The following is a 72089-nucleotide window of genomic DNA, read 5'->3' as shown; positions in this document are numbered from 1 at the left end:
CTGAGTGGGAAAACTACGTCTGTTACAGAAAAAGTGTCCCAAACCAGACAAACGGAGCTCCGTGCTCTGCAAAGTTATCATCTAGGCAGAGAGTCAATGAAAATGCGAACCTCCTCCGGGGTGGATAACCTCTTTTTGGAGCCTCTGTGTGTCACCTGTAGAGTAGCCAGGAACAGCATAGCATATGGCATCCCTCGCTCTCGCAGCCGCTGTTTCACCACATTGTATGCCTTGCATTTCTTCACCACCGTCGAGGAAAAATCACTGTAGAAAGTGACCCTGGATCCGTTGTAGATTAAGCCACCATCCTGGCTCGCCCAGCGCACCACTTCCATGACCCTCTGTCTCTGAATGCATGGAATCGTAGCAGCAGCGACCTGGGCCTCCTGTTCGGGTCCGGTTTCAGTGCGAGGGTGCGGTGGGCTCTCTCCAGCTTTATGTGGCCGGCCTTCATGGTCATCTTTAGGATGCGGGGTAGCCATGACTCGAAAAACTCCACCGGCTGCCCAGTCTCCATATCCTCCGCCAAGCCGATGACTCGAATGTTTAGGCACCTACTATAGTTTTCGGCCATGTCCAAACTTTCCGTGAGGGCGCCAACCTGCTTTTCCAGCTCCACAATCCTTGGCTCTTGTGCTGCGGCGGAGTTTTCAACTGCTAGTAACCTAGCCTCTGCTTCATCTAGCCACTTGCTAGCAGCCTGGAGCTCCGTAGCATGCTTGTGGATAGTCTCGGCCAGAGGGCTAAGTTTCACCCTGTTTTATTTAAAGAACAGGGATCTATCAAAGTCTGATCTTCACAACACATGTTTGTGGAAATGTATCATGGCACGAACAAAGGAGATTTCTGAGGACCTCAGAAAAAGCATTGTTGATGCTCATCAGGCTGGAAAAGGTTACAAAACCATTTCTAAAGAGTTTGGACTCCACCAATCCACAGTCAGACAGATTGTGTACAAATGGAGGAAATTCAAGACCATTGTTACCCTCCCCAGGAGTGGTTGATCAACAAAGATCACTCCAAGAGCAAGGCGTGTAATAGTCGGCGAGGTCACAAAGGACCCCAGGGTAACTTCTAAGGAACTGAAGGCCTCTCTCACATTGGCTAATGTTAATGTTCATGAGTCCACCATCAGGAGAACACTGAACAACAATGGTGTGTATGGCAGGGTTGCAAGGAGAAAGCCACTGCTCTCCAAAAAGAACATTGCTGCTCGTCTGCAGTTTGCTAAAGATGGACATGGACAAGCCAGAAGGCTATTGGAAAAATGTTTTGTGGACGGATGAGACCAAAATAGAACTTTTTGGTTTAAATGAGAAGCGTTATGTTTGGAGAAAGGAAAACACTGCATTCCAGCATAAGAACCTTATCCCATCTGTGAAACATGGTGGTGGTAGTATCATGATTTGGGCCTGTTTTGCTGCATCTGGGCCAGGACGGCTTGCCATCATTGATGGAACAATGAATTCTGAATTATACCAGCAAATTCTAAAGGAAAATGTCAGGACATCTGTCCATGAACTGAATCTCAAGAGAAGGTGGGTCATGCAGCAAGACAACGACCCTAAGCACATAAGCCTTTCTACCAAAGAATGGTTAAAGAAGAATAAAGTGAATGTTTTGGAATGGCCAAGTCAAAGTCCTGACCTTAATCCAATGGAAATGTTGTGGAAGGACCTGAAGCGAGCAGTTCATGTGAGGAAACCCACCAACATCCCAGAGTTGAAGCTGTTCTGTACGGAGGAACGGGCTAAAATTCCTCCAAGCCGGTGTGCAGGACTGATCAACAGTTACCACAAACGTTTAGTTGCAGTTATTGCTGCACAAGGGGGTCACACCAGATACTGAAAGCAAAGGTTCACATACTTTTGCCACTCAGATAGATAGATAGACAGACTCGATTTTGGGGAATAACTGTTAAATATGTTACGAACCGCTCAACTATGTAAAGTACCACTTTCTTGTGATATACTGGCAGGTTAGATTTTTATTTTTCTCTTTTTTTCCCCACATTGTGTTTTGATGTAAAATTAACAACCGGACAAGCCTGTAAAAATGGGATTTCTTTTGGCAAAACAATAGATTTACACTCTATAATAATAATTAAGAAGAAAATACCTACTTGAACAGTTTCTGGAATGCCACACTTTTTTTTAAATATCTCTCTACCTTGAAGATCTGTTTAAATATCTTACAAATTTTGCACTTGAGAAAAAAAATAGTGTTATAACCGGAGCATGTGGCTCCTTACCATTTCCCAACACTCTTGTTTTCTCCACATAGGAGACGAGCAGTGGTAGAGTCTTCCCCCTTTTTTCAGAAGTCACAGACAAGCAGCCATTTTCGGTGGCATTCGTGTGTCCGTGATCTCAGCCGTTTCATCAAGTAAGGTGAAACTTTTGTTCTGTGCCCCGACACGGAGAGAAACGTGAGGCCTTACAGCGATGTGCTCCTCTTCAGTAAGGGAGCACGAGTGAGCACTCACACTCATTACGAATTAATGGATTATGGGGTGATTGCAGAGCTTATGGGTTTCTTTTTCAAGGGGAAATTCAGAGAGTGTTGGCACTGATGGTGGTACAAACTACTGAAGACCATTTTAGTTTTATTGAAGACTGAATAAGTGCCTTCTGAGATGGGTTTTATGAAACATCTCATTGTATTGACAAAATAAATAAAACACTTGTTAATGCATGGTGTTCATCATTTTTGCAATGATGAAAGTGACATATGAGTGAGCGGTCACATTTACTCATACCGGTATGCTGATGTGACTTTTTTTTTTTTTTTGGAGTGTATGGATATGAGTGTTCCAGTGGCTTTAAAAGCCCCAGAGAACAGCATTTTAACTCCTGATATACAGTAAATACACCTGGGTCAAATTTAACTACACATTCTCATCTCATCATCTGTAGCCGCTTTATCCTGTTCTACAGGGTCGCAGGCGAGCTGGATCCTATCCCAGCTGACTACGGGCGAAAGGCGGGGTTCACCCTGGACAAGTCGCCAGGTCATCACAGGGCTGACACATAGACACAGACAACCATTCACACTCACATTCACACCTACGCTCAATTTAGAGTCACCAGTTAACCTAACCTGCATGTCTTTGGACTGTGGGGGAAACCGGAGCACCCGGAGGAAACCCACGCGGACACGGGGAGAACATGCAAACTCCGCACAGAAAGGCCCTCGCCAGCCACGGGGCTCGAACCCGGACCTTCTTGCTGTGAGGCGACAGCGCTAACCACTACACCACCATGCCGCCCAACTACACATTGAGTTTCTTTATATAATTTAGATGGTTATCATGCATACTAAATACATACAGTACTGTGCAAAAGTCTTAGCCCCCCATTTTTTTTAATACACACTTTGTTATAGATTTCTATTTTATGACTTCTACATTATCAAGTCAGTACAAAAACATTTTAGAGTCTAAACATTTTGGGTTTCCAGCACAAAATATGTTACAGAAAAAAAAAAAAAGTTTGTAATATGTCTGAGCAGCATATTCCATAAGAGAGCACTTTTCAGATGAAAAAAGAAAGCATAATGAAGGCTGCTGGGTTTTGGTGTAAAATGAAGTGAGTGTGACAGTCAAAGTGTCCAGAAGAACTGTGGCTGGTTCTGTAAGATGCTCAGGAAAACCTACAGATCATTTCCACATAAAACTGACCTCACTGGACCTGAGACGGATTTTTTTTTTTTTCAAAGCAAAGGGTCGTCTCACACCAAATACTGACTTCGGCTCACTGATTACTGTATATATAGTGTTTTTTAATGTTGAAACATTTCATTATTTTTAAGCCATTTTTGGTCAACAGCATTTCTTTACGACACACACAGAGTGCTCTGGAAAAAATAAGAAAGCACTTCCATTTTTTCTTAAATCAGCATCTCTATGTCTGGCAGGTAGGCTTAGAGGTACTGATTCAGTGATCACCTGAACCAAATCTTATTTAATGAGGAAAAGTATAAAAACCACTCCTGTGGTCATCACTATCCTCGTGCAATAGGACCAGTTTGGATGGCAAAAAACAGTACTCGTAGTGTCAAATTTAATTGGAATATAAAAATATTTATTCATCATGCCAAAAGAGTTCAGTTCTGGCTTTACCTGCAGAGGGATACACTGAGTGTCAGGTTGCTTCCATCCTCAAAATTTCAAAGTTGGCAGTTCATAAGAACAAGGTCAAGCAGCAGACATTGGGGACAACAAAGTTACAGACTGGCAGAGGGCGAAAATGACTCTCCACTGACCGGGATGATCATCAACTCCATCAAATGTCACTTGACAACCATAGGATGACATCAAGTAACTGACAAAAAGAATAGCAAATGGCAGTTGGGGTTAAGTGCACGGCCAGGATGGTTCAAAACAGGCTCCTCTGGGTGAGGTCAAAGTCATGCAAAGCTAGAAAAAAAAAGCCTTTCATCAATGAGAAGCAAAGAAGAGCCAGACTGAAGTTTGCTAAAGACCATAAGGACTGAACTGTAGAGGACTGGAGTACAGTCATCTTCTCTGATGAATCAATTTTCAGCTTTTCACATCACCTGGTCTAACTCTAATGGTTAGATGGAGGCCTGGAGAGGCCTACAAGCCATAGTGTCTCACACACATTGTGAAAGTTGGAGGAGGATCGGTGATGATCTGGAGGTGCTTCAGCAAGGCTGGAATGGGGCAGATTTTTGTTTGTGACTACTTGGTTTGGCTGTCGCAAGCGACAGATCCATGTTCAGCAGCAGCGTCTCATCAGTCTCCTTTGCAGTCGTGAGCCCTGCGATGGCTCACAAGTCCAATTGCCAATCCACTGATTCGTGAACATTTATCACAAGGATAACTGGTGCTGATATTCATTCCTTTAGACAGTGATGATGCTCCTTCAGTTCTTCAATTTGACTCTCCTCAAAACTAGCCACACCAGCCTTCACTGCTGTTCTCCACCAGACTCTGTTCTGGGCAAGTACTTCAAAGTCCGATATGCCACATTTGGTCAGCGAACTCTTCAGAAGGTCCTTAAAATGCTTCTTAGGAGCACCGACTGGGCGTACACCATCAGACAATTCACCATATAAAAGAGCACACGGTAGTCTTTCTTCACCTATCCGAACAACATGTCCTGCCCATCGAAGTCTTGCTTCCATAATGTAGACCTCTATTCCATGTATGTGGCAGTGTTACATGCTCTAGGGAGGCATGAACAATCAAAAAAAAGGGTGGTGACAAACCCAAAACGCAAGACGACAAAGTAAAAAGGTGAAATTTACAAGAATGCTTAACAAAAGGTAATAGAAAAAACAGAATGCAAAGTCCAACAAGGAGGGTGGCAGCCCCAGGAGCCAACCCTCCAACCAAGCAGACAGACGCGAAATGGCAAGGCGAGCGTGCAAAAACCCCAAAACCCTCTCTCCTCACTAACAGGTAGAAGCACAGGTTTATATAGGCCTTCCTCAAGTGGAAACAGGTGAAAGGAGGAGAAGCCAACACAAACTGCTACACCTGAGGAGAGAGAAAGACACACACAAGAAAGGAGAAACATGCACACATACAAACACAGGAGGCGTAATACGCAACACCCCCACCACCAAAAGTTCAACCTACTATAGGTTGAACAAAAAACTACCATATACATGGTACTAGAATAAACACTGACACTACAAATCCACACTAAATGCGGGACAAAGCATCTGCCAGGACATTATCCTTGCCCTTCTTATACTGGATATCCAGGTTGAAACCTTGTAAATACAGAGACCAATGCATCAGTCTCTGGTTTGTGTTCCGCATCCTGGATAGAAAAACAAGAGGATTATGGTCAGTAAAAACAATCAAAGGAACTGTGGTTGACCCAACATACACCTCAAAATGTTGTAAAGCAAGCAACAGAGCTAGAGCTTCTTTTTCGATTGTGCTATAATGAAGTTGATGTTTAGAGAACTTTTGAAAAATACGAAATGGGGTGATCAATTCCATTCGAATCTTCCTGTAAAAGAACAGCTCCAGCACCTGTGGCACTGGCGTCAACCTCCAGTTTGAAAGGCAGCTGGAAATTGGGAGCAGCCAATACTGGCGCACTACACAACAAAGCCTTTGCATTTTTAAATGCCAACTCACAATCCTGAAACCACTCAAAGTCACAACCATGTTTTAACAAATTTGTCAAAGGAAGAACGACATCAGAAAAATTTCGGCAGAAACCACGGCAGTAGCCTGCCATGCCCAAGAACCTGCGCAGCTCCCTCCTCGTGGTTGGTATGGGAAACTGCACAATAGCCAACACCTTGGCCTCTAAAGGGCGAACTTGACCCTGGCCAACTTGTTTCCCCAAGTAGGTGACAGTAGCCTTCCCAAACTCGCACTTGGCAAGATTCAAAGTTAGAAACACATCCCTCAACCACGCAAAAACGATACGAACATCTTCCAAATGTTCAGCCCATGACGATAACAAAAACCGGTTCCCAGACTTAGTCTTGGGCAAGGGCCCAACCCAATCTAAAATTACCCGTTCAAAAGGTTCGCCGATAACTGGAATTGGACAAAGTGGCGCTGGAGAAATGCACTGATTAGGCTTTCCAACAACCTGACACTTATAACATGAGCGACAATGTTTAACATCAGCCTTCATACCAGGCCAAAAGTAGTAACGCAAAACACGATTATACGTCCTTGTTATACCTAAATGGCCTGCAAAGTCGTGATCATGTCCGAGTGTCAACACATGTAACCGATATTTTGCAGGAACAACTAACTGGTGGACAGAATCAAAATCTCCGTCTGTAAGATGTGATGGAATCCACTTTCGTTTTAGCAGACCATCTTCCCAATAAAAACCAACAGACATGCTATCCAAATCATTCTTACTAACAGCAGCATCCCGGCACTTGGCCAAATTAGGGTCTTTCGCCTGCTCCAGCTTAATTAACTCCTTATCCACAGAGAGCGACAGGTCACCCTCCACAGGAGCGGCTCAGACACAACAGTCACTGATTGGCTGCTGGAAGAAGACTCAAGCAAACCATCCGACATGAACGTATCAGACAGATCAACAGCCTCACCATATTTCCGAGCCTGAGCTCGAGTAACGACACAAGCTGGAAACCCCTGAGCAAGGCTTTGATCAGAATCGCAATCAGACAGAATCGATGGACTAGCGGTCACCTCAGGAAGTAGCACTTTCCCACCCGCTAAATCATTCCCCAAAATAAAATCAACATCCTTCACAGGAAGTTTGGAGCGGATGCCCACTTTGACAGGACCCGACACTAAATCATGAACAATATGCACATTATGCAATGGAACGGACGTAATTCCCAGCTCAACTCCCTGAACCAAGACATCGGAACCACAATATGTGAGGTCAGAAAAAGGAAGCACGGAGTCACAAATAAAGGACTGGGCGGCACCAGTATCTCGCAAAACTCTAACTGGGATCTGATCTCCCTCCCGACCAGTGAGAGAGACCAATCCCTTTAAAATAAACGGATCGTACAGAGAAGAGGTAGCGTCATCTGCACTCTGGACACGCACAAAGCCACAGCTTTTTTTCTGCGTCTGTGGAGACCGTTCGGACCGTCTGAGCTGGACTTTATCATCAAGCTCGAGTTTAAGAGCGCGCGCCTCCAAACAAACAAACAACTTCCCCCACGCAACTGAGAACCAGGTGTACCAAACGTTCGTGATGGAGAGGGAGGAGCACTAGAACCTTTAATAAAAACTCCTTGCTCGATTAATGCCTTTTCCACAGCCGAAAATAACGCGTCTTTTAATCTTTTGTCGTCACTACTGACGTGCACAGAATAATGGTCCGCAATTTCCAACAACTGATCTTTCGTACATTTTAATAAAAACATCCCTTGAAGGATTGTCACGAAATTCTTCTAATGAAGACATGGTTTCAAATCAGAACAAAGAACCACGAAATTACGACACAAACTCTTTGCAATATTCCGAAATTAAATCTACAAAAATAATACTAACAGGGCCGTCACCACCAACTGAAAAAACAAATGCACGAAATGAAACAAATGAAACGAAATCAAAACCACTAGTGCGAATTTACCCAACCAACCTTAAACAGCCAAGGCACGACTACGGAAACTCTAGTCCTACCCATCGGCGTCGCCAGGGGTATTTTACTGGGGCACGTGCCCCAGTATAGATCTGTAGTGCCCCAGTAAAAAAAATCCAGTGACGAAACGCTCTGAATTTTAAACTTGGGAATAGCTGCAATTTAATGAATTCATAACGTGGGGTAGGCTAACCGACGCGCGAAGAAGACCATCTACAATGCTTTTACATTGGTAGTTTTGGCTGGCCTCGCGCACACTAAGCAATGTGAAAAAAGTGTGCGCGTGACATGAGTAACATCTTGGTTGCTATGGGGACCGCAGACTCCAGCAGCCCTCAGATGCAATGAAATTCAGAGCAGGGGAAACCATCTCTCCGTGTTTTTCAACTGTTTACAGGTTAGTAGACAGTAATTCCACTGTCATTTTTGTAACACACACACACACACACACACACACACAGTGGTGCTTTTAGAGGCTTTTGGATTGTGTTTAGAGATGTTCAATGCTGAAAATGCGTGTGCTTACAAAGATATGTTTGGTGATTTAAAAGGTATCAAGTGTGAATACTGTTGGCCATTAAGTACTCTTGGTTGAGTTTAAAAACTCGGCGGTGTTGTATTGTATGTTAATATGTTCTTTTACAATATTACCAACAGTATAAGTATTACATTGCTATTATCACAAATGTTGCAAATATTCATACTATTATTAAATGATTGACCTGGATTCAGTGTCCTCGTAATCATTTTGAGTTTTACAGCTCTAGTGACTAGTTTTAAGCAGGCCGTTTCTAAATATAAATATCAATATATAAATATATATTACATAAAATGTAATATATATTATATAAAAAATATAAATATAAATATAGTGCAAAATTTTTAGCTCGCGCGCTTCGCGCGCTCGCATACATTTCCTGTGCCCCTTTTGTGCCCCAGTATGGTCTTGGGTCTAGTGACGCCCCTGGTCCTACCTGCCTACCCAAGAAAATACTAACTAACCTCATCTAGTCTTCAGAGGGGTCCGTGTATCATCCGATCATTCAAGTATTCCATTTAATCTGGAAAACGAAAAACAAAACTCAATATTTCGTTTTCCTGTATGACCAAAAAATGAGGGATTGGTGTTTGTTTTCCTTTTTCCAACTCAAAACAGAACAAATAATAAACAGGGAAACCAAAACGAAATAATAACTAATTTACGATTATTGATTTTCTCTATTCCCCACGCTACATTAGCCTTCCCATGATCCTCAGCGACAGTCCATCTCTGCGTCTATGAAACAGAAAAATTGCATGTGCATATCAAGTAATTTATTCATACATCCTATTCATTTAATATATTAAGCTGATGATCTCTTAATTATTATTCTCAATATAATAGTAATCTGTACTCGAGTTGAGGGGGGATGGGGGGGGGGGGGACTATCCCCCCGGAATAAAAAAATGGTCAAAATCATCCCCCCTCTAAAACGGGCATCCCCCCCCTCCCTTCCCTTGAGCAATTTTATCAATAAATGTGGACATAACTTCTATTTAACATTGGAATTAGAAATGCATTCCACGCAGCTCTGCTGAAACTGAGCATACAGTAAGCTACCGGAGAGAGGGCGCGCGCAAGCGAAGCGTTTGAGGAGGTGACATTCAGTTGGGGTTCCGTTATTTTTTATTTCATTCGGCGTCAGTGAAGCAGCGGACTGCAGCATCATGGCCAAGCGGAGTGCACAGCAAGACCTAAGCAAGTTCGGATTTAAGATCGCAAGAAAAAACATTTCAGGAGGTACAGTAAGTCAAGAGTTACGAATATCAGTCCCACTTTCTGTGAGCCCACTATCACGCTGTAAAGTTCCCGATATGGAGCCTAATTTGTGGGCGGCGGATAACAACACAGCTATCATAATGAATGTTAGTTTGGAGTCTAGCCAGCTATCGATAGCTTACTCAGGTTCATGTTAGCTTTGATTTCTTGTATAAGGCCATTAATTTAATCAGCCTGGACGTTCGTTTGTTATTCTTCAGGCAACAAAAAATGTTATTCAAGACAGGAAGGCTAAAATAAACGACACTAGCAGTTTTGAAGGCTTCATTGCCTCATTAGAGAGCCGGTCACAACATGTAAGGCAGAGCCGGATTGGTGTAGGACTCGACAAAGTGTCTGCTAAAATGCAGCTTTCTTTTTCTTCGTCATAGGCTCTTCTTCTGTCTCCTCAATGGGCCTTTTCCCCTTTCCAAAGAAACTTTCCAAACATGCCTGCTTTTAACTCATTTTGCTAGCTTGTATCCAGTATGTATCAAAGTGCTGCTATGTATCGAAGCAAAGTATCCAAGGCAGCTCCTTGGTAACCGTCAACGTTAAGGTGTCACGTGACCTAGATAACAGCGGGAATCAACGTTACAGAAAGAATCCGGTCATTTTTCAAAGCTCAAATCCTCGTTCAGATAAATAAATCAGTAATAACATTATAATTATATTTAATTAAATTATTTTATCCACTGCTCTTTATTCCAGATGACAGTCAGCAGCAACTGCAACACAGTGCGGCAGGAGCTGGAGGACCCGGAGTGGGAGACAATACAGGAGCAAGCAGGAGAACCAACAGCTGAAGATTTACAATTTACTGTTGCTTGTTTTAGCTTATTGTACCTACCTCTGTATTTAACTCAATGTTCCCAATGTTCAGCTTTGAATAAAAATTCTATTGACTTGATATGAAAAGATTCAGTTGTTCATTTACGTTGCCTGCTGAGGTTTTAATAAATTATTTACCAAACGATTTAAAAGGAGCCTACCATGACTAGTGCAATTTGAAGTGTAACTTCATAAGGGGTGTTCACACGGCAACTTTTACTCCGGTGTAGCACCGGGGCTGCCCCGGTAGAGCGTTCACACGGTACAAAGTTATACCGGCGTAGCCCCTGAAAGCTGCTTAAACCGGTGCAAATCTAACCCTGCTCGGGAGGTGGTTTAAGAAATTTACTCCGGAGTAAATGCTAGTTTGCGGGGCAGCACCGATATAAAATGGGACGTCTGAACGCTACAGGGGTAGACTCGCTACGCGTGAGGAGAGTTGATTACATACGGGCATTGCATAATTTTGCATCCTGGTATTTTGCGCTTCCAAAATGGCGAATATCAACAACAACAGAACTGCGTGTCTTCCAGTGTTGCCAGATTGTCAGTTTTAAGTGCATTTTGGTGGATTTGAACATATTTTGGGATGGAAAAAGTCAGCAATATCTGGCAACACTGGTGTCTTCATCCACGTTGTTTTCCCGGCGCTTGATGATGCCATGACAACCGGGAAAAGGAAGTACATTTTCACGCATGCGCATATTTCATTTCCGCATTATTACTATCGGAAATGATAGTAATAATGATAGGAAATGATGATAATAATAAAAGGAAATGATATCAAAACTTTATTACTATCAAAGGAAATGATAGTAATAAAGTTTTTGCTACTATAACACGGTCGCAGAAACTGCCGTGTGACCGCAAGTGGGGCTGCACCGGCGCTAACACGCTTCTCTCTAGTAAGCAGGGTTGTGACGTGTGAACGCTCCACAAAATTTACACCGGTGTAAGATATATCGCAACAAAATACATCGGTGCAGCATAGGCTCCTTTTAAATCGTTTGGTAAATAATTTATTAAAACCTCAGCAGGCAACGTAAATGAACAACTGAATCTTTTTATATCAAGTCAATAGAATTTGTTGCCTGAAGAATAACAAACGAACGTCCAGGCTGATTAAATTAATGGCCTTATACAAGAAATCAAAGCTAACATGAACCTGAGTAAGCTATCGATAGCTGGCTAGACTCCAAACTAACATTCATTATGATAGCTGTGTTGTTATCCGCCGCCCACAAATCAGGCTCCATATCGGGAACTTTACAGCGTGATAGCGGGCTCACAGAAAGTGGGACTGATATTCGTAACTCTTGACTTACTGTACCTCCTGAAATGTTTTTTCTTGCGATCTTAAATCCGAACTTGCTTAGGTCTTGCTGTGCACTCCGCTTGGCCATGATGCTGCAATCCGCTGCTTCACTGACGCCGAATGAAATAAAAAAAATAACGGAACCCCAACTGAATGTCACCTCCTCAAACGCTTCGCTTGCGCGCGCCCTCTCTCGCGGTCGCTTACTGTATGCTCAGTTTCAGCAGAGCTGCGTGGAATGCATTTCTAATTCCAATGTTAAATAGAAGTCATGTCCACATTTATTGATAAAATTGCTCAAGGGAAGGGAGGGGGGGATGCCCGTTTTAGAGGGGGGATGATTTTGACCATTTTTTTATTCCGGGGGGATAGCGTCCCCCCCATCCCCCCTCAACTCGAGTACAGATTATTATATTGAGAATAATAATTAAGAGATCATCAGCTTAATATATTAAATGAATAGGATGTATGAATAAATTACTTGATATATACATGCAATTTTTCTGTTTCATAGACGCAGAGATGATGGACTGTCGCTGAGGATCATGGGAAGGCTAATGTAGCGTGGGGAATAGAGAAAATCAATAATCGTAAATTAGTTATTATTTCGTTTTGGTTTCCCTGTTTATTATTTGTTCTGTTTTGAGTTGGAAAAAGGAAAACAAACACCAATCCCTCATTTTTTGGTCATACAGAAAAACGAAATATTGAGTTTTTGTTTTTCGTTTTCCAGATTGAATGGAATACTTGAATGATCGGATGATACACGGACCCAGAGGCGTACCAATTGAAGGCGACTTTAAACGCTTAACGCATAGAAGCTGAATCAACTTGATCCAACTCCTTGCAGCGTACCTCCCCCCGGAATAACCTCCAAAACAGAAAACAAAAAATAAAAATAATACTCCGATGGAAGGATTTCAAAACCCAGCTGGAGCACACTACCTTACCAGAGTTCCCGAAATACGAGCAGTTGGTTCCTCCACACACACAAAAACAAAAACGGACAAACGCCCAATTGATAAATTGGGTGTATAAAACGAATCTCCAATTGATAAATTGGGTTTCGGACGAGCCCCCAATTGTTACATGCTCTAGGGAGGCATGAACAATTAAAAAAAAAAAAAGGTGGTGACATAAACCCAAAACGACAAAGTAAAAAGGTGAAATTTATTTACAAGAATGCTTAACAAAAGGTAATAGAAAAAACAGAATGCAAAGTCCAACAAGGAGGGTGGCAGCCCCAGGAGCCAACCCTCCAACCAAGCAGACAGACGCGAAATGGCAAGGCGAGCGTGTAAAACCCCCAAAAACCCTCTCTCCTCACTAACAGGTAGAAGCACAGGTTTATATAGGCCTTCCTCAAGTGGAAACAGGTGAAAGGAGGAGGAGCCAACACAAACTGCTACACCTGAGGAGAGAGACACACACACACAAGAAAGGAGAAACATGCACACATACAAACACAGGAGGCGTAATACGTAACAGGCAGCGAGACAGGACTTCAGTGTTAGGTATACGATCCTGCAAAGATATTCCGGCAATCCTTTGCAAACAGCACGAAATGCGTCAAGCTGTTTTACATCTCATCTCATTATCTGTAGCCGCTTTATCCTGTTCTACAGGGTCGCAGGCGAGCTGGATCCTATCCCAGCTGACTACGGGTGAAAGGCGGGGTTCACCCTGGACAAGTCGCCAGGTCATCACAGGGCTGACACATAGACACAGACAACCATTCACACTCACATTCACACCTATGCTCAATTTAGAGTCACCAGTTAACCTAACCTGCATGTCTTTGGACTGTGGGGGAAACCGGAGCACCCGGAGGAAACCCACGCGGACACGGGGAGAACATGCAAACTCCACACAGAAAGGCCCTCGCCGGCCACGGGGCTCGAACCCAGACCTTCTTGCTGTGAGGCGACAGCGCTAACCACTACACCACCGTGCCGCCCGCTGTTTTACATGACGTTGATATACTGTCCACGTGTCACAGCCATATAGCAACACTGTCAGAACAGCCCCCTGATGGACAGACACTTTTGTTGTTAGAGATATGTCACGAGTGTTCCAGAGTCTCGAAGCAAAACGACCAAACATTGAAGAAGCTTTTACAATACGTACAGTCATTTCAGCATCCACGGAGCAATCATTAGATAGTATGCCACCCAAGTAACAAAATTTGGTTACCACTTTCAAATTTTCCAACCCGACTTTCACTGCTGGTTCTACGTAGCAGGAAGCTGGTCTTGGTTGTAAAAGCACTTCGGTTTTCTTTATGGATATTGTGAGGCCATACCTGGTGGTTGCATTTTGAAAAGAGTCAATAAGAACTTGGGCATCTTCATTATGAGCTACGAGAGCAGTCATCTGCGTAGAGTAGTTCTTTGACCAACATGTGATGGATTTTGGTTTTGCCTTCAGTCGGCGTAGGTTAAATATGCCACTGTCGTATCGGAGGTTGACACTGATACCTTTATCGCAATCACGAAAGGCATCATAGATCACAACAGCAATTACAATACTGAACAGTAGCAGTGCAAAAACACAACCTTGCTTAACGCCATTGTCTACACTGAAGGGATCAGATTCCTGTCCCATGTCAACGACACATGCCTTCATGGAATGACCTGATGATGTTTATTAGCTTTTCCGGGAATCCTACGTGATGCAAGAGCTTCCAAAGTCCTGCACGACTCACCGAATCGAAGGCTTTCGTTAGATCAATGAACACTATGTACAGATCTTGTTGCTGTTCTCTGCACTTCTCTTGCACTTGATGTGCAGCAAAAAGCATATCAACAGTGCTGCAATTTTCCCTGTATCCACATTGACTTTCAGGATTAACCTCTTCTGCCGAGACAAAGGTTCTTCTGACTATGATGCGTTCTAAGACCTTGCCAGCAATGCACAACAGAGAGATACCTCTGTGAGTTTCTTTGAGAAACTCGCTTTGTACCATCCTCCGTAATGTATGATTTTTTCCCCCTCCCCCCCCTTTTTTTTTTTACTATCTTAAATGCGTCATAAATCTTTATATTTTTGTAATCTGTGGGGGTTGAATGTCAATTGGGGCTTACGCCCTGTTTTCTTCTCCTGTCACGTTTGTATCTATTTTTTCCCCCTATTTTTGCTATACACATGTATATATTTATTTTTTTGTTGTAATTTATACTTTATGTGTAATCCATATTTTATGTGACAAATAAATTAAACTGATTGTCACAAACGGCAAGTTCCCCTTTCCTCTTGTACAGGTGGATGATCTTAGCCATGCACAAGGTTCTCCTGGAAGAAAACTTACTACCTTCTGCTCTGACAATGTTCCCTAACTCTGAGGATTGGGTTTTCCAGCAGGACAGTGCTCCATACCATGCAGCCAGGGCAATCAAGATGTGGATAGAAGACCACAAGATCAAGACCCTGTCGTGGCCAGCCCAATCTCCAGACCTGAACCCCATAGAAAACCTCTGGAATGTGATCGAGAGGAAGATAGATGGTCACAAGCCATCAAACAAAGCTGAGCTGATTGAATGTTTCTGCCAGGAGGGGCATAAAGTCACCCAAAAGCAATGTGAAAGATTGGTGCAGAGCATGGCAAGACGCATGAAATCTGTGATTGATTAAACGTCAGGGTTATTCCACCAAATATTGATTTCTGAACTCATCCTAAGTTCAAACATTAGTATTGCATTGTTTAAAATTGAATATGATCTTGATTTCTGTGCGTTATTCAAGGTCTGAAAACACTTCATCTTTTTTTGTTAGTTTGACCAGTCATTTTCTGTAATTAAATGCTTTAAGTGACAATATTTTTATGTGGAATTTGGGGGAAATGTCAGTTTATGGACTAAAACAAAAATGTTTGTTCCTCAGACAGAAACCTATAAAGAGTAAAACCAGAGAAACTGATAATTTTGCAGTGGTTTCTTAATTTTTTTTTTCCATATACAGTTAGGCCCAGAAATATTTGGACAGTGACACAATCTTCATGATTTGGGCTCTGCATGCCACCACATTGGATTTGAAATGAAACAACTACAACAGAATTGAAGTGCAGACTTTAAGGTTTAATTCAAGGGGTTGAACAAAAATATATGATTAAACATGTAGGAACTGTAGCTATTTTTATACAAACGCTCCTCATTTCAGGGGCTCAAAAGTAATTGGACAAATAAACATAACCCTAAGTAAAATGTTACTTTTCAATATTTTGTTGAGAATCCTTTGCAGGCAATGACTCCCTGAAGTCTGGAACCCATGGACATCACCAAACGCTGGGTTTCCTCCTTTGTGATGCTTTGCCAGGCCTTTACTGCAGCTGTCTTCAGTTGTTGCTTGTTTGTGGGTCTTTCTGCCTTAAGTTTTGTCTTGAGCAAGTGAAATGCATGCTCGATTGGGTTGAGATCTGGTGATTGACTCAGCCATTGCAGAATATTCCACTTCATTGCTTTAAAAAACTCCTGGGTTGCTTTTGCAGTATGTTTTGGATCATTGTCCATCTGTACTGTGAAGCGCCGTCCAATCAACTTTGCTGCATTTGGCTGAATCTGAGCAGAAAGTATATCCCTATACACTTCAGAATTCATCCAGCTGCTTCTGTCTTTTGTCACATCATCAATAAACACAAGTGACCCAGTGCCACTGGAAGCCATGCATGCCCATGCCATCACACTGCCTCCACCATGTTTTACAGAAGATGTGGTGTGCTTTGGATCATGAGTTGTTCCAATTCTTCTCCAATTCTTCCCATCATTCTGGTACAGGTTGATCTTATGGCCCTTTTCCACTACCCTTTTTCAGCTCACTTCAGCTCGCTTCAGCTCACTTCAGCCCGACACGGCTCGCGTTTCGACTACCAAAAACCAGCACGACTCGGCTCGCTTCAGCCCTGCTTAGCCTCTAAAACTCGCACGGTTTTGGAGTGGGGCTGAAGCGAGCCAAAGCGAGCCGAGTGAGGCTGGGGGCGTGAGCAGACACTCCCCTGTGCACTGATTGGTGAGGAGGAGTGTCCTCGCATGCCCACACACGCCCCATGAGCGCGCTGGGATCTGTAAACACCGCAAACCTGGAAGGAGAAGAATTACGAATTACGAGAATTTCTGAAGCCTTATGCGCCTCGCCTCATCTATACGCTCTTGCCAGTATCTGTTGGCGTTGTCGGTGACAACAAGCCACAGCACCAAGACCAGCAACACTAACGACTCCATGTCCTCCATGTTTATTGTTTACTATTCGGGTCGTGAGACTACCGCTTAAAAGCTCACTGATGTCACTGTTTGCGCTGCTTAACGACATCACGTGACATCCACCCACTTTCGCTAACTCCACCCAATGTGTCCACCCACTTCCAGCCAGCACGGTTCAGCGCGGTTGTAGTCGAAATGCAACTCCAACAGCCCCGCTCAGCTCGACTCAGCACGGCACGGCTCAGCCCGACTCAGCCGCGTTTGTAGTGGAAAAGCGGCATTAGATACTGATACACCTACTTCCTGGAGAGTGTTCTTCACTTGAGTGGATGTTGTGAAGGGGTTTTTCTTCACCATGGAAAGGATTCTGCGATCATCCACCACTGTTGTCTTCCGTGGATGTCCAGGCCTTTTTGAGTTCCCAAGCTCACCAGTGCACTCTTTTTTTCTCAGAATGTACCAAACTGTTGATTTGGCCACTCCTAACATTTCTGCTATCTCTCTGATAGATTTCTTCTTTTTTTTCAGCCTCAGGATGATCTGTTTCACCTCCATTGAGAGCTCCTTTGACCGCATGTTGTGTGTTCACAGCAACAGCTTCCAAATGCAAACGCCACACCTGGAATCAACTCCAGACCTTTTAACTGCTTAATTGATGACAGGTTAACGAGGGAAGAGCCCATGCAGCCTTGTTTTTTTTTTTGCAGCCTTCTGAGTCAATTGTCCAATTACTTTTGGTCCCTTGAAAAAGAGGCGGCTATGTATTAAAGAGCTGTAATTCCTAAACCCTTGCTCCAAATTGGATGTGAATACTCTCAAATTACAGCTGAGAGTCTGCACTTTAAGCCCATATTGATTATATAATTGTATCCTGAATATGTTTTCGTAAACAGCTAAAATAACAAAACTTGTGTCACTGTCCAAATATTTTTGGGCCTAACTGTATAGAGTAGTATTTGTGTCTGCGTGTAGTATTTGTGCTTTTTGCACTTAAGGATTTCATGTGGTGTTATTGGCTGTGTAATATTTGTATCCAGTATTTTTGTGTAGTATTTGTTTAGTATTTTCAGGTCATGGTAGTGTGTCTGTGTAGTATTTGTGCTTAGAAATTTCATGTGGTGTGCAATGTTTTTATTTAGTATTTTCTTAGTGTCTTTTTAGTGTCTTTGTGTTATATTTTTGTGTTTAGCATTTGTCAGTGTGTAGTACAGTATTTCTATGTTCAGTACTTGGAGGTATTCATGCCTGTGTGTAGTATTTATTTACAACACGCATACAGTGTAGTTTTTTTATGACATGCATATACCGTAGTATTCGTTTACTATATGTACGTAGTGTTTATGGCTGTGTGTCATATTTGTGAGAACTTTCTGTTCTGCTTTTGTTTTGTCAGTCCCTCATCTTTTGCCTTACTGCTGTCAGCCAACACAAAGCAAACGTTTCCACAGAAATTGGAGGTACCCCTGTGTGTGTGTGTGTGTGTGTGTGTGTGTGTGTGTGTGTGTTTCTTCAAGAAGCACTTCATTTAGCCTGTTTTGTTAGTCATTTTGTTTATTTTCCAAACAGAATGATTGCCTGGCGGGGAATCGGAGCACTCCTGAAGTGCTGCCAGTGGATTTATGTATTTCTGCCTGGGTTTTTCCTCTCTCTCTCTCTCTCTCTCTCTCCTGCTGTTATGCATCTCTTCCCCTTTTAACCTTTTTCATAGCAAAGTTTGGGCAACCTACAGACTTCACATCTAATCCACAGTTCACCCTCTAAACAACTCAGCAAGCCTCTTTCTTATTAAGCCCTTTGTTTATATGTAGCACGTTTCGTTCATAAACCTCCGAGTCGAATCGGTCCAAACGCCTGCTGAAAAGATACACAGCCCTGCTCGGTGTATGAAAGTGCTTTGTAATGTCGCAACACAACTGTGTGTGATTTTCTTTTCTACTTCATTCTCACACACACACACACACACACACACACACACACACACACACACACACACACACACACACACGCAGGTCCTGCTGCACTGAACTGGAGCTGCCCTTTTTGAGCTGCCAAAATAATGTCTCCATTCACAGATGGACAGAATGAAAGGTGTGTGAGAGAGAGAGAGAGAGAGAGAGAGAGAAAGAAAGGATTTGGAAGAGGAAGTGTTGTCAGGACACAATTCAACGTGTGATTGACACACTAAAGAGTTTCACGTGAAATGAAAAAAATGACATGAATTACACTAAACTCTAAAGGGATTATATTTCAGAGTGGACACTTTTAAGAAATCTTGGCTCTTAATGAAAATATATTAGGCAGCAACAAATACTTTTTGCAATACACACCATTTTAACCTTTTTTTGAAAGGCAAGGATATAAAAAAAAAGAAATCTAAAATAATCTCCAAGTGGGCATAATAAAAACTGAAATGTATAAAGAAGATAAACAGATTTTTACAAAAGTTTTGTAAATCCTCTGTATATATGGTGAAGTGTGGGGGTTGTTTGTTATTATTATATTTTATTTTAACCATGCTATTAGCTTTAGAGGCGACAAATGTCAGCTGTTTCTCATAGTTGCAAGTAAATATAGTCCTCTCTTATTGTTATTGCTCTGGAATTCAGTCAGTAGTATAGTCTCAGAATCCTAGCTTGAATAATTGTTTCATTTATAGTCTTGACTGCTTGTTTTGTGTTCCATTGCTAACTTCAGCATGTGTGTTTGGTTGTAGCCCTCTCTGTAATTTCCCAAAGGTGGAAAGTTCTTCAGTAATTGTACTTTGTGCTTTACCCAGAATTGAAAATGGAGTAGAAATGCATTTAGAAACAAACATTGTTAATATGCATGTTTAGAATATTTAAATGTCGATGACCAGAATGATCAACAATGATTTATTTTTTCCTAGAAAAAATTATTTGATGTATAAAATTAACAGTTTCAGATTGTTGCATGATGCAGCTGATGAATGAAGTAAATATTTATATTTAATTAACTTAAGATTTAATTTAAAAAAAAAGCTTTTTAAAAAAATTATTGTAAAAAAAAAGCAAACCAGTTCATTGGAGTCTGGCACACTTTTTTGATTTTGCATCCAGTTTGCAAAGACTTACCAGAAACATGCTGCAGTGAGAACAGCAAATAGTCTAGAAATCAGCAGAAATTAGAAAATGATTTCTGTTAAAATCACAGTAACAATCAAAGTGACTTGTAGGTGATTTACATGTTAAATATTCCTTTTAAAAAAGCACCATAAATCGAGTGCATTAATGTATATGAACTCGGTGAATCTCAGTTTCATGCTGTTAGGTTTTTTCAGTGTTTTTTTTCTTTCTTCAGCCTAATCATTATTTACCATATCTAAAGCACGAGTAATGACCAATGACACATTTCAGTGTTTTTCTGTACTGAGAGAAAGAAGCTTATTGATCATAGATGTCTAAGGGCAGCTATTGTGGTGTCAGTAAACATCTCCATAAAAGCCTACTCAGCCAAAGACATTTAGCTTTAATATGACATTTTTAGATCTTACATTAAGCTCTGTGAAGGCTGTGCTCAGTTTCAGCATGATGACAGACGGGAAAACCTTCACAAAAGTATAAATACCAAGAATAGTGTAAGGTTTTATTCCTTTTTATTGTAAGGTTTTATTCCTTTTTATTTCAGCTATAAGACATTGAATTCTGTGTAACTTGACCAAGTTACTGTGTGACCTTCTGTCTAAGCTAGACACATTGCTTGAGACGTAATATTGATATCTTTTGGAACATTCTATCAGAACTGTGCTATCTCTGACCTAAGGTTGTGCGTAAATGTTGATATCTGTTAGAACATCTGCTAATATGCCAAGGTTTCACTCACACACATACATATATTGATGGAATTAAGATGTGATTTGCTGACCTAGCCATATTCACACACATGCATTCACAGACACACCCACACACACCCACAGATACACACACACACACACACACATAGACAGATATCAAACAGTGATGTCATTTCATCCACACAGATAACACCCACATATAATAACCCTCTGTATTCTTGTCTAATTGGGGGGGACTTGCGAATAAAGATGTGAACTACTTTGGGGTTCCTGTCTTTCTTTCGCGACTCACCCCTCCAGACGTCTGGGTGACACGGGGGGACTGATCTCGAGATGGTGAGGGCCTGAGAGGTAAAAGAAAAAATCTTACAAATAGTTTTTTTTTTTTGTATTGCTCAAAATGTTGAATAAGAGTCCATGAGAAAAGCTTTTTAAATGACTCGTGTCTCATCCAAAGACGTTTATTCATCCAAAGACCATTTATTCATGTATTACACACAGATTTCATCAACTATCCTTAAACTTTTTAATCATAAGTGAAAACATTTTGAACGTGTGAAATTCTCTTCTGTGGTGTTTTTTGACCCTCACTGATATTCAGCTGAGAAATATAATAACTAATTTAGGTGACACAAATGAAACAAAAATGTCATTGAGTTGATGTATTATTTGGTTCTCTCTCTCTGTGTCTTGTAGGACTTTTTGGAACAGAGACAACTGACAGACTGAATAAGAAAATGCACATAAAGCTACCCTGTGCTCAGCTACTCAAATTAGTCAGAAATAATTTTAAAAGGATTTTATATATATATATATATATATATATATATATATATATATATATATATATATATATACACACACACACACACAACTAAATGTCTGAGATTACAAAATAAGTTTAAAAATGCATCATGGATACAGTGGGGTCAGTGTATAGCTGAGAATATTACACTAAATACCATAGATGTTAAGTGGAAGTACCCTGAATGTCAAGCATGTGCTGCTGAAATTACAGAATTAGCGAATAAAGTTTTGAGTTGTTTTTTACAATGAAATTACAATGTATTTTAATACTAACATCTTTATTTCAAATTATATATGTAACCCTGTTAAAATCCCCACACATGAAAATAAATAGATGTTAAAATAGAAAACACAGCTTGTAAGCTAGTTCAGAGTGTGTTACTAGCATTCGTTCGTAAAAGCGAATGGACTCTTAGCCGCTGTGTAGCTAACTCAGCTAATGCTACTGGCTGTGACTCATCGTTTCCCAAAATCAACACACACTCACTCTCTCTTCCTGTCTGGACCTTAACTCACACACCTTCAACCAGTGAATGTCCAGGATTATCCTTATTCTCAATCAGTACGTCCTCCTTTCACCATGAACTTTTCAAAATAAAAGGAAATATTTAGCAATGCACATCTGTATCATTTAAACCTTTTTAACTTATTTATTACACTTTTATTCCTTTTATCACAATATTTTAACCTTTGTGAAATACACTTTTAAACCATTTTATAACAGTGTTAACCAAAGAAAGAAAGTAACATTTACAAATATGCTTTCTATTTTAACGTGTGGGGATTTTAACAGGGTTACATACATCCAATGCAGAACAAAACAATGCAGGAAACTTTCATGTTCCAGTGTGTGTCATGAGGTTGCCTGTTCCATCTCTATTATCTCCTCCTCAGGATTGCTTTCACACGGCAGGTTCACCTCCCGCATCCCTGCTAAATAAAAACACATAACACATCCGTTCAGTTCTCATCATTTCATTCGCTCATGAGTCTCCTCTTCCCTTTATTCTGACCAAAGACTAGGGGAGAAAATGAAAGCTGGCACGATGTTCTGTTTCCCCAGTCAGAATCCAGACTGGTCAGGTTAGGGGCTGGGGGGGATTTTATTACCAAAACAACTCCAGCAACTCAACTTAGTCACATGGTGGCCATGAAAATAACAGAACCACACAAAGGCTTTTCACTAGAATCCACACCTTTTTTTTACATTGTACATTGTGTGAGGTGTAAAATAAGATGTCTGAGGGATTACTGATGGATGTTTGTTTGTTTGTTTGTTTGAGTATCTGTGTAGAAATAAGTGATACCCAGAATGCACTGCTCATGGAGCATCCAGAGTGTCAATGATGGTTTATATTTTCAAGTGTTAAGGCCCGGTCCCACAATACCGATAACTATAAATAAATGGGTCCCCTGCAGTTTATGTGGTCGGTGCTCACACCAGACCGATAGCGATCCCTATAGCCCAGGCCTGGGTTTATCCGTACCGGTGAGATTTGCTTCTGGAGCCATTTTTCCAGACCTGGACCTGATCTGATAAAACATCTGACCAATCAGGTCATTGTTTACATGTGGCGTTGTCTGAGCACGTGCTGTTTCTCCCCGGGCGTCTTTGTACATCCTTGTTGCATCATGAAGTCACGGAATACAGAGTCACAGAAAACAAAAAATATAATACAAAGCACAGATCTTTTATTCACGATTATGTGATTTCCCGTGAAATATCAATAATTAATAAAATAAATGCCAAGAAGCCCTTTACTTGTCATATGTACACTCAAGCACAGACTTAAAAACACAGTGAACTTCCTCTCTGCATTTAACCCATCTGAAGCAGTGAACACACACACACACACACACACACACCCAGAGCAAAGGGCAACCAAGCTACAGCACCCAGGGAGCAGTTGGGGGTTCGGTGCCTTGCTCAAGGGCACTTCAGCCCAACCTCAGCCCAAGGCTGCCCCATGTTAACCAAACCACGTCTTTGAACTGTGGGGGAAACCGGAGCACCCGGAGGAAACCCACACAGACACGGGGAGAACATGCAAACTCCACACAGAAAGGCCCCTGTGGGCCACTGGGCTCGAACCCAGAACCTTCTTGCTGTGAGGCAACAGTGCTAACCACTACACCACTGTGCCACACAAACATATAAACATATAAATGCAGGTAAGATATTTTAATTATGAACTTTGGCAGTCCAAACATTTAATTGTTTTCAAATTCTTAATTTTTTATCCGTGATGCATCATCCGTATGAATTCAGTAACCAATCTGTAATATACTGAAATGTCCGTCACCAATCCGTAAATTATTAGCATCCGTGATGCATCCGTATTAAAATCCATAACCACTCTGTATTTTGTATCCTTTTTTATTATATTTCCGTAATCCGTGACCTGTCCGTATTTTATCAGCCACCGGAGTGTGTGCATGGGTTGTTCTGAAGTCCAAGCTGTAGAGTATGACCCAGAATAATGTGCTACTACTTGGAAAAAACTTCCATGACCATTCCTAAGTTGCATGCGTTTATTTCCCTGAGTGTCAGGACCGAGCGATATTATAGTGGGGATTATAGTTGTGGTGTTTCTGCTCAAGACTGGAACTAAACTCAGGCAGCGCGAGAGTCAGAGTTGGAGTTATTGGTTTTGTGGGACCAGGCCCTTAATATACTGTGCTACGTGTGTGTGTGTGTGTGTGTGTGTGTGTGTGTGTGTGTGTGTGCGCACGCATGAGTGAGTGAGTGATTGTGAGAGAGAAAAATGAGAGAGATTTTCTTACCCAGAATGCCCTGTTCTTCCAGCTCCTGCTCAATCCTGTGCAAACGGTTGTACTTGTTCATCCTTCCCCCTCCAGTCAGCCCACCCAGCTTAATGAATGATACACCCAGGCCTACAGCCTACACACACACCACTGTAAACTTAATCATCAGCAATGCAAACACTGATAAAACCCTAAAACATTCTTTGTACAAAAATCACACATTGATTTTTATGTAAACTTATATATAAATATATGAGGGAACGTCTCACCACATCCATCATGGAGTCATCACCAATCTCCTCACTGCTCACTGCGAGAATGGTCTCTCCTTCTACAACCACACACATTGAGTTATATATATCCAGAGAAAATAATATCAAATATTTTAAATGTTTGTATAAAGCCAAAGTTGAGTGTCATTTTAACTACAAAGGGAAGTTTCAACCAAAAAAAAAAAGGAACTTAATCAGGGTGAGTTTCCCAAAATCACTGCAGCACAAAGATCATCACATTGAACATTTCTTAGTTCAGATCATCTTAATTTGCAATGCTTTTGGGAAACTTTGTGACACTTCTCAGAACTGCCTGAGTGGGCATGGTCTAATCTAACAAGTGATTGACGTAGACAGTAAGCAATTAAAATTAGCCCCGCCCACTTGGCTTTCAATTGAAGTACAATTATTCATATGTTTGTTGCACTGTATAGAGTTTTAGGATATTTAGTCAGAGTGAATTGAACCCTGGTGTGGTATCTCACTGAGGTACTGAGTTTATTTTGTGCACTATGTATTCTAAGTGTGTGTGTGTGTGTGTGTGTGTGTGTGTGTGTGTGTACACAATACAGTGGGGCAAAAAAGTATTTAGTCAGCCACCAATTGTGCAAGTTCTCCCACTTAAAAAGATGAGAGAGGCCTGTAATTTTCATCATAGGTACACTTCAACTATGAGAGACAAAATGGGGGGAAAGAATCCAGGAAATCACATTTGTAGGATTTTTAATGAATTAATTGGTAAATTCCTCGGTAAAATAAGTATTTGGTCACCTACAAACAAGCAAGATTTCTGGCTCTCACAGACCTGTAACAACTTCTTTAAGAGGCTCCTCTGTCCTCCACTCGTTACCTGTATTAATGGCACCTGTTTGAACTCGTTATCAGTATAAAAGACACCTGTCCACAACCTCAAACAGTCACACTCCAAACTCCACTATGGCCAAGACCAAAGAGCTGTCAAAGGACACCAGAAACAAAATTGTAGACCTGCACCAGGCTGGGAAGACTGAATCTGCAATAGGTAAGCAGCTTGGTGTGAAGAAATCAACTGTGGGAGCAATTATTAGAAAATGGAAGACATACAAGACCACTGATAATCTCCCTCGATCTGGGGCTCCACGCAAGATCTCACCCCGTGGGGTCAAAATGATCACAAGAACGGTGAGCAAAAATCCCAGAACCACATGGGGGGACCTATACCCCTTTTCCACCAAATCAGTTCCAGGGCTGGTTCGGGGCCAGTGCCGATGCTGGTTCACAACTCGTTCAACTTGCGAGCCAGCTGAGAACCAGTTTGCTTTTCCATAGCTCGCGGTGCTAAGGGAAGCCACGTCATTATGTCGCTGTATACGTCAGTTACGTCGTTGCATACGTCAGTTATGTCGCTGCGTTTGCATAAACCTTGGCGCGAATATCGAAGCAAAAACAACAATAATAATAATAATAATAATGGATGACTTTGCATTTGTACAGCTGTTGCTTCTCGTCGCTTAAAAATGGTGATCTTTCGCGGTCTTGTTATTGTTGTTGGTCTTAACAACTCCGCCCCCCCACTGACGTAAGCGGTTCTTTCCTCTGGCCCAGCAGAGAGTTGGTGCTAGCCTGGAACCGGTTTTTCTGGCCCCAGAGCCAGTTCTTTGTCAGTGGAAACAGAAAACCCGGTTCCAAACTAAGCACTGGCCCCGAACCAGCCCTGGAACTGCTTTGGTGGAAAAGGGGCATTAGTGAATGACCTGCAGAGAGCTAGGACCAAACAAAGGCTACCATCAGTAACACACTACGCCGCCAGGGACTCAAATCCTGCAGTGCCGGACGTGTCCCCCTGCTTAAGCCAGTACATGTCCAGGCCCGTCTGAAGTTTGCTAGAGAGCATTTAGATGATCCAGAAGAGGATTGGGAGAATGTCATATGGTCAGATGAAACCAAAATAGAACTTTTAGGTAAAAACTCAGCTTGTCGTGTTTGGAGGAGAAAGAATGCCGAGTTGCATCCAAAGAACACCATACCTACTGTGAAGCATGGGGGTGGAAACATCATGCTTTGGGGCTGTTTTTCTGCAAAGGGACCAGGACGACTGATCCGTGTAAAGGAAAGAATGAATGGGGCCATGTATCGTGAGATTTTGAGTGAAAACCTCCTTCCATCAGCAAGGGCATTGAAGATGAAACGTGTCTGGGTCTTTCAGCATGACAATGATCCCAAACACACCGCCCGGGCAACGAAGGAGTGGCTTCGTAAGAAGCATTTCAAGGTCCTGGAGTGGCCTAGCCAGTCTCCAGATCTCAAACCCATAGAAAATCTTTGGAGGGAGTTGAAAGTCCGTGTTGCCCAGCGACAGCCCCAAAACATCACTGCTCTAGAGGAGATCTGCATGGAGGAATGGGCCAAAATACCAGCAACAGTGTGTGAAAACCTTGTGAAGACTTACAGAAAACGTTTGACCTCTGTCATTGCCAACAAAGGGTATATAACAAAGTATTGAGATGAACTTTTGTTATTGACCAAATACTTATTTTCCACCATAATTTGCAAATAAATTCTTTAAAAATCAGACAATGTGATTTCCTGGATTTTTTTTCTCATTTTGTCTCTCATAGTTGAAGTGTACCTATGATGAAAATTACAGGCCTCTCTCATCTTTTTAAGTGGGAGAACTTGCACAATTGGTGACTGACTAAATACTTTTTTGCCCCACTGTAGGTATATTGTAGCATGTAGCCACATACATGTATATTTCCTTTGTGCGACACATTAAGATGAAGGTCTCTGTTTGCTTTATGCACTCAGTAGCGCTCTCTCTCTCTCTGTCCTTCATCAGCTTTTCAGTGAGCTAATGTTTATTAAATTGTCTTCTCTGTCTTTCAGTGTCTCTCTCTCTCTCTCTCTCTCTCCCAGTATAGTAGCCATGAGAGTTATTGATCCTGTAGAGATGTAAGTCGTGTGTGTTTAGCTCAGTAAGTGTGGACTGTTTAAGAGCTGCTGTTGAGTGTGTTTTTGTGTGCGGCGGCTTTCAGTCTCCCTTTACATTTCAATAAGCAGTCAAATCTGAATTTTTTTTTCTCCTTTACTGCATTTCGTGGCATGTATTCATTCACAGTGCAGATGCCGAGATCCCATTTTATTTCCTTTTCAGTACAATACCCATACCAGAGCTCCTGAATTCCACTCATGCTGTTATTTGTTTGTATCAGCTTGTGATATTTTTTAATGCATTTAGTTTGGGTTTTTTTTCCTCAAAATGTCCTTGACAAACGTCAAAATGTCTCTCTTCAGGCAGTTCCTATACTGTATAAAGGCATTGTGCACTTACATATGTCAATTAAACATAGTCTTTCTATATTCTCACATCCTCACCCTCACACAAGAAGTAATCACTTCTCGCTCATGTGACCTTTTTTTTTTAATCCTAAAGCGCAGTTTGTAGCTCAGAGAAAAAAAGGCTTGTGCACATGCATGGAGAATACAAAGCGCTCTAATTTATCAGTAAATATCGGTTTAATTCTTCAGACTGAGAGCAGGATGTGATGTCTACCTGTGTGCTCTGTGACAGCATGAAGGAGGTCAGTGAGGGTCATCTCACTTCTGTGCCTAAGAGTGATCCATGTGACCCCTGGGGGGAGGGGCTTGGCCTCTTTCCAGCGAGGGTAGGGCCAGTACGCTGCGTCTGCAATCAGGCAACAAGACTGACCAATAACAGAGCTCAGCTTCTGCCACTGTTCCACATCCTGTATGAAGAGAAGAGTTGCCAGATTTTATTTTGTAAGACATTATCATTAATCAGTAGTCAGAATTAAACCACGGCCTTCCAGATTTTATTTTCCATATAGAATCTCTGTAAGACCAAAAATCCAAGGTTACCTGATTTTTTTTTCTCTACGGTGCAAGAAGGTCTGTCAAATGGGTTGCCAAATGGGACTATTTAACAGTTATTCCATGAAATTGAAATCATACATGAGCTGATAACTGACGAGGTGCGTAGCACCAAGTTGTCTATAAGCCCTGTACAACGAGATTGAGTGGAATAACGGTTTTATAGACCCCTTCACAGTAAACGTCATTCATATGTAAGAGGAAATTGTGCGCGCAGCCTGGACTCAAAAAAGACTCAGCGACGGTAGAGACGAGAAGAAATATTTGGAAGAAATGCCTAGTTGTTGTGTTGTCGGGTGTCAGAATCGTAGCAGTGATGTGGTTAAAATGTACAGAATTCCAGCAGGATCTCACCCATTCCAAAAAAATCGCCGATGTCTATGGCTACAAGCCATCAAACGTGTAGACTGGGATGAAAGCACCATCAAAAATGCGCGGGTTTGCAGCGCCCACTCCATCACAGGTAAGATCAGGCTATTTATTAAATCTTTCTTTTTTATTCTTTCTAGTCTTCGTTTATTGATGTAGCAAAATACTTTGGTAACGTTTGTCTGATTAGCTGGTCATAGTTACACAATGTAATGAATATTGTTAGCATGTTAACTTAGCTTTGCATGCAATTTTGTTTGTAGGAGCGGTCTAGCTTGACTCAAGCAGTCCAGATTTTGTGCCATCATTATTTGTGTCTGCCGAAAATCACAATTTTAAAGCAAGGATGGAAAGGTAAAATTGTGTGCCCTCACTCTAAATGCCAACTTACGTTGACTGCTCTAACCTAGCTCCCGCCCCGTTCAGTTTCATTTCTGCTCTCTGCCTCTCGCTTTTTACGCAGCTCTGATTTCTCTTAGCTGCACTCTTTACACTATCATCCCTTTCATGCCATCACCTCCTGCAAATTGCTGTTTAGTGTTGGTATTTGCTGTTGTAGCTAAAGCCACATTGCCATCACATCACTGGCATAATTTGATTAAAACAAAATGAATATGAATGTCCCATTGTTAATCAAGTTGTAGTCTCGCTGTAACCAGAATGTTGATGGCAGGCTACTTTTGTAAATAGTTTTTTTTTTTTGAGTTTGACATTTTTTGTAAATAGTATGACTGCCTTCAGGTATCAGAGGAAAACGTACTAACATCGTCCGTCCACTCTTTAATTAAATACGGATCCGGTAGGCGATGTCCACTTGTTAGAGTTAACTTATTTATGTAGCATTCTCGATCTTGTAACGACAATTGTTTTGCATAATCTGACAGCTCATAATGCTGGTCTATGGGCAGCGCCATTGTTTGAGTCCAGGCTGCGCGCGCATCCTAGCAATGGTCGGTTTGTTTACAAACATGCGAAGGGGTCTATTCTATCCAATTTTGAGAAACGGAGCATTTTTATTTGCAAATTCGAAATAAAAACTTTATACAAAATGTCCGACAAAATAATTTCCGCTTAGAATGTAAACAAACCAGTGAAATTACAGGAGCAATTTGTGAAAAATGCAATAATAATAATAATAATTATTATTATTATTATTGAAAAATTAAAAAAAATGTTCTTACCATCAAATACTTTCATTCCATATTTTGTTGCTTTTTTTTGTATTTTTTTGGGTTTTGTTTTCTCAAGTAGAGTTTTTTTCATCCTCGGTTGGTTCAGCAACACGCTCTGCCGTTTTTTTCTCTACTCATGGTATATGAGCTGATAGCTTAGTAGTAGAGTAGCCAATCAGAGTGTGCAATTGCTCATATGCAGTGGATATGGATAGAATAAACTTTATTATATCAATTCCTTCTAGTAGAGTATGGTTATATGGTCATATCCTTGCTACAAAGAATTTGAGAAACCAGATACAAACTGTGTGTGTGTGTGTGTGTGTGTGTGTGTGTGTGTGTGTGTACGGATTATTCTGAGAGCGAATGTGAATCTTACCTCTTTCCTGAAGGGGTCGATGAGGGCCGCAATAGCTGGATATTTACTGATCAAACCCAAAAACATGTCCACCAGCTCATCTGGAGATTTCAGAGTCCCTGCCATCACCTCATACTTTCCTTTGGACTACGGTACACAAAAAAGAAAACTAATTAGAGCTGGGAAACAGTAAAGATCTTTACACACTGTGCTTTGAATTTTTATTGCACTAATCAAGGACCCAATCAAAGATAGTGGGATCTAGAAGTATTGGAAAGTGACAAAATGATGATAGGTGACCATTTTTTTTCTGTAATTTGATGCAAATTAGTTGGGACGTCATAAAGCACCAAAGTTACGTGACTGGCCTCCAGCAATGCCTCAGACCAATCCTGATTCTCTGTCTCACATCGACAGTTCCAACCTGTGTTTCGTCCCAATTCAACAGTAACTACTTCTTTTAGTGTTCGGTCTGATGGCAGGTCCAGCTCTGATGTCCATCAGAGTTTCTAGGGAAGTTACAGTAGTGGTTTCTTGTTGCCTTCTAGAGGATTATTATAGAGGTTTTCTCCTCTCAACCATTCACATCTACAGTCAATTTAGAGCCACCAATTATCCTAACCTGCATGTCTTTGGACTGTGGGGGAAACCGGAGCACTCGGAGGAAACCCACGCGGACACGGGGAGAACATGCAAACTCCGCACAGAAAGGCCCTCGCCGGCCACGGGGCTCGAACCCGAACCTTCTTGCTGTGAGGCGACAGCGCTAACCACTACACCACCGTGCTGCACAACAGTAACTAGTGAGCAAAAATTGAATAAAAAGAAATCCTAACCATATCAAAAATCATTTTCAGAAAGGAATAACATACTTTCCGGTTGTTAATAATAAAGGACAGGGTGTTGTGATGCGGCTCAACACGAATCGGAGTTACCATCCAGAGATTGTTTATTTTTCAAAAACAGGATGTCCTCAAGTGTTTTATTCCTCTTATACTGCAACACTTTGTCAGCAATTGCAATATTAGCTCATTAAAAAAAGAATCATACTTTTTATTAGTTTACAGTTACATTTAATGTTGTGGAACTCCCACAAGACAAATTAGTACCCAATATTACCAAATAAATAAAAATCCCAAGTGTTTCCCAGGGAGGAACAGTTACTGACCATTATAATTTACTGACACCAGAGACTCTGTCCAAAATTCCTTCCATAAATGAAAATTTCACCATATTAACAATTAGATGTTTCTGTTAACATGATTTGTTACACTATTATTAATATTACACTTAGATTATATAGATAATCCAGAACACAAGTCCCTGTTTAAGACCTTATTATACTACAACCCCAATCCTAAAAAAGTTGGGCCACTGTGTAAAACAAAAACAGAACGTTTTTATATAAAAATATATGCTCATTTTGAATTTGATATCAGCAACATGTTTCAGAAAAGTTAGGACAGGGACAACAAAAGACTGAAAAAGTTGTGTAATGCTTAAAAAAAACTAATTAGGTTACTTGGCAACAGGTCAGTAAGATGATTGGGTATAAAAAGAGCATCCCAGAGAGGCAGAGTCCCTCAGAAGTAATTGTCTTTGTACTATTTTCAATTAAATATAGGGTTTCAATGATTTGAAGATTATTGCATTCTGTTTTTTTATTTACAGTTTACACAGTGTCCCAACTTATTTGGAATTGGGGTTGAAGAAATAACAACAGAGGAGAGTCCGGTCGATAGTCGAACCTCGGATTCAGGAGGAACAATGCGGTTTTCGTCCTGGTCGTGGAACACTGGACCAGCTCTATACCCTTGCAAGGGTACTGGAGGGTGCATGGGAGTTTGCCCAATCGGTCTACATGTGTTTTGTGGACCTGGAGAAGGCTTACGACCGTGTCCCTCATGGTGCCCTGTAGGGGGTGCTTCGGGAGTATGGGGTTCAGGGCCCACTACTGCAGGCCATTCGGTCCCTGTATGACCAGAGCAGGAGTTTGGTTCGCATTGCTGGCAGTAACTCGGACTTGTTCCCGGTGCATGTTGGACTCCGCCAGGGCACCTTTGTCACCAGTTCTGTTCATAACTTTTATGGGCAGAATTTCTAGGTGCAGCCAAGGGACGGAGGGTGTCTGGTTTGGTGGCATCAGGATCATACATCTGCTTTTTGCGGATGATGTGATCCTGTTGGCTTCATCAATCTGTGACTTACAGCATGCGCTGGGATGGTTTGCAGCCAAGTGCGAAGCAACTGGGATGAGGATCAGCACCTCCAAGTCCGTGGCCATGGCGCTCAGCCGGAAACCGGTGGAGTGCCTACTCCAGGTCGGGGGGGAGTTGCTACCTAAAGTGGAGGAGTTTAAGTATCTCAGGGTTTTGTTCACGAGTGAGGGTAAGGAGGAGCGGGAGTTGGACAGACGGATCGGGGCACCGTCAGCAGTGATGCGGATGCTAAACCAGTCTGTTGTGGTAAAGAGAGAGCTGAGCCAAAAGGCAAAGCTCTCAATTTACTGATCTATCTACGTTCCCACTCTCACCTATGGTCACGAGTTATGGGTAGTGACCGAAAGAATGAGATCGCAGATACAAGCAGTAGAAATGAGTTTTCTCCACAGGGTGGCTGGGCTCTCCCTTAGAGACAGGGTGAGAAGCTCGGTCATTCGGGAGAGACTCGGAGTAGAACCGCTGCTCCTCCACATTGAAAGGAGTCAGTTGAGGTGGTTCGGGCACCTTGTTAGGATGCCCCCTGGACGCCTCCCAAGGGAGGTTTTCTGGGCATGCCCCACTGGGAGGAGACCCCGGGGCAGACCCAGGACACGCTGGAGAGATTACATCTCTCGGCTGGCCTGGGAACGCCTCGATATTCCCCCGGAAGAGCTGGTGGAGGTGGCCAGGGAGAGGGAAGTCTGGGCTGCTCTGCTTAGGCTGCTATCCCCGCGATCCGGCTAAGCGGTAGAAGATGGATGGATGGGTGGATGGAAATAACAACATATTAACAAGCACGTTAATTATTTTAGCGCTGCTATTACAGAAGATTAATCATCACCTTCTGACCAATCAGATTTGACAATGTTTGGAAAAACCACTGTCTTAAAATAAAGCTATACATCATTTGCAGATGTTTAAGCTCAAAATCTCACTACATTTTATAAACTAGTGGTATTGGTGCTGATAATTTTAATCAAGGTCTTGAGGAGAAAGGGTGTGGTTGATTGGTGGTCCAGTTGAATAAGTTGACCTTCAGGAGCAGAGCTTTTAAATCATGCTTCAACACAAATGCTTTACTCAGGAATAATGATAGAAAACCTGCAGACATTTGAGAGTCTTGGAAACTGGTCTGCATTTTAATTTTATTTCTCATTAACCATATATGTCTCTTTGACCTTTGACCCTGTTTCCACTTACATAGTCGATGAATGTGTGAGCAGCGCAGTTTATCACCAGCCGGAGCTCTGTGCCAATGGGCAGGCCCAGGTTTGAGCATGCCTCCATCAACAGATCGAGAGCTTGTTCGGCGCGGTCGAGCCTGAGCTGAAGAGCGCCACCTTCTGAAACTCCCACTATCACAGGCTGTGAGAGAGAGAGAGAGAGAGAGAGAGAGAGAGAGAGAGAGGTAATTATGATATTACACCCCAATCTATTGATACTCTTCATTGATACATCATTGATTTTCTTTTTTATAGATATTTTTCATGTGGTGATGATCCAGGTTTAAAAGCTGAAAACTCACCCCTGACTTCCCTGCTGTAGTAGCAGCGATTCTCTTTATCTCTCCCTGAACATCACGGCACATCTCGATGATCTGAGCACATTTTAAATACATACAACAGTAAACAATACAGCATTTAAAGATCCCTTGAGTTACTCAAGGACAAACACACACTGTTCACATATTCAAGGACTGTGTGAGTCGAGGCTGGGTTAAAGGTCAAACTGAGGAGAAAAAAAAGAAGACAATTTAAAATGAAGGAAAATGCTGACCAACTGCCATGAATCTGAGCTGTTCTTATCATTATTATTATTATTTCTGATTGGCTGTGATGGGTTACTTTATTTCTCTGGAGAGCAGTGCTTTCAGCTGTCAGTTTAACACACTGACCTGAGCTGAAATCGGTGAGACACAAAAGCAGACGGGAAGGAAAATGAACCAAAATTAAATATATAAAAGCTAATTAAAGTACCACTTAAAGTAATACAAATTTAATAGGAAATAAAAAGGGCTAATAAAATCAAAACTGTAGTAATGGAGGTGTGAACAGCATTCGTGTGTGTGTGTGTGTGTGTGTGTATACACCTCTCTGGTTCTGTGTGGTACAGTGGGCAGCAGGATGACCTCCTCTAACAGGTTGAGCTTTCCAGCTGATTCTTTTCCACAGCTGAACACTGACACCAGTGGCATGGGCATGAACACTCTCCCATCCTGAGAATAAACATTGGGAAAGGGAAGAACAAAATACAGTCACAGCAAAAGTGTAGAAATAGAGAGTGAGAGAGATAGGGAATTAGGAGGCTGTAGGAATGTGTAGAGTAAGAGAGAGGAAAATGATAAGCAGCACACTCAGCATTTTTGCATGTTAACTCATCTCACATCGTCTAGCACCAAGAGGTGTTCATTTATTTTCCAATCACCATTCCCTTTTCTCTTCTCTTCTTTGGATCACTTGTTTAAACTGCCTTGTGATGGCATGTTGCCTTTTTGAAAATGTTCCCTCTCTAATTCCTTGTCACATAGTGTTAATCTAATCAGTGCAGTTGTTCTCACCTTTCATGATGATGCTCTTGAATTGGTGTCGATGTCACTTATTGCATGTTATTCATTTTATTTTTGCTCATAAAGGGTGTCGGTCATTCTAATTAAGATCCTGAAGAATTGTCTTTTTCCATTAGTGTTGCCCTTACAGAGCAGGGGATATATACACGTGTGTGTGTGTGTGTGTGTGTGTGTGTGTGTGTGTGTATATACCTGTGGGTCTCTGAGAGTAAGGATATGTTTGTAGAGGGGTATGGCTGTGAGGCTCGCTGCAGATTTCGCTGCTGCCATAGACAGAGCACCTACTACCATCGCCCCTGGCAACATGGGCTCCGGTTTCTCAGGAGGAGGCAATGGCTTCTCTCCTTTCTTACCTGGAAATACAACAATTCCAATACAACAGGATCAACACCAGTAAAAGACAGAATCAGCACCAATACAGGATCAATAACATCAATGCCAGAGCATCAAAACCAATAAAATAGCATAAAAACACCAATGTTACAGCTTCAACACCAATTCTACAGCATTAGCACCAATGCTACATCATCAACACCAATAGAACATCAACACCAATGCTACATCAACACCAATGCTACAACTTCAACACCAATACCTCAACACCAATACCACAACATCAGCATCAATACCATAACATCAGCATCAATGCAACATCAATGTCAATGCTACAGCTTCAACACCAATGCTACAGCTTCAACACTAATGCTACAACATCAGTGTCAATGCTAGAGCTTCAACACCAATGCTACAACATCAGCACCAACGCCAATGTTACAGTTTCAACACTAATACCACAACATCAGCACCAATACTACAGCTTCAACATCAGTACTACAGCATCAACACCAATACCACATCAGCACCAATATCACAGCATCAGAACCAATACTACAGCTTCAACATCAATACTACAGCTTCAACACCAATGCTGCAACATCAATGGCAATGCGACAGCTTCAACAATTCTACAGCTTCAACAACAACGCTACAGCATCAGCACCGATACCACGGCATCAGCACCAATACTACAGTTTCAACATTAACACTACAGCATCAACAACACCACTAACACTACAGTGTCAGCACCAACACTAACACTACAGCGTCAGCACCAACACCTCAGATTCAGCGCCAACATTAACACTACAGCATCAGCACCAACACTACACCATCAGCACCAACACTAACACTGCTGCATCAGCACCAACACTAACACTGCTGCATTAGCACCAACACTACAGCTTCAGCACCAACACTACGGCATCAGCGCCAACACTACAGCTTCAACACCTCAGCTTCAGTGCCAACACTAACACTACAGCTGCAGCACCAACATTAACACTACAGCCTCAACACCAACACTAGAGCTTCAGCACCAACACTAACGCTTCAACACTAACGCTACAGCTTCAGCACCAACACTACAGCATCAGCATCAACACTAAGACAACAGCGTCAGCACCAATACTACAGCGCCAGCACCAACATCAACACTGACACTACAGCATCAGCACCAAAATTAACACTACAGCTTCAGCACCAACACTAACACGACAGCTTCAGCACCAACACTACAGCTTCAGCACCAAAACCAACACTACAGCGTCAGCACCAACACCTCAGCTTCAGGACCAACACTACGACATCAGCACCAACACCATCACTACAGTGTCAGCACCAACACTATGGCATCAAAGCCAACGCAACAACATCAATGTCAATGCTATAGCTTCAACACCAACACTACAGCATCAGCACCAACACTACAGCGTCAACACCAACACCTCAGCTTCAGCACCAACACCTCAGATTCAGCATCAAAACTCAGATTCAGCACCAACATTAATACTACAGCGTCAGCACCAACACTACGCCATCAGCACCAACATTAATACTACAGCTTCAGCACCAACGCTACAGTTTCAGCACCAATGCTACGGCATCAGCACCAATGCTGCAGCTTCAACGCCAATGCTACAGCTTCAAAGCCAACGCTATGCCATCAGCACCAACATTAACACCTCTGCGTCAGCACGAACAAAAAACTACAACGTCAGCAACAAGACCAACACTACAGCTTCAGCGCCAAAGCTACAGCTTCAGTGCCAAAGCTACAGCTTCAAGGCCAACGCTACGCCATCAGCACCAGCACCAACACTACTGCGTCAGCACCAACACTACAGCGTCAGCACCAACACCACGGCATCAGCGCCAATGCTACAGCTTCAACACCAATGCTACAGCTTCAAGGCCAACGCTACGCCATCAGCACCAACACCAACACTACTGCGTCAGCACCAACACTACAGCGTCACCAGCAACACCAACACTACAGCTTCAGCACCAACACTACAGCTTCAGCACCAGTGCTACTGCTTCAGCACCAATAGTAACACTACAGTTTCAGCACCAAGACTACGGCATCAGCGCCAATGCTACAGTTTCAATGCCGCTACGCCATCAGCAATAACACTACTGGGTCAGCACCAACACTACAGCGTCATCACCAATGCTACAGCATCAATACCAACACCTCAGCTTCAGCACCAACACTACAGCATCAACACCACCACTAACACTACAGCGTCAGCACCAACACCTCAGATTCAGCACCAACATTAACACTACAGTGTCAGCACCAACACTACAGCGTCAGCACCAACACTAACACTACAGCGTCAGCACCAACACTATGGCATCAGCGCCAATGCTACAGCTTCAACACCAACACTACACCATCAGCACCAACACTAACACTACAGCGTCAGCAGCAACACTACAGCTTCAGCACCAACACTACAGCTTCAGCACCAGTGCTACTGCTTCAACACCAATAGTAATACTACAGATTCAGCACCAACACTACGGCATCAGCGCCAATGCTACAGCTTCAATGCCAATGCTACAGCTTCAACGCCAACGCTATGCCATCAGCAGCAACACCAACACTACAGCGTCAGCAGCAACACTACAGCGTCAGCAGCAACACTACAGCGTCAGCACCAGTGCTACTGCTTCAACACCAATAGTAATACTACAGATTCAGCACCATCACTACAGTGTCAGCACCAACACTACGGCATCAAAGCCAACGCTACAACATCAATGTCAATGCTATAGCTTCAACACCAACACTACAGCATCAGCACCAACACTACAGCGTCAACACCAAAACCTCAGCTTTAGCACCAACATCTCAGATTCAGCACCAACATTAACACTACAGCGTCAGCACCAACACTACAGCGTCAACCCCAACATTAACACTACAGCGTCAACACCAACACTAACACCTCAGCTTCAGCACCAACACCAACACTACAGCTTCAGCGCCAAAGCTACAGCTTCAATGCTAATGCCACAGCTTCAACGCCAACGCTACGCCATCAGCACTAACACTACTGCACCAACACTACAGCGTCTTCACCAATGCTACAGCATCAATACCAACACTAACACTACAGTGTCAGCACCAACACCTCAGATTCAGCAACAACATTAACACTACAGCATCAACACCAACACTACAGTGTCAGCACTAACACTACAGCTTCAGCACCAACACTAATACTACAGTGTCAGCACCAACACCAACACTACAGCTTCAACACCAATGCTACAGTTTCAGCACCAACGCTACGGCATCAGCACCAATGCTGCAGCTTCAACGCCAATGCTACAGCTTCAAAGCCAACACTACGCCATCAGCACCAACATTAACACTACTGCGTCAGCACAAACAAAAAACTACAACGTCAGCAACAAGACCAACACTACAGCTTCAGCATCAAAGCTACAGCTTCAACACCAACACTACAGCGTCAGCACCAACACCACGGCATCAGCGCCAATGCTACAGCTTCAACGCCAATGCTACGCCATCAGCACTAACACTACTGCGTCAGCACCAACACTACAGCATCATCACCAATGCTACAGCATCAATACCAACAACTCAGCTTCAGCACCAACACTACGGCATCAACACCACCACTAACACTACAGCGTCAGCACCAACACCTCAGATTCAGCACCAACATTAACACTACAGTGTCAGCACCAACACTACAGCATCAGCACCAACACTAACACTACAGCGTCAGCACCAACACTATGGCATCAGCGCCAATGCTACAGCTTCAACGCTAATGCTACAGCTTCAACGCCAATGCTACGCCATCAGCACTAACAATACTGCGTCAGCACCAACACTACAGCATCATCACCAATGCTACAGCATCAATACCAACACCTCAGCTTTAGCACCAACACCACTGCTTCAACACCAACACTACAGCTTCAGCACCAACACTACAGCGTCAGCACCAACACCAACACTACAGTTTCAGCACCAACACTATGGCATCAGCGCCAATGCTACAGCTTCAATGCCAACACTACACCATCAGCACCAACACTAACACTACAGTGTCAGCACCAACACCTCAGCTTCAGCACCAACACCACTGCTTCAACACCAACACTACAGCTTCAGCACCAACACTACACCTTCAGCACCAATGCTACAGCTTCAACGCCAACACTACAGCATTAGCACCAACACCAACACTACAGTTTCAGCACCAACACTATGGCATCAGCGCCAATGCTACAGCTTCAACGCCAACACTACACCATCAGCACCAACACTAACACTACAGCGTCAGCACCAACACTACAGCGTCAGCAGCAACATCAACACTACAGCTTCAGCACCAACACTACAGCTTCAACACCAACACTACAGCTTCAGCACCAGTGCTACTGCTTCAACACCAATAGTAACACTACAGATTCAGCACCAACACTACAGTTTCAGCACCAACACTACGGCATCAGCGCCAATGCTACAGCTTCAACGCCAACGCTATGCCATCAGCACCAACACTAACACTACTGTGTCAGCACAAACACCAACACTACAGCATCTGCACCAACACTACAGCGTCAGGACCTTTCGATTACGTTCATTATGTCTTATATTAAATATAGTTAGTTTTTGTTTTTTTCTTTTTTATCAGACATCTAATTTTTGGGTTTGTTTACCTGACATGTTTCGACGTACAACTTCCGTCTTCCTCAGAGTGTCACCGGATGTTATTGGTGACGCATCTTTTATCAGCTGCTGTTTCTGAAGGCGTGGCCTTCCTGTCTGGTTTGACAGGTCGGTCACGCCTTCTACTGTCTGTTCGTCCCCTGCAAGATGTCACTCCAGGTATGGGAGAGCATGTATGCTCCCTCATCCCGGTTGATGGTCCTCGGGCTTCGCTTACGGATCTCTATGGCCTCCCTGATCCAGCGCTGATGTTTGTTATCTTCTGTGCGGATGACTCTGGCATTCCCCCAGTCCATAATGTGATTTTCCCTTTTGCAATGATCTGTTATAGCTGACTTATAATTTTCCTGTTGTGCCTTTTCTTTTATTGTTCGGGTTTGTCTTGTAGCTGTCTCCTTTTCGCACTCTTTCTTATGCTCATTTTTCCTTGTGTTGAAACTCCTTCCTGTCTCCCCAATATAAGTTTTATTGCATAATTGACATGGAATCTCATATATGGTGTTGCATCTGTTGTCCGGATGTATTCTGTCTTTGGGATGAACCAGGATCTGACGGAGTGTTGTGTGTGGTTTGACAGGTGTGTTAACGTTGTGTTTCCTCATTACTCTTTGAATGCGTTCAGTTATTCCCCTGATGTATGGTAATGTAACTACTCCCCTGTGTTCTTGTTTGTTAGTTTGTTTTTTCTCTTTCTTCTGTGTTTTGTTGTTCTTAACCTGTTCCACCCCTTTGGATATTGCCCATTGTGGATATTGACACGCCTTCAGTGCGTGTTGTATATGTTGTTCCTCCTGTTCTTTGTCCTGTGGATCTGTAATTATTGCTGTGCGTTCATGTAATGTTCTAACTACGGATATTTTGTGCATTATGGGGTGTTCGGAAGTCCAGTTTAAATATTGGTCGGTATGTCAATTATGCAATAAAACTTATATTGGGGAGACAGGAAGGAGTTTCAACACAAGAAAAAATGAACATAAGAAAGAGTGCGAAAAGGAGACAGCTACAAGACAAACCCGAACAATAAAAGAAAAGGCACAACAGGAAAATTATAAGTCAGCTATAACAGATCATTGCAAAAGGGAAAATCACATTATGGACTGGGGGAATGCCAGAGTCATCCGCACAGAAGATAACAAACATCAGCGCTGGATCAGGGAGGCCATAGAGATCCGTAAGCGAAGCCCGAGGACCATCAACCGGGATGAGGGAGCGTACATGCTCTCCCATACCTGGAGTGACATCTTGCAGGGGACAAACAGACAGTAGAAGGCGTGACTGACCTGTCAAACCAGACAGGAAGGCCACGCCTTCAGAAACAGCAGCTGATAAAAGATGCGTCACCAATAACATCCGGTGACACTCTGAGGAAGACGGAAGTTGTACGTCGAAACATGTCAGGTAAACAAACCCAAAAATTAGATGTCTGATAAAAAAGAAAAAAACAAAAACTAGCGTCAGGACCAACACTACAGCGTCAGCACTAACACTAGAGCTTCAGAGAGGATTGTTCTCTCCCACCTCCGACACCTGGTAAACAGTGAGATGGACCCCCTGCAGTTCGCATATCGACTGGGCATTGGTGTGGATGACGTGGTCATCTACCTGCTACACCGGTCACTTTTACACCTGGAGGGCACTGGGAGCACTGGGAGAGTCATGTTCTTTGACTTCTCCAGTGCTTTCAGCACAAACAGCGATCACTGCTTCGGGAGAAGCTGGAGGGAGCTGGTGTCGCCTGCCACCTGGGTGCATGGATCATCGACTACCTCATTAACAGACCGCAGTATGTGAAGCTCAGCGACTGTGTGTCTGATGTGGTAGTCTGCAGCACAGGGGCTCCACAGGGTACAGTGCTCCCTCCTTTCCTCTTTACACTTTACACATCTGACTTCAGCTACAACACGGACAGCTGCCACCTCCAGAAGTTCTCAGATGATACAGCCATCGTTGGACGTGTGTCAAAGGGGAAGATCTGGAGTACAGAGAGGTCATCACCAACTTTGTCGCCTGGTGCAAAATGAACCACCTGCGCATCAACGCCAGCAAGACAAAGGAGGTGGTGATCGATTTCAGAAGGACGGCTCCTCAAATTGCACCAGTGAACATCCAGGATTTGGACATTGAGATCATGGTGGAGTACAAATACCTGGGTGTTCACCTCAACAACAAACTGGACTGGACAAACAACACAGATGTCTTGTACAAGAAGGGCCAAAGTCGTCGCCACCTGTTGAGAAGACGGAGGTCTTTTGGTGTGTGCAGGACACTGCTTAGAACTTTTTATGACTCTGTGGTGGCATCAGCGATTTTCTACGCTGTGGAAGTTCAGAGCGGGACAGGAAGAAACTTAATAAACTGGTCAGAAGGGCTGGCTCAGTCTTGGACTGTCCTCTGGACTCCATTGAGGTGGTGGGTGAGAGGAGGATGTTAGCCAAGCTGAACTCAATCATGGATAACCCCTCTCACCCCCTACATGAGGCTGTGGGGGCTTTAAGCAGCTCCTTTAGTAGTAGACTGCTACACCCACGGTGTAAGGAGAGATACTGCAGGTCATTCATACCTGCTGCTGTCAGACTGTATAACACCCACAACTTGAAATGTAGCACCAATAATCTGTTTGTTGTTATATTTGCACTACTTCACCACTACTACCTCTGCCATCTCTCATCGATGCAACTGATATGTCAATATTTTTAATTTTTAATTTGTCTAATTTTTATTTCAGTTATATTTGTTATCTGTATGACAATTTCTTTCGACTGTAACACGTGAATTTCCCCGATGGGGGATCAATAAAGTGAATCTAATCTAATCTAATCTAATCTAATCTAATCTAATCTAATCTAATCTAATCTAATCTAACCAACACTACAGCGTCAGGACCAACACTAATACTAGAGCTTCAGCACCAACACTACAGCGTCAGCACCAACACTAACACTAGAGCTTCAGCACCAACACTACAGCGTCAGTGCCAACACTAACACTAGAGCTTCAGCACCAACACTACAGCGTCAGCGCCAACACTAACACTACAGCTTCAGCACCAACAGCACAGCATCAGCACCAACGCTAACACAACAGCTTCAGCACCAACACTACAGCGTCAGCACCAACACTACAGCATCAGCACCAACACTACAGCGTCAGCACCAACACGACAGCTTCAGCACCAGCACAACAGCTTCAGCACCAGCACAACAGCTTCAGCACCAACACGACAGCTTCAGCACAAACACTAACACTACAGCGTCAGCACCAACATGACAGCTTCAGCATCAACACGACAGCTTCAGCACCAACACTAACACTAGAGCGTCAGCATCAACACTACAGCGTCAGCACCAACACGACAGCTTCAGCACCAACACGACAGCTTCAGCACCAACACTAACACTACAGTGTCAGCACCAACATGACAGCTTCAGCATCAAAACGACAGCTTCAGCATCAACACTACAGCGTCGGCACCAACACTACAGCGTCGGCACCAACACGGCAGCTTCAGCATCAACATGACAGCGTCAGCACCAACAAGAGAGCTTCAGCATCAACACGACAGCGTCAGCACCAAAAAGACAGCTTCAGCATCAACACGACAGCGTCAGCACCAACACGACAGCGTCGGCACCAACACGACAGCGTCGGCACCAACACGACAGCTTCAGCATCAACACGACAGCTTCAGCACCAACACGACAGCGTCAGCACCAACACTACAGCGTCGGCACCAACACTACAGCGTCGGCACCAACACGGCAGCTTCAGCATCAACACGACAGCGTCAGCACCAACAAGAGAGCTTCAGCATCAACACGACAGCGTCAGCACCAAAAAGACAGCTTCAGCATCAACACGACAGCGTCGGCACCAACACGACAGCGTCGGCACCAACACGACAGCGTCGGCACCAACACGACAGCTTCAGCATCAACACGACAGCTTCAGCACCAACACGACAGCGTCAGCACCAACACGACAGCTTCAGCACCAACACGACAGCTTCAGCACCAACACGACAGCTTCAGCACCAACACTAACACTAGAGCGTCAGCATCAACACGACAGCGTCAGCACCAACACGACAGCTTCAGCACCAACACGACAGCTTCAGCACCAACACTAACACTACAGTGTCAGCACCAACATGACAGCTTCAGCATCAAAACGACAGCTTCAGCATCAACACTACAGCGTCGGCACCAACACTACAGCATCGGCACCAACACGGCAGCTTCAGCACCAACACTACAGCGTCGGCACCAACACGGCAGCTTCAGCATCAACACGACAGCGTCAGCACCAACAAGAGAGCTTCAGCATCAACACGACAGCGTCAACACCAAAAAGACAGCTTCAGCATCAACACGACAGCGTCAGCACCAACACGACAGCGTCGGCACCAACACGACAGCTTCAGCACCAACACGACAGCGTCAGCACCAACACGACAGCGTCAGCACCAACACGACAGCTTCAGCACCAACACGACAGCTTCAGCACCAACACTAACACTACAGCTTCAGCACCAACACTACAGCTTCAGCGTCAACACTAACACTACAGCGTCAGCGCCAACACTAACACTACAGCATCAGCACCAGCACTAACACTACAGCGTCAACACTAACACTAGTGCTTCAGCGTCAACATTAACACTAGTGCTTCAGCACCAACACTACAGCATCAGCACCAACACTACAGCGTCAGTAACAACACGAGAGCTTCAGCACCAACACTACAGCATCAGCGCCAACACTAAAACTAGAGCTTCAGCACCAACACTAACACTACAGCATCAGCGCCAACACTACAGCGTCAGCACCAACAATACAGCGTTAGCGCCAACACTACAGCGTCTGTGCCGACACTAACACTACAGCGTCAGCACCAACACTAACACTACAGCGTCAGCGCTGACACTACAGCGTCAGCACCAACCCTAACACTACAGCGTCAGTGCCGACAATACAGCTTCAGAACCAACACTACAGCGTCAGCGCCAACACTAACACTACAGTGTCAGGACCAACACTACAGCATCGGAACCAAAACTACAGCTTCAGCACCAACACTACAGCTTCAGCACCAACACTACAGCTTCAGCACCAACACCAACACTAGAGCTTCAGCACCAACCCTACAGCATCAGCACCAACAATAACACTACAGCATCAGCGCCGACACTACAGCGTCGACACTACAGCGTCAGTGCCAACACTAACACTACAGCATCAGCGCCGACACTAACACTAGAGCGTCAGTGCCGACACTACAGCTTCAGCACCAACACTAACACTAGAGCTTCAGCACCAACACTACAGCTTCAGCACCAACACTAACACTACAGCGTCAGCACCAACACTACGGCGTCAGCACCAACACGAACACGACAGCGTCAGCACCAACACGACAGCTTCAGCATCAACACGACAACGTCAGCACCAACAAGACAGCTTCAGCATCAACACGACAGCGTCAGCACCAACACGACAGCTTCAGCATCAACACGACAGCGTCGGCACCAACACTACAGCTTCAGCATCAACACGACAGCTTCAGCATCAACACGACAGCTTCAGCACCAACAAGACAGCTTCAGCATCAACACGACAGCGTCAGCACCAACACGACAGCTTCAGCATCAACACGACAGCTTCAGCACCAACACGACAGCGTCAGAACCAAAACTACAGCTTCAGCACCAACACTACAGCTTCAGCATCAACACGACAGCTTGAGTGTCAGCACCAACACTACAGCTTTAGCACCAACACTACAGCTTCAGCACCAACACTACAGCTTCAGCGTCAACACTAACACTACAGCGTTAGCGCCAACACTAACACTACAGCTTCAGCACCAGCACTAACACTACAGCGTCAACACTAACACTAGTGCTTCAGCACCAACACTAACACTAAAGCGTCAGGACCAACACTAGAGCTTCAGCATCAACACGACAGCTTCAGCATCAACACGACAGCGTCAGCACCAACACGACAGCGTCAGCACCAACACTACAGCTTCAGCGTCAACACTAACACTACAGCGTTAGCGCCAACACTAACACTACAGCTTCAGCACCAGCACTAACACTACAGCGTCAACACTAACACTAGTGCTTCAGCACCAACACTAACACTACAGCATCAGGACCAACACTAGAGCTTCAGCATCAACACGACAGCTTCAGCATCAACACGACAGCGTCAGCACCAACACGACAGCGTCAGCATCAACACGACAGCTTCAGCACCAACACGACAGCGTCAGAACCAAAACTACAGCTTCAGCACCAACACTAACACTACAGCTTCAGCATCAACACGACAGCTTGAGTGTCAGCACCAACACTACAGCTTCAGCACCAACACTACAGCTTCAGAGTCAACACTAACACTACAGCGTCAACACTAATACTACAGCGTCAACACTAATACTACAGCGTCAACACTAACACTAGTGCTTCAGCGTCAACACTAACACTAGTGCTTCAGCACCAACACTACAGCGGCAGCGCCAACACTAACACTACAGCATCAGCACCAGCACTAACACTACAGCGTCAACACTAACACTAGTGCTTCAGCGTCAACACTAACACTAGTGCTTCAGCACCAACACTACAGCGGCAGCGCCAACACTAACACTAAAGCGTCAGGACCAACACTACAGCATCAGGACCAACACTAGAGCTTCAGCACCAACACTACAGCATCGGCACCAACACTACAGCGTCAGTACCAACACGAGAGCTTCAGCACCAACACTACAGCATCAGCGCCAACACTAAAACTAGGGCTTCAGCACCAACACTAACACTACAGCTTCAGCACCAACACTACAGCATCAGCACCAACACTACAGCGTCAGCGCCAACACTAACACTACAGTGTCAGGACCAACACTACAGCATCGGAACCAAAACTACAGCTTCAGCACCAACACTACAGCGTCAGCGACAACACTAACACTACAGTGTCAGGACCAACACTACAGCATCGGAACCAAAACTACAGCTTCAGCACCAACACTACAGCTTCAGCACCAACACTAACACGACAGCTTCAGCACCAACACGACAGCATCAGCACCAACAATAACACTACAGCGTCAGCGCCGACACTACAGCGTCGACACTACAGCTTCAGCACCAACACTAACACTAGAGCTTCAGCACCAACACTACAGCTTCAGCACCAACACTAACACTACAGCGTCAGCACCAACACGAACACGACAGCGTCAGCACCAACACGACAGCTTCAGCATCAACACGACAGCGTCAGCACCAACAAGACAGCTTCAGCATCAACACGACAGCGTCAGCACCAACACGACAGCTTCAGCATCAACACGACAACGTCAGCACCAACACTACAGCTTCAGCATCAACACGACAGCGTCAGCACCAACACGACAGCGTCAGCATCAACACGACAGCGTCAGAATCAACACGACAGCTTCAGCACCAACAAGACAGCTTCAGCATCAACACTACAGCTTCAGCACCAACACTACAGCTTCAGCGTCAACACTAACACGACAGCGTCAGCGCCAACACTAACACTACAGCGTCAACACTAACACTAGTGCTTCAGCATCAACACTAACACTAGTGCTTCAGCACCAACACTACAGCGGCAGCGCCAACACTAACACTACAGCATCAGCACCAGCACTAACACTACAGCGTCAACACTAACACTAGTGCTTCAGCGTCAACACTAACACTAGTGCTTCAGCACCAACACTACAGCGGCAGCGCCAACACTAACACTAAAGCGTCAGGACCAACACTACAGCATCAGGACCAACACTAGAGCTTCAGCACCAACACTACAGCATCAGCACCAACACTACAGCGTCAGGACCAACACTAGAGCTTCAGCACCAACACTACAGTGTCAGCACCAACAATACAGCGTTAGCGCCAACACTACAGCATCTGTGCCGACACTAACACTACAGCGTCAGCACCAACACTAACACTACAGCGTCAGCGCCGACACTACAGCGTCAGCACCAACCCTAACACTACAGCGTCAGTGCCGACAATACAGCTTCAGCACCAACACTACAGCATCAGCACCAACACTACAGCGTCAGCGCCAACACTAACACTACAGTGTCAGGACCAACACTACAGCATCGGAACCAAAACTACAGCTTCAGCACCAACACTACAGCTTCAGCACCAACACTAACACTACAGCTTCAGCACCAACACGACAGCATCAGCACCAACAATAACACTACAGCGTCAGCGCCGACACTACAGCGTCGACACTACAGCGTCAGTGCCAACACTAACACTACAGCATCAGCGCCGACACTAACACTAGAGCGTCAGCGCCGACACTACAGCTTCAGCACCAACACTAACACTAGAGCTTCAGCACCAACACTACAGCTTCAGCACCAACACTAACACTACAGCGTCAGCACCAACACTATGGCGTCAGCACCAACACGAACACGACAGCGTCAGCACCAACACGACAGCTTCAGCATCAACACGACAGCGTCAGCACCAACAAGACAGCTTCAGCATTAACACGACGGCGTCAGCATGAACACTACAGAGTCAGCACCAACATTAACATGACAGCGTCAGCACGAACACTACAGCGTCAGCACCAACATTAACACTACAGCGTCAGCACCAACACTAAACACTACAGCGTCAGCACCAGCACTAACACTACAGCGTCAGCACCAACACTAACACTACAGCGTCAGCACCAACATTAACACTACAGCGTCAGCACCAACACTAACACTACAGCGTCAGCACCAACACTAACACTACAGCGTCAGCACCAACGCCAACACTACAGCTTCAACGCCAACACTACAGCTTCAACACCAATACCAACACTACAGCTTCAGCTTCAGCACCAACACTAACACTACAGCGTCAGGACAAGCATTAACACGACAGCGTCAGCACCAACTTTAACATGACAGCGTCAGCACCAACACTACAGCGTCAGCACCAACATTAACATGACAGCGTCAGCACAAACACTACAGCGTCAGCACCAACATTAACACAACAGTGTCAGGACCAACACTACAGCGTCAGCACAAACATTAACACTACAGCGTCAGCACCAACATTAACACTACAGCGTCAGAACCAACACTACAGCTTCAACACCAACACTACAGCTTCAACACCAATACCAACACTACAGCTTCAGCACCAACACTACAGCTTCAACACCAACACTAAAGTGTCAGGACCAACACTACATCGTCAGGACTAACACTACAGCATTAGCACCAACATTAACACGACAGGGTCAGCACCAACACTACAGCATCAGCACCAACATTAACACGACAGCCTCAGCACCAACACTACAGCATCAGCACCAACATTAACACAACAGTGTCAGGACCAACACTACAGCTTCAACACCAACACTAACACTACAGTGTCAGCACCAACATTAACACTACAGCATCAGCACCAACATTAACACGACAGCCTCAGCACCAACACTACAGCATCAGCACCAACATTAACACAACAGTGTCAGGACCAACACTACAGCTTCAACACCAACACTAACACTACAGCTTCAACACCAACACTAACACTACAGTGTCAGCACCAACATTAACACTACAGCGTCAGCACCAACACTAACACTACAGCGTCAGCACCAACATTAGCACTACAGCATCAGCACCAACACTAACACTACAGTGTCAGCACCACCATTAACACTACAGTGTCAGCACCAACACTAACACTATAGTGTCAGCACCAACATTAACACTACAGCGTCAGCACCAACACTAACACTACAGCTTCAACACCAACACTAACACTACAGTGTCAGCACCAACATTAACACTACAGTGTCAGCACCAACATTAACACTACAGCGTCGGCACCAACACTAACACTACAGCATCAGCACCAACACGACAGCCTCAGCACCAACACTACAGCATCAGCACCAACATTAACACAACAGTGTCAGGACCAACACTACAACTTCAACACCAACACTAAAACTACAGCTTCAACACCAACACTAACACTACAGCATCAGCACCGATACCAACACTACAGCGTCAGCACCGATACCAACACTACAGCATCAGCACCAATACTACAGCAGCACCAACACTACTGCGTCAGCACGAACATCAACACTACAGCTTCAGCACCAATACCAATACTACAGCAGCAGCACTAATACTACAGCAGCAGCACCAACACTAAAGCTTCAACACCAGCACCAACACTCCAGCTTCAGCAACAATACTCCTGCTTCAGCATCAATACTACAGCTTCAGCACCAACACTACAGCTTCAGTGCCAGTGTTACAGCTTCAACACCAACACTACAGCATCAGCACCAACATTAACACTACAGCGTCAACAGCAACACTAACACCTCAGCTTCAGCACCAACACTTCAGCTTCAGCGCCAATACTACAGCAGCACCAACACTACTGCATCAGCACGAACATCAACACTACAGCTTCAGCAACAATACCAATACTACAGCAGCAGCACCAACACTAAAGCTTCAACACCAGCACCAACACTCCAGCTTCAGCAACAATACTCCAGCTTCAGCATCAATGCTACAGCAGCAGCACCAACACTACAGCTTCAGCACCAACACTACAGCTTCAGTGCCAGTGCTACAGCTTCAACACCAACACTACAGCGTCAACACCAACACTACAGCGTCAGCACCAACACCATAGCATCAGCACCAACACTACAGCTTCAACGCCAACACTACAGCATCAGCGCCAACGCTAACACTACTGCGTCAGCACAAACACCAACACTACAGCTTCAGCGCTAACACCATAGCATCAGCACCAACGCTACAGCTTCAACGCCAACGCTATAGCATCAGCACCAACACTAACACTACTGCGTCAGCACAAACACCAACACTACAGTTTCAGCACCAACACCATAGCATCAGCACCAACGCTACAGCTTCAACGCCAACGCTACAGCTTCAACGCCAACACTAACACTACTGTGTCAGCACAAACACCAACACTAGAGCTTTGGCGCCAATGCTACAGCACCAACATAAACACTACAGCTTCAACACCAACACTACAGCGTCAGCACCAACACTACTGCATCAGCATGAACACCAACACTACAGCTTCAGCGCCAATTCTACAGCTTCGGTGCCAACATTACAGCTTCAGCACCAATGCTACATCTTCGGCGCCAACTCTACAGCGTCAGCACCAACACCGCAACTTCAACATCAACACTACAACATCAGCCTCAATGCTACACCGTCAACACCAACACTACAGAGTCAACACCAACACGACAGCGTCAGCATCAACACGACAGCGTCAGAATCAACACGACAGCTTCAGCACCAACAAGACAGCTTCAGCATCAACACTACAGCTTCAGCACCAACACTACAGCTTCAGCGTCAACACTAACACGACAGCGTCAGCGCCAACACTAACACTACAGCGTCAACACTAACACTAGTGCTTCAGCATCAACACTAACACTAGTGCTTCAGCACCAACACTACAGCGGCAGCGCCAACACTAACACTACAGCATCAGCACCAGCACTAACACTACAGCGTCAACACTAACACTAGTGCTTCAGCGTCAACACTAACACTAGTGCTTCAGCACCAACACTACAGCGGCAGCGCCAACACTAACACTAAAGCGTCAGGACCAACACTACAGCATCAGGACCAACACTAGAGCTTCAGCACCAACACTACAGCATCAGCACCAACACTACAGCGTCAGGACCAACACTAGAGCTTCAGCACCAACACTACAGTGTCAGCACCAACAATACAGCGTTAGCGCCAACACTACAGCATCTGTGCCGACACTAACACTACAGCGTCAGCACCAACACTAACACTACAGCGTCAGCGCCGACACTACAGCGTCAGCACCAACCCTAACACTACAGCGTCAGTGCCGACAATACAGCTTCAGCACCAACACTACAGCATCAGCACCAACACTACAGCGTCAGCGCCAACACTAACACTACAGTGTCAGGACCAACACTACAGCATCGGAACCAAAACTACAGCTTCAGCACCAACACTACAGCTTCAGCACCAACACTAACACTACAGCTTCAGCACCAACACGACAGCATCAGCACCAACAATAACACTACAGCGTCAGCGCCGACACTACAGCGTCGACACTACAGCGTCAGTGCCAACACTAACACTACAGCATCAGCGCCGACACTAACACTAGAGCGTCAGCGCCGACACTACAGCTTCAGCACCAACACTAACACTAGAGCTTCAGCACCAACACTACAGCTTCAGCACCAACACTAACACTACAGCGTCAGCACCAACACTATGGCGTCAGCACCAACACGAACACGACAGCGTCAGCACCAACACGACAGCTTCAGCATCAACACGACAGCGTCAGCACCAACAAGACAGCTTCAGCATTAACACGACGGCGTCAGCATGAACACTACAGAGTCAGCACCAACATTAACATGACAGCGTCAGCACGAACACTACAGCGTCAGCACCAACATTAACACTACAGCGTCAGCACCAACACTAAACACTACAGCGTCAGCACCAGCACTAACACTACAGCGTCAGCACCAACACTAACACTACAGCGTCAGCACCAACATTAACACTACAGCGTCAGCACCAACACTAACACTACAGCGTCAGCACCAACACTAACACTACAGCGTCAGCACCAACGCCAACACTACAGCTTCAACGCCAACACTACAGCTTCAACACCAATACCAACACTACAGCTTCAGCTTCAGCACCAACACTAACACTACAGCGTCAGGACAAGCATTAACACGACAGCGTCAGCACCAACTTTAACATGACAGCGTCAGCACCAACACTACAGCGTCAGCACCAACATTAACATGACAGCGTCAGCACAAACACTACAGCGTCAGCACCAACATTAACACAACAGTGTCAGGACCAACACTACAGCGTCAGCACAAACATTAACACTACAGCGTCAGCACCAACATTAACACTACAGCGTCAGAACCAACACTACAGCTTCAACACCAACACTACAGCTTCAACACCAATACCAACACTACAGCTTCAGCACCAACACTACAGCTTCAACACCAACACTAAAGTGTCAGGACCAACACTACATCGTCAGGACTAACACTACAGCATTAGCACCAACATTAACACGACAGGGTCAGCACCAACACTACAGCATCAGCACCAACATTAACACGACAGCCTCAGCACCAACACTACAGCATCAGCACCAACATTAACACAACAGTGTCAGGACCAACACTACAGCTTCAACACCAACACTAACACTACAGTGTCAGCACCAACATTAACACTACAGCATCAGCACCAACATTAACACGACAGCCTCAGCACCAACACTACAGCATCAGCACCAACATTAACACAACAGTGTCAGGACCAACACTACAGCTTCAACACCAACACTAACACTACAGCTTCAACACCAACACTAACACTACAGTGTCAGCACCAACATTAACACTACAGCGTCAGCACCAACACTAACACTACAGCGTCAGCACCAACATTAGCACTACAGCATCAGCACCAACACTAACACTACAGTGTCAGCACCACCATTAACACTACAGTGTCAGCACCAACACTAACACTATAGTGTCAGCACCAACATTAACACTACAGCGTCAGCACCAACACTAACACTACAGCTTCAACACCAACACTAACACTACAGTGTCAGCACCAACATTAACACTACAGTGTCAGCACCAACATTAACACTACAGCGTCGGCACCAACACTAACACTACAGCATCAGCACCAACACGACAGCCTCAGCACCAACACTACAGCATCAGCACCAACATTAACACAACAGTGTCAGGACCAACACTACAACTTCAACACCAACACTAAAACTACAGCTTCAACACCAACACTAACACTACAGCATCAGCACCGATACCAACACTACAGCGTCAGCACCGATACCAACACTACAGCGTCAGCACCAATACTACAGCAGCACCAACACTACTGCGTCAGCACGAACATCAACACTACAGCTTCAGCACCAATACCAATACTACAGCAGCAGCACTAATACTACAGCAGCAGCACCAACACTAAAGCTTCAACACCAGCACCAACACTCCAGCTTCAGCAACAATACTCCTGCTTCAGCATCAATACTACAGCTTCAGCACCAACACTACAGCTTCAGTGCCAGTGTTACAGCTTCAACACCAACACTACAGCATCAGCACCAACATTAACACTACAGCGTCAACAGCAACACTAACACCTCAGCTTCAGCACCAACACTTCAGCTTCAGCGCCAATACTACAGCAGCACCAACACTACTGCATCAGCACGAACATCAACACTACAGCTTCAGCAACAATACCAATACTACAGCAGCAGCACCAACACTAAAGCTTCAACACCAGCACCAACACTCCAGCTTCAGCAACAATACTCCAGCTTCAGCATCAATGCTACAGCAGCAGCACCAACACTACAGCTTCAGCACCAACACTACAGCTTCAGTGCCAGTGCTACAGCTTCAACACCAACACTACAGCGTCAACACCAACACTACAGCGTCAGCACCAACACCATAGCATCAGCACCAACACTACAGCTTCAACGCCAACACTACAGCATCAGCGCCAACGCTAACACTACTGCGTCAGCACAAACACCAACACTACAGCTTCAGCGCTAACACCATAGCATCAGCACCAACGCTACAGCTTCAACGCCAACGCTATAGCATCAGCACCAACACTAACACTACTGCGTCAGCACAAACACCAACACTACAGTTTCAGCACCAACACCATAGCATCAGCACCAACGCTACAGCTTCAACGCCAACGCTACAGCTTCAACGCCAACACTAACACTACTGTGTCAGCACAAACACCAACACTAGAGCTTTGGCGCCAATGCTACAGCACCAACATAAACACTACAGCTTCAACACCAACACTACAGCGTCAGCACCAACACTACTGCATCAGCATGAACACCAACACTACAGCTTCAGCGCCAATTCTACAGCTTCGGTGCCAACATTACAGCTTCAGCACCAATGCTACATCTTCGGCGCCAACTCTACAGCGTCAGCACCAACACCGCAACTTCAACATCAACACTACAACATCAGCCTCAATGCTACACCGTCAACACCAACACTACAGAGTCAACACCAACACTACAGCTTCAGCACCAAGGCTACAGCTTCAGCACCAACATTAACACAACAGTGTCAGGACCAACACTACAACTTCAACACCAACACTAAAACTACAGCTTCAACACCAACACTAACACTACAGCATCAGCACCGATACCAACACTACAGCGTCAGCACCGATACCAACACTACAGCGTCAGCACCAATACTACAGCAGCACCAACACTACTGCGTCAGCACGAACATCAACACTACAGCTTCAGCACCAATACCAATACTACAGCAGCAGCACTAATACTACAGCAGCAGCACCAACACTAAAGCTTCAACACCAGCACCAACACTCCAGCTTCAGCAACAATACTCCTGCTTCAGCATCAATACTACAGCTTCAGCACCAACACTACAGCTTCAGTGCCAGTGTTACAGCTTCAACACCAACACTACAGCATCAGCACCAACATTAACACTACAGCGTCAACAGCAACACTAACACCTCAGCTTCAGCACCAACACTTCAGCTTCAGCGCCAATACTACAGCAGCACCAACACTACTGCATCAGCACGAACATCAACACTACAGCTTCAGCAACAATACCAATACTACAGCAGCAGCACCAACACTAAAGCTTCAACACCAGCACCAACACTCCAGCTTCAGCAACAATACTCCAGCTTCAGCATCAATGCTACAGCAGCAGCACCAACACTACAGCTTCAGCACCAATACTACAGCAGCAACACCAACACTACAGCTTCAGCACCAACGCTACTGCTTCAGCACCAACATTAACACTATAGCGTCAGCACCAACACTACAGTTTCAGCACCAATACTACGGCATCAGCGCCAATGCTACAGCTTCAAAGCCAACACTACGCCATCAGCACCAACGCTACAGCTTCAGTACCAATGCTACAGCATCAAACACCAACACTAACACCTCAGCTTCAGCACCAACACTAACACTACAGCTTCACCACCAATACTACAGCAGCAACACCAACACTACAGCTTCAGCACCAACGCTACTGCTTCAGCACCAACATTAACACTATAGCGTCAGCACCAACACTACACCAATGCTACATCTTCGGCGCCAACGCTACAGCTTCGGCACCAACACTACAGCGTCAGCACCAACACCGCAACTTCAACATCAACACTACAACATCAGCCTCAATGCTACACCGTCAACACCAACACTACAGAGTCAACACCAACACTAACACTACAGCTTCAGCACCAAGGCTACAGCTTCAGCACCAATACTAACACTACAGCTTCACCACCAATACTACAGCTTCAGCACCAACGCTACTGCTTCAGCACCAACATTAACACTATAGTGTCAGCACCAACACTACAATTTCAGCACCAATACTACGGCATCAGCGCCAATGCTACAGCTTCAAAGCCAACACTACGCCATCAGCACCAACACTACAGCTTCAGTACCAATGCTACAGCATCAAACACCAACACTAACACCTCAGCTTCAGCACCAACACTAACACTACAACATCAGCACCAACACTACAGCTTCAGCACCAATACTACAGCAGCAGCACCAACACTACAGCGTCAGCACCAACACGACAGCTTCAGCACTAACACTACAGCGTCAGCACCATTACAGCATCATCATCAATACTACAGCGTCAGCACCAATACTAACACTACAGAGTCAGCATCAACACTAACACTACAGCGTCAACACCACCACTAACACTACACTGTCAGCACCAACACTACACTGTCAGCACTAACACTACAGCGTCAGCACGAGCACCAACACTACAGCAGCAGCACCAACACCACAGCTTCAACACCAACACTACAGCATCATCAATACTACAGCTTCAACACCAACACTATAGCTTCAACACCAACACTATAGCTTCAACACCAACACTACAGCTTCATCAATACTACAGCTTCAGCACCAGCGCTAAACAGGTTCAACATCAATACTCCAGCATCAATACCAACACTACTTTTTTATCTTCACTCTACCTTTCTCTGCTCCCTTCTTGCCTTTACTTGAATCCGGCGGAGGGTTTGTGGTGTCAGATGTTTCAGTCTTCTCCTCTTCCTCATTCTTTTCTCTGTTTTGGCCATTTTGGTCCTCAAGGTAACGGGTCATGTAGAAATCACTGCAACACACACACACACACACACCCCATCTGACTGAAATTCAGGATGAGCAGTACCGTCACGAAATTCTGTTCACACATTTTGTGTTTGTGCGTGTGCGCGCTCATGTTTGTGCCTACCTGAGCAATTTGTCCAGGTCTGTGTGGTGGGTGGGGTTAAACCCATACAACATGGAGCTCAGCTGATCTCTGATCCACTCCAGCGCCACCCTTACAGACGCTTGACTACTGTTACCATTGGCAACCGAATTCCATGTTTCCAGAATATCACCATCCGTACCAGTAACCACTGCATTACTAACTAACTAAATAAAACACACACATACACATATATATATATATATATATATATATATATATATATATATATATATATATATTACACACACACACACACACACACACACACACAAAACCCCGATTCCAAAAAAGTTGGGACAAAGTACAATTTGTAAATAAAAATGGAATGCAATAATTTACAAATCTCAAAAACTGATATTGTATTCACAATAGAACATAGACAACATATCAAATGTTGAAAGTGAGACATTTTGAAATTTCATGCCAAACATTGGCTCATTTGAAATTTCATGACAGCAACACATCTCAAAAAAGTTGGGACGGGGCAATAAGAGGCTGGAAAAGTTAAAGGTACAAAAAAGGAACAGCTGGAGGACCAAATTGCAACTCATTAGGTCAATTGGCAATAGGTCATTAACATGACTGGGTATAAAAAGAGCATCTTGGAGTGGCAGCGGCTCTCAGAAGTAAAGATGGGAAGAGGATCACCAATCCCCCTAATTCTGCGCCGACAAATAGTGGAGCAATATCAGAAAGGAGTTCGACAGTGTAAAATTGCAAAGAGTTTGAACATATCATCATCTACAGTGCATAATATCATCAAAAGATTCAGAGAATCTGGAAGAATCTCTGTGCGTAAGGGTCAAGGCCGGAAAACCATACTGGGTGCCCGTGATCTTCGGGCCCTTAGACGGCACTGCATCACATACAGGCATGCTTCTGTATTGGAAATCACAAAATGGGCTCAGGAATATTTCCAGAGAACATTATCTGTGAACACAATTCACCGTGCCATCCGCCGTTGCCAGCTAAAACTCTATAGTTCAAAGAAGAAGCCGTATCTAAACATGATCCAGAAGCGCAGATGTCTTCTCTGGGCCAAGGCTCATTTAAAATGGACTGTGGCAAAGTGGAAAACTGTTCTGTGGTCAAACGAATCAAAATTTGATGTTCTTTATGGAAATCAGGGACGTCGTGTCATTCAGACTAAAGAGGAGAAGGACGACCCGAGTTGTTCTCAGCGCTCAGTTCAGAAGCCTGCATCTCTGATGGTATGGGGTTGCATTAGTGCGTGTGGCATGGGCAGCTTACACATCTGGAAAGACACCATCAATGCTGAAAGGTATATCCAGGTTCTAGAGCAACATATGCAGACGACGTCTCTTTCAGGGAAGACCTTGCATTTTCCAACATGACAATGCCAAACCACATACTGCATCAATTACAGCATCATGGCTGCGTAGAAGAAGGGTCCGGGTACTGAACTGGCCAGCCTGCAGTCCAGATCTTTCACTCATAGAAAACATTTGGCGCATCATAAAACGGAAGATACGACAAAAAAGACCTAAGACAGTTGAGCAACTAGAATCCTACATTAGACAAGAATGGGTTAACATTCCTATCCCTAAACTTGAGCAACTTGTCTCCTCAGTCCCCAGACGTTTACAGACTGTTGTAAAGAGAAAAGGGGATGTCTCACAGTGGGAAACATGGCCTTGTGCCAACTTTTTTGAGATGTGTTGTTGTCATGAAATGTAAAATCACCTAATTTTTCTCTTTAAATGATACATTTTCTCAGTTTAAACATTTGATATGTCATCTATGTTCTGTTCTGAATAAAATATGGAATTTTGAAACATCCCAATCATTGCATTCCGTTTTTATTTACAATTTGTACTTTGTCCCAACTTTTTTGGAATCGGGGTTTTTTATATATATAAGAGCTGTCAAGCGATTAAAATATTTAATCGCGATTAATGTCACAACTGTCATAGTTAACTCGTGATTAATCGCAATTTAATTGCACATTTTTGTCACATGAAAAACCATTGTAATTCTCTTTACAGCATAAAAAAGTGAATGGGCTTGCTTTGCACCAATGTTGTTTTTTTTTTTACTGCAGAGCATAACACGTCTTGTCACAGCCACTGCAAAGTCAGACTGGAGCCGCCGATGGGAAAACGAAACCTAAGCCGAGCACCGTGGCTCTTCGTCCTGAGGCGCGGGGCTAGCGCGCCCTGCCCACGCTGGTTCTTTGGGGGGAGGGCAGAGGACTCTGGCTGTGCGGGCGTGGCATTACAGTCTAGCTGCTATTGTTTTTCTAAGCAAAGTCTCTGTTCCAAGTTCCTGGCAGTTTCAAAAGCTTATGAAAAACCTACATCATGTCACAGAGCGTTAATCTCGCGATAAAAAAATTATCGCCGTTAAAGTTGAGTCAAGTTAACGCGATAATAACGCGACATTTTTGACAGCACTAATATATATATATATCACACACACACACACACACACACACACACACACACACACACAGTGGGGCAAAAAAGTATTTAGTCAGCCACCAATTGTGCAAGTTCTCCCACTTAAAAAGATGAGAGAGGCCTGTAATTTTCATCATAGGTACACTTCAACTATGAGAGACAGAATGGGGGGAAAGAATCCAGGAAATCACATTGTAGGATTTTTAATGAATGAATTGGTAAATTCCTCAGTAAAATAAGTATTTGGTCACCTACAAACAAGCAAGATTTCTGGCTCTCACAGACCTGTAACTTCTTCTTTAAGAGGCTCCTCTGTCCTCCACTCGTTACCTGTATTAATGGCACCTGTTTGAACTCATTATCAGTATAAAAGACACCTGTCCACAACCTCAAACAGTCACACTCCAAACTCCACTATGGCCAAGACCAAAGAGCTGTCAAAGGACACCAGAAACAAAATTGTAGACCTGCACCAGGCTGGGAAGACTGAATCTGCAATAGGTAAGCAGCTTGGTGTGAAGAAATCAACTGTGGGAGCAATTATTAGAAAATGGAAGACATACAAGACCACTGATAATCTCCCTCGATCTGGGGCTCCACGCAAGATCTCACCCCGTGGGGTCAAAATGATCACAAGAACGGTAAGCAAAAATCCCAGAACCACACGGGGGGACCTAGTGAATGACCTGCAGAGAGCTGGGACCAAAGTAACAAAGGCTACCATCAGTAACACACTACGCCGCCAGGGACTCAAATCTTGCAGTGCCAGACGTGTCCCCCTGCTTAAGCCAGTACATGTCCAGGCCCATCTGAAGTTTGCTAGAGAGCATTTGGATGATCCAGAAGAGGATTGGGAGAATGTCATATGGTCAGATGAAACCAAAATAGAACTTTTTGGTAAAAACTCAACTTGTCATGTTTGGAGGAGAAAGAATGTTGAGTTGCATCCAAAGAACACCATACCTACTGTGAAGCATGGGGGTGGAAACATCATGCTTTGGGGCTGTTTTTCTGCAAAGGGACCAGGACGACTGATCTGTGTAAAGGAAAGAATGAATGGGGCCATTAAAGATGAAACGTGGCTGGGTCTTTCAGCATGACAATGATCCCAAACACACCACCTGGGCAACGAAGGAGTGGCTTCGTAAGAAGCATTTCAAGGTCCTGGAGTGGCCTAGCCAGTCTCCAGATCTCAACCCCATAGAAAATCTTTGGAGGGAGTTGAAAGTCCGTGTTGCCCAGCAACAGCCCCAAAACATCACTGCTCTAGAGGAGATCTGCATGGAGGAATGGGCCAAAATACCAGCAACAGTGTGTGAAAACCTTGTGAAGACTTACAGAAAATGTTTGACCTCTGTCATTGCCAACAAAGGGTATATAACAAAGTATTGAGATGAACTTTTGTTATTGACCAAATACTTATTTTCCACCATAATTTGCAAATAAATTCTTTAAAAATCCTACAATGTGATTTCCTGGATTCTTTCCCCCCATTCTGTCTCTCATAGTTGAAGTGTACCTATGATGAAAATTACAGGCCTCTCTCATCTTTTTAAGTGGGAGAACTTGCACAATTGGTGGCTGACTAAATACTTTTTTGCCCCACTATATGTGTGTGTGTGTGTGTGTGTGTGTGTGTGTGTGTACACACACACACACAGAGTGGTGCTTGAAAGTTTGTGAACCCTTTAGAATTTTCTATATTTCTGCATAAATATGACCAGATCAGATCAGATGACCAGACCATCATCAGATTTTCACACAAGTCCTAAAAGTAGATAAAGAGAACCCAGTTAAACAAATGAGACAAAAATATTATACTTGGTCATTTATTTATTGAGGAAAATGATCCAATATTACATATCTGTGAGTGGCAAAAGTATGTGAACCTTTGCTTCCAGTATCTGGTGTGACCCCCTTGTGCAGCAATAACTGCGACTAAACGTTTGTGGTAACTGTTGATCAGTCCTGCACACCGGCTTGGAGGAATTTTAGCCCGTTCCTCCGTACAGAACAGCTTCAACTCTGGGATGTTGGTGGGTTTCCTCACATGAACTGCTCACTTCAGGTCCTTCCACAACATTTCCATTGGATTAAGGTCAGGACTTTGACTTGGCCATTCCAAAACATTAGCTTTATTCTTCTTTAATCATTCTTTGGTAGAACGACTTGTGTGCTTAGGGTCATTGTCTTGCTGCATGACCCACCTTCTCTTGAGATTCAGTTCATGGACAGATGTCCTGACATTTTCCTTTAGAATTCGCTGGTATAATTCAGAATTCATTGTTCCATCAATGATGGCAAGCCGTCCTGGCCCAGATGCAGCAAAACAGGCCCAAACCATGATACTACCACCACCATGTTTCACAGATGGGATAAGGTTCTTATGCTGGAATGCAGTGTTTTCCTTTCTCCAAACATAACGCTTCTCATTTAAACCAAAAAGTTCTATTCTGGTCTCATCTGTCCACAAGACATTTTTCCAATAGCCTTCTGGCTTGTCCACGTGATCTTTAGCAAACTGCAGACAAGTAACAATGTTCTTTTTGGAGAGCAGTGGCTTTCTCCTTGCAACCCCAGGGCTCTACGTTAACTTTGAGACATGGTTGCCCATTCGGTAGAAATCTGGTTGCCCGAACTCAGAACAAAGTTGCCCAAATATTACATACTTTTTTCCTTTGAATATGCCACAAACACATATGCTTACAACACAATGTTCACTCGCATGCTCTACTAATGCCTCTTAAAAGCTTATTTTGTTGATTTTCTTATCCTTCTTTGTGTTCCCTTGGTTTCTGGGTTAAATTATATCGTGTCTAACCACTTTTTGTGTAAACCACCATGAATGTGCATTGTGTTCTTCTTTTGTGTGCTCATAATTCTATAATTCCACAATTACAATTTGCTCTCTGGTGATGGTACCATTAAGTTTTCATTTCTACGCCATTTGAACAAAAGAATTGGTTTCAAATTTGCACATTCATGCCTGTCCCAAGTCATTAAAGGTGAGGGCACAAAAAGTCTGATGAAAATAGTACCAACTGAAAGGGAGGGAAGGTATGATAATATATGATATCAATGCACAAAAGATCAAAACAGAATCATCTGGACCTGTTGGAATTTTCATGAAGTGATTTATAAATTATATTATGTCTGGAGATTTATTTATTTATTTATTTGTATTTATTATTCAACCTTCTCAGATGCTGTCTGTATCAACAAGCATTGACACTAGCGCCCCGTGCGAGTAATGCGGTAATTAGTCATGTAGTGAAGGACATACCAATAGAACACTGAATATGCACTACGCGATAATTATTAGCAATGGGAAACTGCATTGCGAGCCCATGATGTGCAAATGTGAATTCCGCTAGATGTTGAACATCCCGTAATGATAACATGGACGTGGTCTTTCCGAGTCAAACAATCACAAATCGTGATGGAATTTCATCATAATATGAATGAATAAACATCGTTTTTCACGCAAGTTGACATATTTGGGTAGTTGCCCAATCGGGCAAGCATTTGGGAGAGTCTGGTTGTCCGAATCTATTGAATGGTTGCCCCGGGCAATCGGGCTACTGTTAATGTCGAGCCCTGAACCCTGCCATGCACACCATTGTTGTTCAGTGTTCTCCAGATGGTGGACTCATGAACATTAGCCAATGTGAGAGAGGCCCTCAGTTGCTTAGAAGTTACCCTGTGGTCCTTTGTGACCTCGCCGACTGTTACACGCCTTGCTCTTGGAGTTATCTTTGTTGGTCGACCACTCCTGGGGAGGGGAACAATGGTCTTGAATTTCCTCCATTTGTACACAATCTGTCTGACTGTGGATTGGTGGAGTCCAAACTCTTTAGAGATGGTTTTGTAACCTTTTCCAGCCTGATGAGCATCAACAACGCTTTTTCTGAGGTCCTCAGAAATCTCCTTTGTTCGTGCCATGATACACTTCCACAAACGTGTGTTGTGAAGATCAGACTTTGATAGATCCCTGTTCTTTAAATAAAACAGGGTGCCCACTCACACCTGATTGTCATCCCATTGACTGAAAACACCTGACTCTAATTTCACCTTCAAATTAACTGCTAATCCTAGAGGTTCACATACTTTTGCCACTCACAGATATGCAATACTGGATCATTTTCCTCAAAAAATAAATGACCAAGTATAATAATTTTGTCTCATTTGTTTAACTGGGTTCTCTTTATCTACTTTTAGGACTTGTGTAAAAATCTGATGTTTTAGGTCATATTTATGCAGAAATATAGAAAATTCTAAAGGGTTCACAAACTTGCAAGCACCACTGTATATATACAGTATGTAATCATTGTCTACAAGGCATAGCTCAGAGATGCAAAAATATATCTCCATTTAAGCTGAAACAGTGTGTGTGATTACCATCAGGAACATATCACCGCTATCGGAGTGCTTTATCTCAAAATCACTGACCTGTAGAGTTTAAAGTGTTTACGGTTCTACTGAGCCCTTCATGAGCTCTACCAGGTGTGTTTGGAGTACAGAAAGCTTGAAACTCTATGAGTCAATGGGACTGTCATTAGGGAACCCTGTGTTAAAGCAGGAAAACACCTACACAACAAATCGGTCATCTGCCCAAGTATCAGCCTACCTTCTCTTCATTCTTGATGATGCAGTAAACATCCACCTGCAATGCCGCTTCCCCCCTGCCATCATACACCTCTCTGCCCACTACTGCACTAATCACAGGTGTGTGTGAGAACCTGGAGAAGTAGTTTGCCTGACAAAAAAATAAAAGCACAGATCTCTACAAATTAACAACTGATTATGAAATAAAGTTTGTGTTTTGGAATGCCAAGTAGCTTGACCCAAAAGAAATACTTTGGCATGACTTGAACTAGGGTGTTTGTTCATGAAATACCACAAATGATGAACTGGAACAGATTTGTATGGAGGAACGTCTCAAATTCCTCATCTACAGGAACAGTTTGGGACATGTTATGTATGCAAGTACAGTAGATATACGGGCTGTTTCACAATCATGGTTGTCTTTTTGAATAACACCAACTAACTCCTGCAACTAGGTCCAGTATATATACACTGGAGTTTCTGCTACCTTATTGTACATGGACACACCCACACCAGCCCTCCCTACAACACTAATGACTCTTCTGAGTTCTTATAAATATGTTTAAGAGTCAAATGCAGCTCAGTTTTGACCTTGAGGTCATTTCATTTAATTCTACTTTAATTATTACATTTAGATTTTACTGGTTAAATTCATTCTCCCCGTGTCCGCGTGGGTTTCCTCCGGGTGCTCCGGTTTCCCCCACAGTCCAAAGACATGCAGGTTAGGTTAACTGGTGACTCTAAATTGAGCGTAGGTGTGAATGTGAGTGTGAATGGTTGTCTGTGTCTATGTGTCAGCCCTGTGATGACCTGGCGACTTGTCCAGGGTGAACCCCGCCTTTCACCCGTAGTCAGCTGGGATAGGATCCAGCTCGCCTGCGACCCTGTAGAACAGGATAAAGCGGCTACAGATAATGAGATGAGATTTTTTTTTTTTTAGCACGCACTCAGCTTTACTTTGGGATGTGTACTGTAATTCACAATAGAAAGATATTTAAGTGGAAGTAAACAATTTTTCTAAGTGCCTCTGACAGGACTCTTTGCCATCAAAAATGTCCTCTCTGGAAATCACTCACCATATGATGAGGTTGTAAATGATTTTTTTAAAGAAAATATTTGTCTCTTTTGAAGCAGAAGACTCTGTTGTTGCTCAGTAAAAGCAGGACTTGAAACAGATGTGAGGCAGATTTGCAGTAGAGCTTCATATGTGATTGAAATGTGAGTTGGTCAAAAAGTGTCCCCTCCAGAAAACCACAAGGATTGTGGTCGGCACCGAAGTTATTAGTGTGCGTGCTCAAGCACACAGCAGCCGAAGGCAAGCAGACTATTGTTCTTCTTAAGTTTACTTATTTTGCCTTATTCCAGCATGTTTTTTGGATCCACTCCTCCTCCTAGGGCGTTCGAGATAGAGACACCGTTCCAACTCTGAGACGTCTGGCCCGAAGTGGTGTAGTGTGCTTGTATACAGCTTTTGGATCAACGCGCCCGTTCTCTTGTTCTTGTCGTTTTTCCTTTGTTTTTTTTTCCCATAGAGAATGAATAGGGCTCATGAATCGAATCGTCCTACTCGGACACGCTCCATTGCAGATGCACCAAACCTCATGTGATACTTCAGGCCAACTCCCCCGACACATACATGCAATTGGTTCTGACCCGCGCTCATATTTTTCCTTTCTTTTTGCTCATCCCTTTTTCCTCCATAGGCTTGCATTGATTTTTGGCCCCATTGAAAATGAATGGTGTCTCAGGAGAGAAACTTTCACTCTCCATCAATTTTTTTAACCAAGTGACCAAACTTCAAGAAACTTCACTTGATGCCTCAGGCCAAGTCCCCTCATCTGAGACCTGCACTCGTCTTTTCCTTGGTTTTCACGCATCTCTTTTTACCTCCATAGGCTTCCATTGATTTTTGGCCCCATTCAAATGAATGGAGTTTTGCTCAGTAACACTTCACCACACATCCACCAAACTTCATACGGCACCTCAGGCCAAATCACCATCACACACATGATATCGGTTCTGACCCGCACTCGCCTTTCTCTCGCCTTTCATCCGTCCAGTTTTTCTCCATTTTGCCGCTAATCAATAGAAGCTTGACTGAGTCGTTCCTCCCTTCCCCCAGAGGTGATGATGCATTTGGCAAGGATCTGCTCATCTGAGACTTTGACAGCAAATCAACTTCAACTCAATGGCCACTTTATTAGGAATACTTACACGCACACACGATATCAATTAACATATAAGCATTCACGTGTTACCATGCTAGCTGTTAGCATGTTACCCATTACGATATCATGTCTGCTGTTAGCTCGCGAGTTGTTAGCATGTTCACCATTAGCATGTTATCATGAGAGCTGTTAACATGTTAGGATTAGCATGGTAGCATGCAGAGTTCACATGTTTGCTGTTAGCAAGTTCGCCTGAGCATGTTAGCATGCTAACTGTTAGCATGTTAGCTGTTAGCATGTCACCCTCCGCATGTTAGCATGCTAAAAGTTAACATACTAGCCATTAGCATGTTAGCCCGTTAGCTGTTAACATGATAGCTGTCAGCATATTAGCCTTAAAGTGTTAGAATTTTAACAAATAGCATGTTAATTATTAGCATGTTAGAATGCTAGCTGTTAGCATATTATCTATTAGCATGTTAGCATTAACATGTTAACATGCTTGCTTTTAACATGTTAGTATGCTAACTGTTAACATGTTAGTATGCTAACTGTTAGCATGCTAGTTGTTAGCATGTTGGCATTAGCATGTTGTCATGCTAGCTTTTAGCATGCTAGCATGCTAGCTGTTCTGCTACAGCTCAGCAAGCACACTTTGCATTTTCTCTGCGGAAATGCAGTCTAGTTACAGTTACCACTGTAATAACAGTTATCATTGCACGGTATGTTCTCAAAAATTTGTACTTAAAATCACTCAACAATTTTCACTTTGTACAGCTTACTCTTGTGGACTATAAGAAAGGTGGTCAATTTTAGAAATACACGACTGTATTTGCCGTCTTCTCACCACAGGTAACATGTACAGGATATGACCTGTAGCTCTGAAATTCTGCACAGTTCATTTCCATCTCAAAAGGTAATTTTTGGAAACAGACACAAAAATCTGAGGTTTGATTTCTGGACTACTGTGGAACTAAAACGTTTATGCTGATTGTGAAACAGTCCTTAAATATCAACAGTGTGTGTTCATTTAAGATATAAAAAGTACATTTATTTAGGTAAATTATTTGTCTGTAATTTATCAATATTTTTATTATACTTATTATTTAGGCATTATTAATATTTATTATTTTGGGATATATTAATTTTAATATACAAAATGTGCCATGTACTTGTTGATATTGATGTAAATAGTTACCTCTGTCCTCATGATAATACTGGAGTCAGGACCCATTCAAGTCATAATTTTAAGCTCAAACAATACAAGGCTACTAAGGATGTTTATTTTATTTAATTTTTTTTTTTCCGTAGAGCCATTAGACTTTGGAATCATCTGCCTAGAAACATAGCTGAAAGTAGTTCTCCAGAGACATGTTAAAGTGCGTATCCTGGACCAATTTCGTGTTTTTTTATATGAAAGTATGTCCCTTTACACACTCATCCAGAAGGGTAATTTTGCATAAGACCATCTGTCTACAGCAGAAAAAAAATAAAATAAAACGCGTCTGGAAAAATCCCAAGTGAGTCTGGAGCCAGATTCGTGACGTCACGTGCGGATCCGCCAGCAGGCTGCGAGAGCTTGCACGGCTTCAGTGCACAGCCTGTGTAGACCAAGTTTAGCAGCTAGCGATTTTGCATTGAAATATGGAATTGTCACCTGAGCTTCTAAATCCATGGATTTATGTATCAATGCTCATCTATCCATTGTTACATAAATCATATTTTTTCTAATTACTATTATGTATTTATATATTTCTTCATTTAGAAGAGTACTGGCTACTGTAGGAGAAAGATTTCATAAGCTACACACATGGAATCGGCTAAGCAGGGTTGTATATACATTTAATGTGTTTGACAGGTCCCAAGATCTCAAGCCCTGACACGCCGTATATCCCTTGATACATGTGAAGTAAGTGTATTATCGCCCAGCGCATTCGTGTTGTTTACTTTTGTGTGTGTCAATAAATTACATTATCCGTGTACCACACAAACACAGGAACACCTAATTTAGAGTATAGTCTCTCTTATTTCTTACCCTGGCAACAGTCAGCTTGTGAATTGCCAAATTTCTTGGTCTTTTTTTTTTCCTCGGCTCTGCTTTGGTCCTCGGCTTTTTCCGGGTGCTTCGCATGAAGCGTTCCCATTTCTCTCTCATTGTCCGGTCTTTTGGAAAACAATGAATACTAATCCCATCATGATTGGTGTTGCTACACCTGTTAACCATTTTAATAATTATGTGATAACATTGAAGAAATTTGCAGAAAACCACCAGGTCGTTTTCTCATAAACAAACCAGCGCTGACGTAGGATTCAGAGGGAGGCGTCCCGCTCACGACGTCACGAAAATCAATGTTTGCTGGGAAATCCAAATGACAAGTTTTTTCAGAGGCAGACCAAGCCATTTGAGGCAAATTGATTTCAACTGAATTTTTCTGGTATTGCGCAAGGGAAAAAATTGCACAGAATGTGACAGATATTTGACCAACGTTTAATATAAAATAGGAGAATTACATTGATCTTGCTCCTGAATTGACCCGTGATATGCACTTTAAGGCTCTTCAATACTTAAGTGATTAACTTGCTATAGTAGTTCTTGGGATGTTTTTTTTTTTAAAGTGGTGTTTGTTTATAGCATGCATTTATTTTTATATATATATATATATATATATATATATATATATATATATATATATATATATATATATAAAATTTAGTGTGTGTGTGTGTGTGTGTTAGTGTGATGTCGGATGACTTTTACCGACTTAATATTTATCTGTAGGTTCACAAACTTTTTCTTACAGCTGTAACTAAATAAATCCATTCTATTAAAAAACAATGTCATGATGTACTTAGTATTTCCTGAATCTGTACCTGGTCTGTAGGAAACAATTAATAATGGAAACCGTCTCATTAATGTTCATATTTTAGCCCAATAATTTGTCACTATACTCATCAGACTTGATTGTAATCAAAAATGATCCTAAATACAAACTCAGATCATTAGCATGACTTCATTTATCGCGCGCTAAGATAAACAGATTCCATACCAGATATCCATAAACATCTCTGGGCTTCTCAAAAAACAGCGCACTGAGAACCGACTCGAGTTTCTGCGGGACGCCGTTTACTCTGTAAAACTCCGCGGCTCTGCTCTTTAAATCATAAAACTCTTTATCCTCTCTGGAGATTCTGCTGTTGCAGCTCACAAAGCCTTTAAAGGACATTTTGCTGCTGTTCTGGAGTTCGGGTCACACCTCTGTGTGGAACACGGCTCGTTCTGGAGGTTCGGTGGTTGCCCGGCAACGTTTGTTTTCACATCGCGAGATTTTAGCCACGTCACAGCACTCATGACAGGACACCTACTGTAACATCGCGAGACTTTGGGTCCGCGAGGCTACTAAATGCGTAGTATAGTGACGTCAGGTAGGCTATAATTCTGCGTAAAGATCTTTATATATCAGATATTCTAGCAATTATTCTTTATTTAGGCTTTAAATAACACATTGGTGAGTTACATTAGCTTTCAGTGTATATCTTTAGTCCATATAAGGTCATAAGGGCTCGAGCAACTAGGTGATGTTCAACAGCACTTTAATTCTGGTGTTTAATTAATTAGGGGTTTTTTTCTCCATGGCAACGTGCGCGCTCGGTTCAAATATTTCAAAACAAAAACGATAGATAGATAGATAGATAGATAGATAGATAGATAGATAGATAGATAGATAGCATTTTCAGTTAAAATGTACCTCCTAGGTGATAAACATGCTATTTCTATTGAATCTCATCTCATCTCATCAATTTCTAATTTATTATATAGCTTTTTAATTTAATTTATTTATTACTTTGTTTATTTATAGTGCCATGTTTTATGAAATGTTTAATAAAGTGGTCAGAGTTTTTGTTCGTTCGTTTGTTTGTTTTCTGTTTATTTGTTTTTAGGCTAATTAAATGTAAGAAATTGGATATAGCCTACATAAACTAGATACACCCGAGTATATAATATAATATAATATAATATAATATAATATAATATAATATAATATAATATAATATAATATAATATAATATAATATAATATACCAGGGCGTAAAAACCGTTGTGTAATCTTTTCTGTTCTGTTCCTACACTGCTGAAACCCAGTCCATGGAGCTGAAGAGTTTGGCGATAGACTCGGATCAGATCGCAGCAAGTGTTAGCCGAAAATTTCAGAATTTTTCTAACAGTGGTACAAATTAGCAAGAATGATTAAAAATGAATGACATTAAATATTATAATATTATAATATAAATGCAACTTACATAAACAATGCTTAATTAATTATAGAAAAACAATTCAGATGATAATAATTATAATAATAATTATAATAATACATTACAATTATTACAATTCAAATAATAATATTAATAATTGTACAGACAACGATAGATTTAGTCAAATAAAGAGGAAAAAAATGTACCTACTCCTGAAATCATAGAACAAAACTAAACTAAAATAAAATAAAATAGTATAATACTAACAGCCCACACTGTGTGTCGAGAATCAACAACCATTATAACTACAATTTGTTATTTGCATTAATCCGATAACGAATAAATATTCGGCAAAATATCGATTGCTTTTATCACGATACTGATTAATTTTTCTCAGTGGGATCGAGGCGCGCGCGCTCCGGGTGCCTTTATCAGTGCAGGTCATGTGACGGGTTTCTCGCGCGCGGCTTTCTTTCTCTTTTCCTTCTCAGCCCTGAGTCCGGAACCACTCATCACTCATTCACCACTCATTCACTCACCCACCCACCCACCCACTCACTCACTCACTCACTCACTCACTCACTCACTCACCACCCACTCACTCACTCACTCACTCACTCACTCACTCACCACCCACCCACTCACCACTCACTCAC

At 43.4% G+C, this 72089-nt stretch overlaps 1 protein-coding gene across 4 annotated transcripts; it reads right to left on the bottom strand.

Moving 5' to 3' along the window:
- Positions 1–21881: 21881 nt before the first annotated feature.
- Positions 21882–70483, bottom strand: eno4 (enolase 4). Of its 4 annotated transcripts, none has more exons than XM_060934796.1 (13): positions 70231–70483; positions 65038–65166; positions 57970–58154; positions 57710–57849; positions 35593–35753; positions 34924–35049; positions 34360–34431; positions 34035–34199; positions 30655–30780; positions 28397–28589; positions 24862–24923; positions 24611–24728; positions 21882–22759 (listed from the first exon to the last, which is right to left on the bottom strand). In XM_060934796.1, the coding sequence occupies exons 1-13, from the start codon at positions 70405–70407 to the stop codon at positions 22680–22682; spliced, it is 1734 nt and encodes a 577-aa protein (XP_060790779.1). In that variant the 5' UTR covers positions 70408–70483; the 3' UTR covers positions 21882–22679. The 4 variants fall into 4 exon arrangements, with proteins under 4 accessions (XP_060790779.1, XP_060790780.1, XP_060790781.1 ...); XM_060934797.1 differs by having other exon boundaries at positions 21882–22756; XM_060934798.1 differs by lacking the exon at positions 70231–70483 and adding an exon at positions 69219–69387.
- Between the last annotated feature and the right edge of the window lie 1606 nt (positions 70484–72089).

The sequence above is a fragment of the Neoarius graeffei genome, chromosome 11 (genome assembly GCF_027579695.1).
Source record: "Neoarius graeffei isolate fNeoGra1 chromosome 11, fNeoGra1.pri, whole genome shotgun sequence".
Taxonomy (NCBI): Eukaryota; Metazoa; Chordata; class Actinopteri; order Siluriformes; family Ariidae; genus Neoarius; species Neoarius graeffei.
The sequence above is the reverse complement of the archived record's forward strand: the minus strand, read 5'-3'. Positions and strand labels throughout refer to the sequence as shown.

Excerpts from the sequence above, each read along its gene's own strand:
- eno4 (XM_060934796.1), bottom strand. The coding sequence starts at position 70,407 with ATGTCCTTTAAAGGCTTTGTGAGCTGCAACAGCAGAATCTCCAGAGAG. Across the intron at positions 35,050-35,592 it reads TTACTCTCAGAGACCCACAG|GATGGGAGAGTGTTCATGCC; the intron begins GTATATACACAC and ends GTTTATTCTCAG. Across the intron at positions 34,432-34,923 it reads TACCACACAGAACCAGAGAG|ATCATCGAGATGTGCCGTGA; the intron begins GTGTATACACAC and ends AAATGTGCTCAG.